General features: G+C 44.1%; 1 protein-coding gene across 4 annotated transcripts; it reads right to left on the bottom strand.

The window, feature by feature from the left end:
* Window positions 1-53,677: 53,677 nt before the first annotated feature.
* On the bottom strand, window positions 53,678-70,807 carry LOC542032 (m15 protein). 4 transcript variants are annotated; one of them, XM_008646043.3, is made up of 8 exons: window positions 70,198-70,806; window positions 60,337-60,415; window positions 55,357-55,421; window positions 55,175-55,274; window positions 54,956-55,052; window positions 54,778-54,885; window positions 54,565-54,705; window positions 53,678-54,028 (listed from the first exon to the last, which is right to left on the bottom strand). In XM_008646043.3, the coding sequence occupies exons 1-7, from the start codon at window positions 70,380-70,382 to the stop codon at window positions 54,596-54,598; spliced, it is 744 nt and encodes a 247-aa protein (XP_008644265.1). In that variant the 5' UTR covers window positions 70,383-70,806; the 3' UTR covers window positions 53,678-54,028; window positions 54,565-54,595. The 4 variants fall into 4 exon arrangements, with proteins under 4 accessions (XP_008644265.1, XP_008644263.1, XP_008644264.1 ...); XM_008646041.3 differs by having other exon boundaries at window positions 54,565-54,683; XM_008646042.3 differs by having other exon boundaries at window positions 54,778-54,819; window positions 55,011-55,052.
* Between the last annotated feature and the right edge of the window lie 1,282 nt (window positions 70,808-72,089).

Here is a 72,089-nt window from a genome sequence, read left to right as displayed (position 1 = left end):
ACCGCATCCCCGAGGTCACGGAGGCGGCCGTAATCGAGGACTTCTACAGAGGATCTAACGACTCGGTTTTCGTCCGAGCCATACTGCAAAAGGCGCCGACTACCTCCGAGGAGCTGTTCCGGGAAGCCGACCTCTACATCACCGCTGACGAGCGGGCCCAGGACCTCATCGGAGGAGCAAAGCCCACACCGGCGGCACCACGACGCGACGCGAACCAGCCGCCCGACAAGCGCTGGGAGAAGAGGCCTCGCGAAGAGGTACACGCCGCCGGACCACCCGCCTCTCGTGCCCGAGGAGGACCTCGTGGAGGCGAACGCACGCTGGACGACATCCTCGACGCCCAGTGCCCGTACCACAAGGATATGCGCCACACTCTCCGCAACTGCCGGGATTTCAAGCACTCCGTCGGGCATGGCCGACCCTTCCAACCTCTACCACCTCCTCCGCCGAGGGGAGGACCAGATGAACCACGACAGCCCCATCAGCCGGAGGAGGGGGGAGGAGGAGCATTCCCGCGCGTTGACAGGGAGGTCAACGTCATCTTCGGTGGACATGGGTCGCAGGAGAACAAGAGACAACAAAAGCTCAACGATCGCCAGATACTGGTGGCGACCACCGGCCCTCCCGCCCCGTACCGGTGGTCGGAGCACCCAATCACGTTCACTCGGGGGGATCAATGGCTCAACTTCGACCACCCGGGCAAATATCCGCTCCTTGTCGATCCGGTGATCCGAGAGAGCCGGGTGAAGAAGGTGTTAGTAGACGGGGGGAGCAGCATCAACGTCACCTTCCCCCGTACACTCCAAGGCTTGGGAGTTCACCTCAAAGAGCTCCACGAGTCAGACACTCCTTTCTTCGGCATCGTGCCGACGGAAGGGGAATACCCGCTGGGCCACATCTACATGTCGGTCACCTTCGGGACTCCGGATAACTACAGAACCGAGTTCCTGAGGTTCGAGGTGGCGAACTTCGACTGCGGGTACAACGCCATCATCGGGAGGCCAGGGCTGGCCAAGTTCATGGCCATCCCACACTATACGTACATGATACTGAAGATGCCAGGACCACAAGGAATCATAACTGTGCGCGCCGACTTCCAAGGCGCCGCAGAATGTTTCCGAGTGGCCATCCAAGCAGCCCTCACCACCAAACCGTCGACGGTTTCTTCTACACCGGCGAACTCTAAGCCTGAAGAAGACCTCGCCGTGCCGGCAAACGAAGCTCAGGCCGCGACCTCTATGCGACCGACTGAGGACACCAAGCGGATCAACCTGGGGTTCGCTGATGAGCGCAAGACGGCCATCATCAGCTCCAGTTTGAGCGACAAATAGGAAAGCGCGCTCGTCCAGTTCCTGCAAGATAACCGAGACGTATTCGCATGGCAACCTGCGGATATGCCGGGAGTCCCGAGGGAATTGGCCGAGCACAAATTGAAAGTCTATCCTCAGGCGAGGCCGATCCGGCAAAAGCTGCGTCGTTTTACGCCCGACAAGAGAGAGGCCATTCGTGCCGAGTTAGCTCGCTTGGTCACGACCGGATTTATTAGAGAAGTATTACACCCCGAGTGGTTAGCCAACCCTGTTCTTGTACTCAAAAAGAATAAAGTGGATTGGCGCATGTGCGTCGACTATACTGATCTCAACAAACACTGTCCGAAGGATCCCTTCGGGCTCCCAAGGATAGATCAGGTGGTGGATTCCACCGCTGGATGTTCGATGCTGTCTTTCTTAGATTGCTATTCCGGGTATCATCAGATTAGTTTGGCAAAAGAAGACGAGGAAAAAAACGGCGTTCATCACCCCGTTTGGTGCTTTCTGTTATACCTCCATGCCGTTCGGCCTCAAAAACGCTGGAGCGACTTATCAGAGAGCTATTCAAACATGCTTAGCCGATCACTGGGGCAAGCGTGTGGAGGCTTACGTAGACGACGTGGTGATTAAAACGGAGAGTCCAGAAAACTTCATTGAAGATTTACAGCTGGTTTTCAATAGCCTGAGAAGATATAGATGGAAGCTCAATCCTGAGAAATGCGTCTTCGGGGTACCAGCAGGAAAGTTACTCGGATTTATTGTCAGCCACCGGGGAATTGAAGCTAATCCAGATAAGATTGAAGCTATCATGAAGATGGAAGCTCCTCGATCACAAAAGAAGGTTCAGCGACTCACTGGATGTATGGTAGCCCTGAGCAGATTCATATCCAGGCTGGGAGAAAAAGGTCTGCCATTTTATAAACTGCTGAAGAAGGTGGATAAGTTTCAACGGACTTCAGAAGCACAAGAAGCTCTAGACGCACTGAAGAAATTCCTGACAACACCGCCAGTATTGAAACCGCCTCGGCGAGCTACGCCGACTCAGCCAGCTGAAGATTTGCTGCTATATATCTCTTGCACGACTCACGTGGTAAGCACTGCGTTGGTAGTCGAGCGAGTGGAAGAAGGGCATGCCTACCCGGTACAACATCCCGTCTACTTCATCAGTGAGGTTCTAGGCCCATCGAAGAAAAAGTATCCTCAAGTTCAGAAGCTATTATATGCAGTACTTCTAACTGCCCGCAAGCTGCGCCACTACTTTGACGACCACAAAGTCATAGTAGTTACTGGTTTTCCAATAGGGGACATTCTTCACAACAAGGAAGCCATTGGCCGAATAGCCAAGTGGGCTTGCGAGTTGGGGTCCCATGATATCGAGTTCCGACCTCGCACTGCCATCAAAACTCAAGCACTGGTCGACTTCGTATCAGAGTGGACAGAACAGCAAGTGTCGGATAGTCCAGAAACCGCAGAAGTATGGCGAATGTATTTTGATGGCTCGCTGAAGCTGCAGGGAGCAGGAGCAGGAATTCTCTTCACTGCACCTGGAGGCGAACACCTCAAGTACGCTCTCCAATTGCTATTCCCGGCCTCTAACAACGCAGCCGAGTATGAAGCTTTGATACACGGATTAAACATCGCCATATCGCTGGGTGTCAAGAGACTGATGGTGTACGGAGATTCTCTGGTAGTCATCAGTCAGATAAACAAGGAATGGGATTGTTCAAGTGATTCAATGGGAAGATACTGCGCCGCCGTCCGAAAACTAGAAGATAAATTCGAAGGTCTAGAGTTCCATCATATAGAAAGAGATCGGAACACGGCGGCTGATGTACTGTCCAAGCTCGGATCCGGTCGGACTCAAGTCCCGCCCGGGGTCTTCGTGCAAGAAATCCTTCAGCCGAGCATCTCGACGGATCAAGTAGAAGAGTGCAACATCATAGACCAACCCGAGTCAGACTCTGATGACTGGAGGCAACCGATTATTAAGTATATAAAGAATGAAGAAGAACCAGATGACAAGAACTCGGCAGAGCGCATTGCCAGACAATCAGCTCACTATACACTCATTGGGGAGATATTGTACAGGAGGGGCGCGTCAGGCGTCCTCATGAAGTGCGTTCTCCCATCCACCGGGAAGCAACTTCTGGAGGAAGTCCATGCTGGGCAGTGCGGAGTACATGCAGCATCCAGAACATTAGTCGGGAAGGTTTTCAGGTCAGGATTCTATTGGCCGACGGCGAAGAATGATGCAGCCGAGCTAGTTCAGAGATGCGAAGCTTGCCAATACCTGTCAAAACAACAGCACATGCCAGCACAGCAGCTACAAACCATACCAGTAACTTGGCCTTTCGCATGCTGGGGATTGGATATGATTGGACCTTTCAAGAAAGCTCAAGGAGGATACACCCATGTATTGGTGGCAATTGACAAGTTCACTAAATGGATAGAGTTTCAGCCCATTGCCTCCTTAACCTCTGCTAAAGCCGTGGAATTCATACAAAGCATAATATTCAGATTTGGGATACCAAACAGTATCATCACTAACTTGGGATCCAACTTCACCAGCTCAGAATTCTTTGACTTCTGCGAGCAAAAAAGCATTTAGATCAAGTATGCATCTGTAGCCCATCCGAGAGCCAACGGGCAGGTTGAGCGAGCCAACGGAATGATATTGGAGGCACTTAGAAAAAGGGTCTTTGATAAAAATGAAAAATTCGCAGGAAAATGGATAAGAGAATTGCCTTATGTTGTTTGGAGCTTGAGAACTCAACCTAGCCGGGCCCTGCATGGAAACACTCCTTTCTTTATGGTCTATGGGTCGGAGGCAGTGCTACCCGCTGATCTCAAGTTTGGGGCGCCAAGATTGATCTTCGAAAGCATAGCAGAAGCCGAAGCCACTAGGCTGGAGGATATTGATGTACTCGAGGAAGAACGACTAAATGCGGTGATTCAATCAGCACGATACCAGCAGACTCTAAGGCGCTACCACGACAAAGCTGTGCGGCAACGTTTCTTTTTGATGGGAGACCTCGTCCTCCGCCGAATTCTAACGGGGGAGGGACGGCACAAGTTATCACCCCTATGGGAAGGACCTTTCATAGTAGCAGAAGTCACTCGTCCCGGATCATATCGCCTCACCCAAATGGATGGCACGAAAGTTGGAAACTCCTGGAACATAGAGCACCTCCGAAAGTTCTACCCCTAGCTGTATTTCAAAACAGCCAAGGCGACCATGTATTCTGTATAATGGAAATACGTCATCAATAAAGAGAGACTTCAAAGATACTTGGCTCATTTATGATTAACTTACACGCTTACTTAACTCGGGGTGACCACTATACCCTACGAACGGAGCAATCGGCTTAAGTCGGCAACGACTTAAGGCGGTGCAACATGCTCACGCTTACTTAACTCGGGGTGACCACTATACCCTACGAACGGAGCAATCGGCTTAAGTCGGCAACGACTTAAGGCGGTGCAACATGCTCACGCTTACTTAACTCGGGGTGACCACTATACCCTACGAACGGAGCAATCGGCTTAAGTCGGCAACGACTTAAGGCGGTGCAACATGCTCACGCTTACTTAACTCGGGGTGACCACTATACCCTACGAACGGAGCAATCGGCTTAAGTCGGCAACGACTTAAGGCGGTGCAACATGCTCACGCTTACTTAACTCGGGGTGACCACTATACCCTACGAACGGAGCAATCGGCTTAAGTCGGCAACGATTTAAGGCGGTGCAACATGCTCACGCTTACTTAACCCGGGGGTGACCACTATGCCCTACTAACGGAAGTTACCGGCTAAAAGCAACTGACGGCTTAAACCAGTATAGCATACTCGTGCTTATGCAGTTCAAGGGATGATCTCCATATCCCACAAACAAACTTCATAATCATCATGCAGCGTTACCACAGACTTGCAAACTAATAAATTCTGATACAATAAGGGAGTAATCACGTCATTCGAATGATAAGCCGATAACCTCTAATGAATACTTGATCATGCTAACTGCGCGCTCAGAGCACGCGAACTGTTTCTTTATTTTTTAATGTCTTTCTCAGGAACGACTGACGAAGAAGGGCGATTCGAGGAATCAGGGGCAGCATTCACGTCGGCTCTTATATCTTCAGGGACAGCCACGCCGGGTCTTCTCATGAGGATTCGCCCCGCCCGAATGGCCTTGTCCAGGGCCTTATCGCGCTGAGCTTTGAAAGTGACAGCAGCTTCTTCAGCAACTTTAACAGCCTGCTGAGCAGTTTCTAACTCCTGAGCAATGGATTTCTTAGAAGCTCGGAGTCCCTTGATGGTGACGTCCTTTGCCGATAGCAACTGTGTAAGGCGGGCCACTTCATCCGAGGATTCTTGCAATTGACGGCGCTGGTTGTCAAGCTCCTCCATCGTAAAACGGTGGCTCCTCTCCAAGATGGTCAGCGAGTTGCTGGAATCTCGGTACAATCTGTCCAAGTTGTCGCGAGAAGCAGCAAGGATACGATTTTCTTCCTACAAGCAAAAATCAACTCATTCGGAATCCAAGAGCACGATAAGGCGAAGCACAGGTTCGTAAACTACCTTCTCAGAGTCAAGCTGAGCATGAAGAGAAGAACTCAGAGCGTTAGCATCATCCAAAGCCGCAGAGACCTGACTCAACTCGATCTGACTTTGAGAATACTTCTCCTCGAAGTCAGCGCATCGTCGAGCCATTTCAGCTTGATCTTGAGAGTGTTTTCCTTCAAGAACTGTGATCTGCCGAGTCATTCCTATCAAGAAATATTCAAACAAAATGAGGTCAGAAGGTAAAACAACCCACGGGCAAGAACAAAGAAGAAGAATAAAGGACACTAACCAGCATTGGTGGCCTCCAACTCAGATACACGACCCCGAAGCAACACTGGATTCCAACGCTCAAGAGATGAAGCCACCTCCGGGATTGAAGCACCCTGCGACTTCAGCTGGCCGACCATTCCATCCACCAAAGCCTGATAAGAAGAGCGGATGAGCATAATGGCAACAATTCATGCAACATAAATATCAAACTAAAGCACAGCACAGCACCTGGAGGTTGGAGAAAAGCGAAGGGATCCCCCAGTCAGGAGAAATCAGATGATGACCAGGTGCCAGACCACCACTCGAAGCAGCTTGCAGCAGACCGGCAGGAACGAGCTCAGTACATTCAGCAGAGCTTAACGCCAGACCAGTGGGGATGCTGCCCTCCAAAGCGACCCCCTGATCTGGAGTTTGAGCCACCATCATGCCGTCAGAGTGTGGAGGTGAACCCACATGAACATCCATGGAAGTGCAGGAGGGAGACCTCGCTCGGACACCCTCGGGGGCTGGGTCAAGGTTGGCACTGCCCACTTGAGCCGGGTCATCCCCGGCAACACCCTCGGGGGCTGGGTAGTGGCCTACGCTCCTCACCTGAGCTGAGTCCTCCCCGGCAACACCCTCGGGGGCTGGGCACATGTCAGCACCATTCAAAGGATCCAAGCTCTCTGCCGTGACCACCTCTAAGGTCGACGGGCCTTCAGCTACTTCCACAGGATCAGGACGATCCAAGTCATCATCCCGGCCCTCGAGATCGTACTCTAAGGTCGACGAGGCACGGGACGACCTCAACCCAGCATCTGGCACGGCTGCACAAGTTTCTGTTGCATCAGCGTCTGCAGGTTCCAACAGCAAGTTCTCAGGGACCATATCCTCTAGAGCTTGATCAAAATTGGCCATGGACAGTTCTTGCAGACCAATAAGAGCAGACAAGGCAGGAGAAGGAACCCCACTACTACCACCGCTAGCGACGAACTGCCGACTGTTTTTCCGAGTTAATGGAGTTTCGTTCTCTTCCTCCTCATCTTCCACAGCAACAGCACAAACAGCATCCTCATTGGGGTCAGCAGCAGGCGGAGCACACCCATTGGGATCAATGTCAGCAAGGCCAGTTGCAGTCATTTCTTCAGCAGCAGGAGCTAAGGTGCTGGCATCCTCATCAAAGCTAGACACTCGCCGGAGGCGTCTTCTTTTCTTCTTCTGCTCATCAGCAGAAGGCTCGGGCTGACTGGTTCGGCTGGGACGCCTCGGGCGAGTATTGACAGGCTTCGAGACATCCAAGGTCGCATCAACCTCTGGAAGCGGCACCACCGCCAATGTACCATCAGGAACAGTATCAGATGAATCCTCAGCTAGCAGATCGAGCATGTCATTTATGTCTGCGTCACTAGGGTGCAGGGGCACTTCAAAATAAATCTGCCGTTCATCATCAGGTATCTCCCCGAGCGAAGCAACTAAGGAACGGACCTCCTCAGCAGAAGGTCGCACTCTAAGACCCAAATTGCTATCTGTCACGGGCGGATTGGACACAAAAAGAGTGAAATCTTTGGGAGAAGGCAGGTTCCAAGCCGAGTATGCCACTGGAGCTCCAACGTTTGAAACTTTACCCCTGAGGATCATCTCGAGTCGGCTCACCAAATCAACAGAAGGAATTCTCCTATTGGTAACTCGGGTTGAGTCGGCCAGCCCTCGGTAAAGATATGCCGGATAGGCCCTGTCCTTCAGCGGCTGAATGTTCTTGAAAACAAAATCTGTGACCACGGCTTCGGCAGTCAGACCTCTCTCTTTCAGTAATCCAACTTCAGTAAGCAACACGCCCGCCTCGGCTACTTCTTGGTCCGTGGGAGATTCAGTCCAACTCGGAGTACGAACGTCTGCTTGTCTCCCTGAGCGGGAAGGTAGAGAATTTCCATAATTATCCATTATAAACCACTCCAGACGCCAACCTTTAATGCTGTCTTTGAGGGGTATCTCGAGATACTCGGTCTTCCGCCCCCGGCGCATCTCTAAACTGGCACCCCCGACCAATTGATGTTGCCCCCCGGCCATCCCAGGACGGCAGTGATACAGATACTTCCACAAGCCAAAATGCGGCAGCACGCCAAGATAAGCTTCGCAAAGGTGAACGAAAATAGAGATTTGGAGAATGGAGTTAGGGTTCAAGTGAGTCAGGTTGATGTGATAAAAATCAAGGATACCACGGAAAAAAGGAGATATGGGAAGGCCGAGGCCGCGAAGAAGGAAAGGAGTGTAAACCACTGACTCGTGGGTATCTTCGGTTGGGACAGTAGTCCCGTGGCAAGAACGCCAAGAACAGAGTTCCCGTGGAGGGAGAACCCCGATGGAAACAAGGCGGAGAAGCTCAACTTCAGAAATCACAGACATATGGTTACCTGCGAAGGGTAACTGGCTGTTGGGGTCGATGGCAGGGATCACTGCAGCAGACGAGTTCGCGGTCTTCCTCTTGGGCGCCATCTTGGTTCTCGCTGGCGAAACAGAGCAGGAGGCGAGTGGCAGAGAAGACTCAGATGCGGAAATGCAAGAACTAGGGCACGGAAAGCAAAGGCGGCTAAAAGTGCGACTCTTAAGGGATATTCTTGAGCCAGACACCTTTTCAAAAGTGCCCAGTCATCACCCGGCGCTCATCTCCGAAATTCCAGCATGCCACGTGGATATCCAACAGTTATTTCCAAGAAAGCCAATGTGCCACCTCATCACTCGGCCACTTTCCTCAAAGTAACCTGAGAAGCTGGCTATCACTCGGCGCTGCCTCTAAAACGCCGACCGCGAGTTCAATCGCTCGGCATTACTTCTAAAATGCCGACGCCGACCCTCAATCACTCGGTGCTGGCTCTAAAACACCGACCGCGTGTTCAATCGCTCGGCATTACTTCTAAAATGCCGACGCCGACCTTCAATCACTCGGCGCTGCCTCTAAAACGGCGACCACGAGTTCAAACGCTCGGCATTACTTCTAAAATGCCGATGCCGACCTTCAATCACTCGGCGCTGCCTCTAAAACGCCGACCGCGAGTTCAATCGCTCGGCATTACTTCTAAAACGCCGACGCCGACCTTCAATCACTCGGCGCTGCCTCTAAAACGCCGACCACGAGTTCAATCGCTCGGCATTACTTCTAAAATGCCGACGCCGACCTTCAATCACTCGGCGCTGCCTCTAAAACGCCGACCCCGTGTTCAATCGCTCGGCATTACTTCTAAAAAGCCGACGTCGACCTTCAATCACTCGGCGCTACATCTAAAACGCCGACCACGTGTTCAATCGCTCGGCATTACTTCTAAAATGTCGACGTCGACCTTCAATCACTCGGCGCTGCACCTAAAACGCCGACCACGTGTTCAATCGCTCGGCATTACTTCTAAAATGCCGACGCCGACCTTCAATCACTCGATGTTGCCTCTAAAACGCCGACCACGTGTTCAAACACTCAGCATTACTTCTAAAATGCTGATGCCGACATTTAATCACTCGGCGTTATTTCTAAAATATCAGCCCCGTATTTTGTCGCTTGGCATTACTTCTAAAATGCCAATGCCGACCTTCTATCATTCGGCATTGCCTCTAAAACGCTGGTCTTGTGTTCGATTGTTCAGTGTTACTTCTAAAACGCTGACGTCAATCTTCACATCGCTCGGCGCTGTTTCTACTATATCAAAAGAATCGGTTCAACGTTCAGCAAAAGCAGTGACAAGTCATCAAAAAGAGGGGATAAACGACAATCTTCATTAAAGGGAAGTTAACGAGTTACAAACCAACTCTTTATGAGTTGGTACTTCCCTAATTCTACTCTACATTACTACTACTACTAAATTACACTAATTACTACTACATTATTCTAGCTATACTAAACTATACTAATATCTAAGAAGACCAGTGGCGTCTAGCCACTGGCCCTGCCCCTGCCGCCGCCGCCGCCCTTGGTGCTGCCCCTGCTGCTGCCCTTGGTGCTGCCCCTGCTGCTGTCGCCCTTGATGCTGTCCCTGCTGCCGTCGCCGCCGCCCCTGCCGCTGCCGTTGCCGTCGTCGTCGTCGTCGTCGTCGTCGTCGTCGTCTTCACCCTCGTCGCCGTCGTCCGAGTCCTCCTCATCCGAGGAGTACTCCGACTCATCCGAGCCTTCGAGCCCGGCGCGCTCGACGGCCCGGATGTATGTCCAGACCTCCGCGGCTATCCCCTGGGAGTCGTCCGAATCATCGGACGACGCCGGGGGAGAGGCGGGAGCCGGAGACCCCTCGGGCTCGGAGGAGAACTCCTCCTCCGAGTATTCCGAGTCACCAAACTCCTCCGATGGAGGAGTCGGCTCACGCTTGCGCTTGTTGTTCTTGCCCATGGTTGAAGCTTTGGGAGAGAAGAAAGGGAAGAGGCAGTAAGGAGCAGTGAAGAGATGTGAAGAAACCAGAGAAGCAAAGGGGTTATTTATAGAAGGGAAAGGCAACCGCTCACTTCTAACCGCGGTCACTGAACAGTCACAAGGCATTCAATAAGCACTTCCACCCACCCGAAGACACGTCAGATGGCGGACGCCGTTTCATGCAACACTACACCCATTGGGACTCCAGTCAACAGCGCAAAGGATATGATTACACTAGCCGTCCCATCGCATTACTACTCAGAGGAAACCGGCTAAAACACTCAGCGTACCAAGCCGTCCCTTGCCCACACCCATTGGGGGGGGACGCCCAGGAATTATCAGTATATTTTTCAAACGGTCACATTCGTGCAGGGCATGCAGTGAATACCTCAAGACAAAAATGAGATATCAGTAAGGATCAGAGGAAAGCCAAATATAACCAGCAAAGTACAAGATATGGCCGACAGAAGCGACGTAAAGACTAGACAGAGAACGTCCGTCAAACGTCCAATCAATCGCAGAAGCAAATAAATTGCACTACTTAGCAAGATATGGATGGATTGCAAACTCGGCCGCTAAAGACAAAATATACGCTGACCTAGGCAGCAAAATATTGATGACATAATGCTGACCTCCAAAGCATAATGCAAAATAGCCTCATGCCAATTTCCACAAGTGAAAGGAAGACCTTCGAATGGATTGTCTTTAAAAAATCCATTTGAAGGTCGGGGGCTACACCCATTGGGTGCACCTCCGGTGCACCCCATGGAATATTATTCTAAACCGGTATAGCGCCGACTTCTAAGGCGTAGAGCAAGATTGAAAAGACTAATTCTCAACCGAGATGCAGGAGCGCGAATGGAGATAATCTTTGGAAGAAGACCTTCGAGTAAATTATCTTCTAAAATCTACTCAAAGGTCGGGGGCTACACCCATTGGGTGCACCTCCGGTGCACCCAATGAATTCCGGAGTCTTACAAATCCAAAATGCCGACCTCTAAAGCACAAGCATAAAAGCCAAACTTTGGTTGGGCGAGTGATCAAAACCAGAGAAGACAGCAGGGAATCATTTTTTGGACCTTGGATCTTTGAGTTGATTACCTCTAAATTAACCCAAAGATCGGGGGCTTGTGGGGGATAGATATCCCCTGGGTCCACTAAAGAAGTAAAAGGCCTCACGAACGGCCCGAGGGCCCAATAATTCGTAAGGTCATTCTTTCGTGGGCCTAGGGAAAGACAACCAACAAAGGAGACGTGAGACTGGTTAGTGCAAACACAGGCGGCACACAACGTCGAACGAATGGATCACAACAGAGACCCGACTTTCCCGCGCTGAAGCCCTCATGCAACAGAGCCATGCGAGGATAAGTCGGCGAAGATTACGTAGGGATAAACTCAAGAGGTTCACTATCTTTTAGCTACTTGTTGTTATCGTATCACATGTACTGCTCCACGGCCAGGTATATAAGGCCTAGGGGGCACCCCTTCAGATCGATCGACCCTACTCTACTTAGCCACCCACAAAAACTCTCTGCGCCATCTATCCAGAGAATCCTCTTGTAACCACGCTCATACACTCACCAGGACGTAGGGTGTTACGCACTTCTAAGCGGCCCGAACCTGCAAATCTTGTCCATTGTCCCTCGTGCGATCGGCACGAACCATTTTGCTACAGTCGTTGACACCGTCCTACTCCTAAAAACACCTTGAGGGGCAACCCCGGGTGTGCGGTCGGACCCAAAACACCGACACTATACTACTTCTAATCTATACTAACATCTAAAAACCAGTGGCATCTAGCCACTGGCCTTGTTGCTGCCTTTGCTGCTGCCGCCGCCGTTGCTGCCCCTGCCGCTGCCGCCGTTGCCGCCCTTGCTGCCGCCGTTGCCGCCCCTACTGCCGCTGTCACCGTCATCGTCGCCATCGTCATCATCGCCCCCGTCGTCACCGTCGTCTCCGCCATCGCCGCCGCCGCCCTCCTCGGACGAGTCCGAAGAGTCCTCCTCGTTCGAGGAGTACTCCGACTCATCCGAGCCCTCGAGCCCGGAGCGCTCGACGGCCCGGATGTAAGTCCAGACCTCCGCGGCAATCTCCTGGGAGTCGTCTGAATCGTTAGACGACGCCGGGGGAGAGACGGGAGCCGGAGACCCCTCAGACTCGGAGGAGAACTCCTCCTCCGAGTATTCCGAGTCGCCGAAGTCCTCCGATGGAGGAGTCGGCTCGCGCTTGCGTTTGTTACTCTTGCCCATGTTGGAAACGAAGGGAGAAGAAGAAAGCAAGCAGCAGAGAACAGCAAGAGATGTGAAGAAACCGGAGAGGCAAAGGCACTATTTATATAAGAAGAAGGCAACCGCTCACCTCCTACCACGGTCGCTGAACAGTCACAAAATATTCAATATACGCTTCAACCCATCTGAAGATACGTCAGGCGGCTGACGCCGTTTCACGCAACGCAACACCCATTGGGACTCCAGTCAACTGCACGGGCGATATGATTACACCCGCCGTCACATCACATTACTACTCAGAAGCAGCCGGCTAAAACACTCAGCGTACCAAGCCGTCCCTTGCCCACACCCATTGGGGGGGACACCCAGGAATTATCAGTATATTTTTGAAAACTGTCACATCCACGCAGGGCATACAATGAATACCTCAAGACAAAAATGAGATATCAGTAAGGATCAAAGGAAAGCCAAATATAGCCGGTGAAGTATAAAGTCTGACCGACAGAAGCGACATGAAGACTAGCCAGGGGACGTCCATCGAATGTCCAATCAGTTGCAGATCAAATAAATTGCACCACCTAGCAAGATAGGGGTAGATCATGAACTCGGCCTCAAAGACAAAATACATGCTGACCTCTAAAGCATAATATCGACGACATAATGCTGACCTCTAAGGCATTCGGAAAAAGAAAGGATGACTCTCAGCAAAAGGACACGAAATGAAGACCTTCGAGTGGATTATTTTCAAAAATCCACTCGAAGCTCGGGGGCTACACCCATTGGGTGCACCTCCCGTGCACCCCATGAATCGCCATTTCAAATCAAGATAATGCTAACTCCTAAAGCATATGGCAAGATCAAAAGCAAGGCTGACCTTCGACAAAGTGCAAGCGGAAAACAAAATAATTTTTGATGAGGACCTTCGAGTGGATTATTTTTGAAAATCCACTCGAAGCTCGGGGGCTACACCCATTGGGTGCACCTCCGGTGCACCCAATGAAGTTCAGGGTCCTACAGTACGAAATGCTGACCTCCAAAGCACGAGTTTGAGACAGAACACCAGTTTTTGAGCAGAAGGAGATAGTAAGAAATCGTTTTTACCAAACTACCCGGAAAGCATCCCTTGTCATAAACGAAGGCTGCAAGCTGGACCTAGGATCTTTGGGCCGATTATCTCAAAATCAACCCAAAGATCGGGGGCTTGTGGGGGACAGATATCCCCCGGGTCCACTGGAAGGATAAAAGACCTCACGAAAGGCCCAAGGGCCCAATAAATCGTAAGGTCATCCCTTCGTGGGCCTGGGGAAGAACGACCAGTGAAGCAGATCGACATAAGGCCGGATCGGCGCGAGCCTGGATGGCCCCAACAACGTTGAGCAAGCAACCACAACAGAGACCCGACTTTCCTGCGCTAGAGCCCCGTACAATGGAACCAGGCGAGGATAAGTCGGCAGAATTATAGTAAGATAGACTCGATCAGTTCACTATCTCTTAGGTGCGCATTGTTATCATATCTGCATGTATTGCCCCACGGTCGAATATATAAGGCCTAGGGGGCACCCCTTCAGAACGATCGATCTCATCGCTCAGCCATCCACTCCAACTCTCTACGCTCTAGCTTTAGAAAGCTTCCTTGTAATCTACCACATAAAGCATACTCACCAGGACGTAGGGTGTTACGCATCTCAAAGCGGCCCGAACCTGTAAACATTGTCCATTGTTCCTCGTGCATCTGGCACGAACCATTTAGCTACAGTTTATAATACTTAACAAAGAACTCAACCAGCAGCTATAACTTAAATAGGATCAAAGTTAACGCGAAGGAAATGATGAGAGTTTTCAGATTTTTCTTTTTGTGGATAATTTCAGATATATATAAGAGGCTCAAAGGGAACACAAAGGATAGAGTGACCAGCAACTAAACAAAGACTCTAAGGACTGAAACTTAACAAAACTCACTGGAACAACAGATTGAAACAAAGGGCTATGACAAAATATTTTATGGCTTTTTGGTGGATAGGACGAACACAAAATATATGTAGCTAAGGGTAAAGAATCCTACCGTGGCAACTGAGGCTTTGATACCAGATGATGCGTCACGATGCCCGATCTTCACGATGTAGGATCAATCTTCAGATAACTATCTTCAAAGAAGCCAAGATAACTTGCTGCAAGCAACGATAACTAGTGCAACCTGACAAATAAAACTCGAAGCCAACCACCGTCTTTAACCGGCAGCCTGAATCGAGGATTCGCCCAACCACACTCTCAAAGAACCAACCAACACAGCCTACAATCAATCGAGGAGACCTCGAAGGGAGTAGGAGCACCAATTGGGAGCGGATGAAGCCGCCGCTTCTGCAATCCCGCGAAGGAATTCACAAGAGCAAAGGGGTAGAGATCACTCTCAATATTTGTTAGCACACAGCTGAACAAAGGAGTTCTGTTTTAGATTATCATAAGCTGCCTTACATCATAGACATAGGGGGGTATTTATACTAATAACAACCAGCCTTACCGAGGTATAAACACAAAACAAAAGTATTTTCACGTGCTAATGTGAAGGAGCCTCTTCGGGAGATCTGCAGAGCTGATTTCCGTGTGGCTGTTTGACTTCTGCGCAGCCTTCAGTATTTTGATAATAACTTCTTCTAGGAATCTTCAAATGACGTGGGACTGGTTGCATTGGAAAGCTAACTTGATAAGCTTTCTCACCATATATAGCATGCTTAATGAAACTTCGTAGAATGATGCAGTTTAATACGAAAACATGGTCATCAAGCAGACTGTTGACCTTCTGACCAGTCAGCACTAAAGTAGGTCGGCTGCCTTTCTGGTAGATGTGGTTAAGTCGGCTGTAGAAGCATTGGAAACTAGACTTCAAGAGCTTTCCAAAAAGTACTTATGGGCCTTCATAGCTTTTGGGAATCAAAAGTTATGATTGTTTCTTCTGGACAGTTCTGTAGCGCTGGACTGACTCGGACGTAGCTCTTCTTGCTGATTCGCCTTTGATATGTTTTGTCCTTCCTCTTGGTGAACCTAAGTAATATCAACATACACGACTTAGGTAGCATAAAGTTCGCATTAGTGTTTAATTGAAATTCATAAAGTAGCGTGTGCACCTCTTGCTGTAGCTTCTTAGCTCGGCTACGTGTAATTGGTCCATCAAAGACTAGCGTGTGCACCTCTTGCTGTAGCTTCTTAGCTCGGCTACGTGTAATTGGTCCATCAAAGACTCGGGTTGGTGACGATGTTGGTTGTACTTGAGTTGATGTAGTATAACTTGGGGGTTGTAATGTGTTGCTTAATGGCGTGGTCGTATCATGTCCCTTTCTTCGGCAAGTGTAGCAAATCTAATTTTTAATTTTGCAAGACTCCTTCTTGCCTTGCTTCTTGTTTGCTACATGGTTAGTGAGCCTCTTTCTTTCTAAAGTTAAGCCACTATCTTTTATGTAGGGACATGACTTAATCTCATGTCCCTTCTCATGACATTGATAACACTTTCTAGTGCATCTTCTCTTATTTGGAAGAGTGGCTTGTTTGTTACCTTGTGTGGAGCATGTGGAGACGTGGTTGAGGCACTTGTCATGAGCTTTGGATTTCTTATCTTGATGTTTGCTCATGACTTTCTTGGAAAGCTTGGTATTCTTTTGAAGGGGTTTTGTGCATGCTACGGTTGTCCCCTTCTCAAGCTTTTTCGCCATATTATCACGGTTATCTTGAGACGGTTGAGCATGACACTTTCCCTTCAAAAGAGTTAAGCTCCTTCTTTGCCTTCCAACTTCTTCCTTGAGCTCTTTATTTTCTTGTGTGATAGAAATATCACTAGTTCCTGAAATTTCTAGCTCAATGGAATATTGGCTTTCTTGAGAGCAACATTTGTTAGCACATGATAATATAGTTTCTACTTGAGTACATGTGCATATGTGAGGTTGGTATAATTTCAAATTAGTTAACACAACCTCATGAGCCATTTCTAACATGATATGTGAATCCATAAATTTATTATGAGAGCACACAAGCATATCATGTTTTTCTTGCAAAGCTAGATTTTCAATATTTAGCATTTCTATCGTGTTCTTGAACATAGCATTTTTATTTTCTAATTGAGCAATATATGATAAATGATTAACAACTTTAATTTGCTCAATTGAAATGTCTTCATACCTTTGGACCAAATCATCATGAGAGCACTTTAGCTTCTCATGCTCTTTGGTCAACTTCTCTAAGTCTTCGATTTTTCTGATGAGGAAGTCTTCTTGCTTATGAAGCATTTCTTTTTGTTCTTCCGCTCTTTTCATGAGTTTGAGCAAGCTCATCCGATGTTTCTTGCTTAGCTGAGCAAAGAATTGTTGAAGATCATCCTCATCTTCACTATCACTTTCTTGCTCCTCCTCATCCTCACTTTCGCTTTCACTGTCACTCCCATTAGCAATGAAGCATATATGAGAAGTGGATTTGAAAGACGAACCTTGTGAAGAGGTGGATTCGTCATTTGGTCTCCATCGATCATTTTCTTCTTCAATTTTGTTCTTCGCCTCATCTTCCTTCATTTTGAGGAACATCCTTTCGGCGACTCTCATGGCAAGATCTATTGCCCTAGGATCAACATCTGCACCAAAAGATAAAGTCGAGGCAACCTCAACTTTTTCAAGCTTAGAAGCACTTTTGTTTCTTAGTTCCCCCGACATGATCTTTTCCTCACGCGGTTAAGCGTTAGAACGAGGATTAGGCTCTGATACCAATTGAAAATTGCCTAGAGGGGGGTGAATAGGCAAGTTAAAACTTTTTCAACAAAAACTAGAAACAAACTAGGTAAAACCGTCCAGTGTCAAAACCGATGCAACTAGTTTGAACGAGCTCAGCTAAAGAATGAGATATAAAACTGAATTGATCTCGAAATTCACCCAGTTAACTTTGGAAATGAGATGTTCTAAATGATCCACAGGGTTCAAAATAGTAGATCTAAGAAGGGCACTTCTCAAAATCCACACACAAAAAAGATATGAACAAATCTTCCACGCAATGGTGAGAGAACGAAGAACACAAACAAACACAATGAGCAAGAACACAAGAGACACAAGATTTATCCCGAGGTTCGGTCACACCACCAAGGTGCCCTACTTCCTCGTTGAGGCGCCCACAAAGAGCCGGGTCTCTTTCAACCCTAATCCTCCCTTTGCCGACCACAAAGGTCAAGCCCACACAATAATCTTTGCTCAAACGAGCGGGTAATACAAACTTTCTTATGGTCTTCCACAAGATTTGGAGACTCACAAGAGACACTTAGTCGTCTAGGAGCTAGAAGCTCCAAGAGTAATGAATCCACAAAGAACTCGATGTAGTACCAAAGCTCGAATGAAGAGGAGCAAGAGAGATTTGGAGATGAAGTACAAAAACCGCAGCTCTCAAACTCACTCAAAGATTTCTCTCCAAAGATTTGAAATGGGAGAGGCAAGAGATGTGTGAGAGAGAGTGGGAGGTGTTCTTCAAGTTAGAAATGGAGTTTGGGTCGTGCTCTCTTATGTGTGGGGAGAGAGGTAGGAGTGAGTATATATAGGTGGAGCTCAAAACTAGCCGTTGGGCAGATTTTTCTGTCTGAGACCGGTTGAACCGCCCCTGGCAGGTCAGGCAGACTGTCTGCCAGTCTGACTGTCAGACTGACTGGCAGACTGACCTACAGACTGGTCAAGTTGACCAAGACCGGTTGAACCGCCCCTAAGACCGGTTCAACCGCCTGGGGCAGGCTGATAGACAGTCTGCCAGTCAGACTGGCAGACTGCAAGTCAGACTGCAAAAACAGGTCCTGACACCGGTTGAACCGCCCTAGGGCCGGTTCAACCGCCTGGGGTTTAGACTGGCAGTCAGTCTGCCAGTCAGGAGGTCAGACAGGTCAGGTGACCCTGACACCGGTTGAACCTCCCCTAGGACCGGTTCAACCGGTTTTGACCAGTGAGGTTCGGGGAAAATACCCCGGCTAAACTTTCCCTGGACACCGGTTGAACCTCTCTGGACCCCGGTTGAACTTGCCCTAGACCCCGGTTGAAGTTGAAGTTCAGCTCAGCTGCAGCTGAAGAAGCTCAGCTCAGCTGAAGTTCAGCTCAGCTGAAAAGCTCAGCTACAGTTTAAGAAGTTCAGCTGCTTTTCAACAAGAACACTCTAGGTTTCTCAAACCTAACCACGGTCAACCATAGAATTTTAAAGAGATTTTTGGTTTTCAAAAAATAGCTTTTGAATATAGAGGCTTGAGCTTTGGCAAACACCTACCTTCTTTTTGGATCCCTCTTTATAGTACAACGATTCCTATACTCAAGTTAAATAAAATATAATTAAGTAAACTCCTTAAGTCATTGGTGTCTCATGTGTGATTTCTCCATGGCGTTGCTTCATAAGGATCACAAACATCTTTGTCTCACCTTTTGAAGCAAACATAAATCAAATCATGTGACTTGTACCATATCACCATATGTGAGTTCAAATCATGGCTTCAAGTCACTGTACTAATGCATCAACATGTTATAACTCTTCATAGCTGATTAGTTCATCGACTTAGTGCAAGTACTCCCTTCTTCACCTTAGCCATGGTACCTCGGTCCACAAGTCGTCGCTTGGCCTTCACCTTCACTTAGTTCCTTGAAGCCCTTTCCTTGCTATCTTCACCCTATCAAGCCATTCTTGAGTCACATCATATTGAGCATCCATTGAGAGAATCATTTCTTCAATATTATAAACCTTGCTTGAATGTCTTCTAGATATAACCGTTAAGATCAATCAAGCTCTAGTTTGATTCTCATAGAAGCATATATGGACTGATAGTAATATGGTCAAGCCAATTCACGATTCCTCATATCTTATTCACTTTGGCTTGACCTATCCTCTTTATCACTTCATCCTCTATTTTGATCATATGTATGTAGTGATTTCTTGGGTCTTGTCCATATATTCAAACCAATATAGAGATCATATAATATCCATTTGCATTGTCTCATTGGTTATTTAACCTCGTGTTGAACCTTCGTTCACTGATCATTATACAATATTCAAGTATGTTCATCATACTGAATTTCCTGTTCAACACTTAGCAAACTTGTTAGACCTTTAAATGTGTTGTTATCCAAATCACCAAAACTCACAAAAGGGATGAATGCACTTTCAGGGAGTAAGTACTGTCTAGTTATTGTGGATGACTATTCTCGCTTCACTTGGGTATTCTTTTTACAGGAAAAATCTCAAACCCAAGAGACTTTAAAGGGATTCTTGAGACGGGCTCAAAATGAGTTCGGCTTGAGGATCAAGAAAATTAGAAGCGACAATGGGACGGAGTTCAAGAATTCACAAATTGAAGGCTTCCTTGAGGAGGAGGGCATCAAGCATGAGTTCTCTTCTCCCTACATGCCACAACAAAATGGTGTAGTGGAGAGGAAGAATAGAACTCTACTAGACATGGCGAGGACCATGCTTGATGAGTACAAGACTTCGGATCAGTTTTGGGCCGAGGCAGTCAACACCGCCTGCTACGCCATCAACCGGTTGTATCTACACCGAATCCTCAAGAAGACATCATATGAACTCATCACCGGTAAAAAGCCAAATGTTTCATATTTTAGAGTCTTTGGTAGCAAATGTTTTGTTCTTGTTAAAAGAGGTAGAAAGTCCAAATTTGCTCCTAAGGCTGTAGAAGGCTTTTTACTAGGATATGATTCAAACACAAGGGCATATAGAGTCTTTAACAAGTCCACTAGACTAGTTGAAGTTTCTTGTGACATTGTGTTTGATGAGACTAACGGCTCTCAAGTAGAGCAAGTTGATCTTGATGAATTAGATGATGAAGAGGCTCCGTGCGTCGCGCTAAGGAACATGTCCATTAGGGATGTGTGTCCTAAGGAATCCGAAGAGCCCATTCAAGCACAAGATCAACCATCCTCCTCTATGCAAGCATCTGCACCAACTCAAGATGAGGATGAGGCTCAAGATGATGAAGAAGAAGATCAAGAAGATGAGCCACCTCAAGAGGAGGGCAATGATCAAGGGGGAGATGCAAATGATCTAGACAAGGAGGATGAGCAAGTTCCAAGGCCGCCACACCCAAGAGTCCACCAAGCAATCCAACGAGATCACCCCGTGAACACCATCCTCGGCGACATTCATAAGGGGTAACCACTAGATCTCGTGTTGCACATTTTTGTGAGCATTACTCTTTTGTTTCCTCTATTGAGCCACATAGCGTAGAGGAAGCACTCCAAGATTCGGATTGGGTGATGGCGATGCAAGAGGAGCTCAACAACTTCACGAGGAATGAGGTATGGCATTTAGTTCCACGTCCTAACCAAAATGTTGTAGGAACCAAGTGGGTCTTCCGCAACAAACAAGACGAGCATGGTGTGGTGACAAGGAACAAGGCACGACTTGTGGCCAAAGGGTATTCATAAGTCGAAGGTTTGGATTTCGGTGAAACCTATGCACCCGTAGCTAGGCTTGAGTCAATTCGCATTTTACTTGCCTATGCTACTTACCATGGCTTCAAGCTTTATCAAATGGACGTGAAAAGTGCCTTCCTGAAAGTCGCCTAGAGGGGGGGTGAATAGGGCGAAACTGAAATTTACAAAGTTAATCACAACTACAAGCCGGGTTAGCGTTATAAATATAATCGAGTCCGAGAGAGGGGGTGAAAAACAAATTGCAAGCAAATAGAGAATGAGACACAAGGATTTGTTTTACCGAGGTTCGGTTCTTGCAAACCTACTCCCCGTTGAGGTGGTCACAAAGACCGGGTCTCTTTCAACCCTTTCCCTCTCTCAAACGGTCACTTAGACCGAGTGAGCTTCTCTTCTCAATCACACGGGACACTAAGTCCCCACAAGGACCACCACACAATTGGTGTCTCTTGCCTTGGTTATAATTGAGTTTGGTCACAAGAAGAATGAGAAAGAAAAGAAGCAATCCAAGTGCAAGAGCTCAAATGAACACACCAAATCTCTCTCTCTAATCACTAAAGCTTTGTGTGGAGTTGGGAGAGGATTTGATCTCTTTGGTGTGTCTTGTATTGAATGCTATAGCTCTTGTAAGGTGTAGAAGTTTAGAAACTTGGATGCCTTTGAATGTGGGGTGGTTCGGGTATTTATAGCCCCAACCACCAAAATGTGGCCGTTGGAAGCTTGCTGTCGCATGGCGCACCGGACAGTCCGGTGCGCCACCAGACACTGTCCGGTGCGCCAGCCAGCCGTTGGGGTTCGACCGTTGGAGCTGTGACTTGTGGGGCCTATGGGTTGTCCGGTGGTGCACCGGACAGGTCCTGTAGACTGTCCGGTGCGCCAACTGCGCGTGCTCTGACCTCTGCGTGCGCAGGCGCGCATTAAATGCGTTGCAGTCGACCGTTGCGCTTGAAGTAGCCGTTTCTCCGCTGGCACACCGGACAGTCCGGTGTGCCACCGGACACTGTCCGGTGCCTCATCGGACGGTCTGGTGAATTATAGTGGAGCGCCCTCTGATTTTCCCGAAGGTGAGGAGTTCAGCGTCGAGTTCCCTGGTACACCGGACAGTCCGGTGCACCAGACCAGGGTGCCTTTGGGATTTCTTAAGCTCTCTTTGTTTGAACCCTTTCTTGGTCTTTTTATTGATCTATTGTGAACCTTTGGCACCTGTAAAACTTATAGACTAGAGCAAACTAGTTAGTCCTATTATTTGTCTTGGGCAATACAACCACCAAAATCTATTTAGGAAAAGGTGTAAGCCAATTTCCCTTTCAATCTCCCCCTTTTTGGTGATTGATGCCAACACAAACCAAAGCAATTATAGAAGTGCAGAATTGAACTAGTTTGCATGATGTAAGTGCAAAGGTTGCTTTGGAATGAAACCAATAAATATTACTTACTAGATGCGCATGGATGTCTTTTCTTTTTATTAACATTTTGGACCACGCTTGCATCACATGTTTTGTTTTGAAAAATGTTTTGGAAATTCTTTTCAAGTTCTTTTGCAAATAGTCAAAGGTAAATGAGTAAGATTTTTTAGAAGCATTTTCAAGTTTTGAAATTTTCTCCCCCTGTTTCAAATGCTTTTTCCTTTGACTAAACAAAACTCCCCCTTAATGAAATCCTCCTCTTAGTGTTCAAGAGGGGTTTAAGCATTAATTTTGAAGAGGATATACCAATTTAAATTGTATCAAAATAAGATATCAATTGAAAAACTTCACCAATTAATAGACTCCATACCAAATAAACTATATTTTTGAAATTGGTGGTGGTGTGGTCCTTTTGCTTTGGGCTAATACTCTCTCCCCCTTTGGCATGAATCGCCAAAAACGGATATTTGAGTGAAATATAAGCCCTCTTTAAACTACTTTCTCCCCCTTTGGATAGAAGTATAGAAGTGAAGATTATATCAAAGTTGGAGAGTTGGAGCGACAGCGAAGGATGAATGAGTCGATGAAGCGGAGTGGAAGCCTTGTCTTCGCCGAAGACTCCTCTTCCCTTTCAATCTATGACTTAGCATGAAATGGACTTGAAAGAACACATTAGTCATATCACATGAAAGAGATAATCAAAGGTATATATATGAGCTATGTATGCAAGACATCAATAAAAGTTCCTAGAATCAAGAATATTTAGCTCATGCCTAAGTTTGGTAAAAGTTTGTTCATCCAATGGCTTGATAAAGATATCGGCTAATTGTTCTTTAGTGCTAACATATGCAATCTCGATATCCCCCTTTTGTTGGTGATCCCTTAGAAAATGATATCGAATGGCTATGTGTTTAGTGTGGCTATGCTCAACGGGATTATCCGCCATGCGGATTGCACTCTCATTATCTGAAAGGGAAATGTGCCCTTGGGCCATTTCTAAGTATTTTGGTGATTGAGTGTCAACACAAGTGCTTAAATGTGATTCATGCCCATGGATGAACAAAGTGCAAATCTAGAGCAAAGGTATGTTTCTAAGCCTTAGTACATTGGTTTTGTGTACTAATATATTTATCTAAGTGTTAGAAACAGAGAGAAGAAGAAAAGGAGATTGTCGGCTGTGTACAGCCAACAGGCTGTTTTGGTCTGGGGCACCGGACTGTCCGGTGCGCCAGATCTGCAACGGTCGGCAACGGTCGGCTGCGCTGTTTAAGGAAATAAATCAGGCACCGGACAGTGTCCGGTGTGCACCGGACTGTCCGGTGCGCCCGACGACAGAAGGCAAGGATGGCCTTCCAGATTTGTTCCCAACGGCTCCTAGCTGCCTTGGGGCTATAAAAGGGACCCCTAAGCGCATGGAGGATATAACCAAGCAACCTTAGAGCATTCTTGATCATCCACACTCAGTCTTTGCGCATTCGTTTGTCATTCTCAGTGATTCGAGCTCGTTCTAGTGTGAACTTTGAGATAGTCTCTTGAGCTCGTTTCTTGGCCGTGTGTGTGCGCATTTTGCTGTGGATTTGTGTGTGTTGCTTCCCTCCCTTACTCCGTGCTTCTTTGTGAAATTCAATTGTAAGGGCGAGAGACTCCAAGTTGTGGAGATTCCTCGCAAACGGGAAAAGATCAAAGAAAAGAAGAACACCGTGGTATTCAAGTTGATCATTGGATCACTTGAGAGGAGTTGAGTGCAACTCTCGTCCATTGGGACGCCACAACGTGGAGTAGGCAAGTTTTGTACTTGGCCGAACCACGGGATAACCACCGTGTCATCTCTGTGATTGATTTCTTGTGATTATTGTGTCTTGGCTCCTCTCTAGCCACTTGGCAATTATTGTGCTAACGATTAACCAAGTTTTTGTGGCTATAAGTGTAAGTTTTACAGGATCACCTATTCACCCCCCCCCCTCTAGGTGCTCACAATTGGTATCAGAGCCGTTCTCTTCAAGAAAGGGACTAACCGCCCGAAGAGATGGATCCTAAGGGGAAGGGAATCGTGATCAACGACAAGAAAAAGGAGTCCTTCGTCAACGAGCCAAAAGATGATAAATCCAACGACTCTGGCTCGAGTCACAAACGTAAAGATGGGAAGAAGAAGACGACAAGGCGCATCAAGGAGATCGTCTACTACGACAGTGACGAATCCTCTTCTTCCCAAAAGGACGATGACAACGACTACAGGAAGACGGTCAATTCAAACTTTTCATTTGATTATTCTCGTATTCCACATAGTTCGAATTCACATTTGCTTTCCATTCCTCTCGGCAAACCTCCACACTTTGATGGGGAGGACTACGGATTTTGGAGTCACAAAATGCGTAGTCATTTATTCTCTCTCCATCCAAGCATATGGGAGATTGTAGAGAATGGAATGAAATTTGATAGCTCGGATAGCCCTATGTTTATTAATGAACAAATTCATAAAAATGCACAAGCCACTACTGTGTTGCTAGCCTCTTTGTGCAGGGACGAGTACAATAAGGTGAGCGGCTTGGACAATGCCAAGCAGATATGGGACACCCTCAAGATTTCTCACGAGGGGAACGACATCACCATGCTCACTAAAATGGAGTTGGTGGAGGGCGAGCTTGGAAGGTTTGCAATGATAAGGGGCGAGGAGCCAACCCAAACATACAACCGGCTCAAGACCCTTATCAACAAAATAAGGAGCTACGGAAGCACGCGATGGACGGACCATGACGTCGTCCGACTAATGCTAAGGTCATTTACCGTTCTTGATCCTCATCTCGTGAACAATATTCGTGAGAATCCCAGGTACACGAAGATGACGCCCGAGGAGGTACTCGGAAAATTTGTAAGCGGGCGGATGATGATCAAGGAGGCAAGATACGTGGACGACGCCTTGAATGGACCGATCAACGAGCCTCAACCTCTTGCTCTCAAGGCAACAAGAAGCAAGGAGGCGCTACCTAGCAGGGTGGCACAAATTGAGGCGGCCGGACTTAATGATGAAGAGATGGCTCTCATCATCAAACGCTTCAAGACGGTGCTAAAAGGTCACAAGGGGCAGCCAAGCAAGACCAAGACAAAGGGGAAACACTCATGCTTCAAGTGCGGTAAGATTGGTCATTTTATCGCTAACTGCCCCGATAACGATAGTGACCAGGAACAGGGGAACAAGAGGGAAAAGAAGAAGAATTACAAGAAGGCCAAGGGCGAGGCACATATCGGAAAGGAGTGGGATTCGGATTGCTCCTCCGACTCCGACAATGAAGGACTCGCCGCCACCGCCTTCAACAAGTCATCCCTCTTCCCCAACGAGCGTCACACATGCCTTATGGCAAGGGAGAAGAAGGTGAGTACTCGAAACTCCGCTTATGCTTCTTCTAGTGATAATGAGTCTAGTGATGATGATGACATAGACTATTCATGCTTATTCAAGGGCTTAGATAGATCTAAGATAGACAAAATCAATGAATTGATTGATGCCTTGAATGATAAGAATGTGCTTTTAGAAAAGCAAGAGGATTTGTTATATGAAGAACATGACAAGTTTGTAGAAGCACAAAAATCACTTGCATTAGAGATTAAGAGAAATGAAATGCTTTCTTGTGAGTTGTCTACATGTCATGATTCAATTGCTAGTTTGAAGAGCATAAATGATGATTTAAATGCTAAACTAGAAAAATCTAGTAAATCAACATCTTGTGTAGAACATGTTGAGATTTGCACTAGGTGTAAAGATTTCGATGTTGATGCCTGTAGTGATCACTTGGTTTCAATTTCTAAATTGAATGATGAAGTGGCTAGTCTTAATACTCAACTTAAGGCTAGCAAAAATGATTTCGATAAACTAAAATTTGCAAGGGATGCCTACACCATTGGTAGACACCCCTCAATCAAGGATGGACTTGGCTTCAAAAGGGAAGCCAAGAACTTAACAAGCCATAAGGCTCCCATTCCCGCTAAGGAGAAAGGGAAGGCCCCTATGGCTACTAGTACTAAAAAGAACCATGCCTTTTTGTATCATGATAGGAAAGATTCTAGAAATGCTTTTAGAAGTTATGATGCTTTTGATTCACATGCTTATGCCATGACTGCTTCTAGTTCTTCCTATATGCATGGTAGAAATATGACTAGGAGAAATGATATTCATCATGTGCCTAGAAAGAATACTATTCATGCTCCTAGGAAAGTAGTTAATGAACCTTCTACAATTTATTGTGCTTTAAATGCTTCCTTTGCTATTTGTAGAAAGGATAGGAAGATAGTTGCTAGGAAGTTAGGGGCAAAATGCAAGGGAGACAAAACTTGCATTTGGGTCCCTAAGGAAATTGTGACTAACCTTGTAGGACCCAACAAGAGTTGGGTACCTAAGTCCCAAGCCTAAATTTGCCTTGCAGGTTTATGCATCCGGGGGTTCATGCTGGATTATCGACAGCGGATGCACAAACCATATGACGGGGGAGAAGAAGATGTTCACTTCCTACGTCAAGAATAAGGATTCCCAAGATTCAATTATATTCGGTGATGGGAATCAAGGCAAGGTAAAAGGGTTAGGTAAAATTGCAATTTCTAATGAGCATTCTATCTCTAATGTATTTTTAGTGGAGAGTCTTGGATATAATTTGCTATCTGTTAGTCAATTATGTCATATGGGATATAACTGTCTATTTACAAATGTAGATGTGTCTGTCTTTAGAAGAAGTGATGGTTCACTAGCTTTTAAGGGTGTATTAGACGGCAAACTTTATTTAGTTGATTTTGCAAAAGAGGAGGCCGGTCTAGATGCATGCTTAATAGCTAAGACTAGCATGGGCTGGCTGTGGCATCGCCGCTTAGCACATGTGGGGATGAAGAACCTTCACAAGCTTCTAAAGGGAGAACACGTGATAGGTTTAACTAACGTGCATTTCGAAAAAGATAGACCTTGTGCAGCTTGTCAAGCAGGTAAACAAGTGGGAGGAGCACATCACAGCAAGAATGTGATGACCACTTCAAGACCCCTGGAGCTGCTGCATATGGACCTCTTCGGACCCGTCGCCTATCTGAGCATTGGAGGGAGTAAGTATGGTTTAGTTATTGTTGATGACTTTTCCCGCTTCACTTGGGTGCTCTTTTTGCAGGATAAGTCTGAAACCCAAGGGACCCTCAAGCGCTTCCTCAGGAGAGCTCAAAATGAGTTTGAGCTCAAGGTGAAGAAGATAAGGAGCGACAACGGGTCCGAGTTCAAGAACCTTCAAGTGGAGGAGTTCCTTGAGGAGGAAGGGATCAAGCACGAGTTCTCCGCTCCCTACACACCACAGCAAAATGGTGTGGTAGAGAGGAAGAACAGGACGCTAATCGACATGGCAAGGACTATGCTTGGAGAGTTCAAGACCCCCGAGCGTTTTTGGTCGGAAGCCGTGAACACGGCTTGCCACGCCATCAACAGGGTCTACCTTCATCGCCTCCTCAAGAAGACGTCATATGAGCTTCTAACCGGTAACAAACCCAATGTATCGTACTTTCGTGTATTTGGGAGCAAGTGCTACATTCTAGTGAAGAAGGGTAGAAATTCAAAATTTGCTCCCAAAGCTGTAGAAGGGTTTTTGTTAGGTTATGACTCAAATACAAAGGCGTATAGAGTTTTCAACAAATCATCGGGTTTGGTTGAAATCTCTAGCGATGTTGTATTTGATGAGACTAATGGCTCTCCAAGAGAGCAAGTTGTTGATTGTGATGATGTAGATGAAGAAGATGTTCCGACGGCCGCTATACGAACCATGGCGATTGGAGAAGTGCGGCCACAGGAACAAGATGAACGAGATCAACCACCTTCCTCAACTATGGTGCTACCCCCAACTCAAGACGATGAACAGGTTCATCAACAGGAGGCGTGTGATCAAGGGGGAGCACAAGATGATCATGTGATGGAGGAAGATGCGCAACCGGCACCTCCAACCCAAGTTCGAGCGATGATTCAAAGGGATCATCCCGTCGACCAAATTCTGGGTGACATTAGCAAGGGAGTAACTACTCGTTCTCGATTAGTTAATTTTTGTGAGCATTACTCCTTTGTCTCTTCTATTGAGCCTTTCAGGATAGAGGAGGCCTTGCTAGATCCGGACTGGGTGCTGGCCATGCAGGAGGAGCTCAACAACTTCAAGAGAAATGAAGTTTGGACGCTGGTGCCTCGTCCCAAGCAAAATGTTGTGGGAACCAAGTGGGTGTTCCGCAACAAACAGGACGAGCATGGGGCGGTGACGAGAAACAAGGCTTGACTTGTGGCAAAAGGTTATGCCCAAGTCGCAGGTTTGGATTTCGAGGAGACTTTTGCTCCTGTGGCTAGGCTAGAGTCAATTCGAATCTTGCTAGCATATGCCGCTCACCATTCTTTCAGGTTGTACCAGATGGATGTGAAGAGCGCTTTCCTCAACGGGCCAATCAAGGAGGAGGTGTATGTGGAGCAACCCCCTGGCTTCGAGGATGAACGGTACCCCGACCACGTGTGTAAGCTCTCTAAGGCGCTCTATGGACTTAAGCAAGCCCCAAGAGCATGGTATGAATGCCTTAGAGATTTCTTAATTGCTAATGCTTTCAAGGTTGGGAAAGCCGATCCAACTCTTTTTACTAAGACTTGTAATGGTGATTTGTTTGTGTGCCAAATTTATGTCGATGACATAATATTTGGTTCCACTAACCAAAAGTCTTGTGAAGAGTTTAGCAGGGTGATGACGCAGAAATTCGAGATGTCGATGATGGGCGAGTTGAACTACTTCCTTGGGTTCCAAGTGAAGCAACTCAAGGACGGCACTTTCATCTCCCAAACGAAGTACACGCAAGACCTGCTAAAGAGGTTTGGGATGAAGGACGCCAAGCCCGCAAAGACGCCGATGGGAACCGACGGACACACAGACCTCAACAAAGGAGGTAAGTCCGTTGATCAAAAAGCATACCGGTCAATGATAGGTCTTTACTTTATTTATGTGCTAGTAGACCGGATATTATGCTTAGCGTATGCATGTGTGCTAGATTTCAATCCGATCCAAAGGAATGTCACTTAGTGGCGGTGAAGCGAATTCTTAGATATTTAGTTGCTACGCCTTGCTTCGGGCTCTGGTATCCAAAGGGGTCTACCTTTGACTTGGTTGGATACTCAGACTCCGACTATGCTGGATGTAAGGTCGATAGGAAGAGTACATCGGGGACGTGCCAATTCTTAGGAAGGTCCCTGGTGTCATGGAATTCTAAGAAACAAACCTCCGTTGCCCTATCCACCGCTGAGGCCGAGTATGTTGCCGCAGGACAGTGTTGCGCGCAACTACTTTGGATGAGGCAAACCCTCCGGGACTTTGGCTACAATCTGAGCAAAGTCCCACTCCTATGTGATAATGAGAGTGCTATCCGCATGGCGGAAAATCCTGTTGAACACAGCCGCACAAAGCACATAGACATCCGGCATCACTTTTTGAGAGACCACCAGCAAAAGGGAGATATCGAAGTGTTTCATGTTAGCACCGAGAACCAGCTAGCCGATATCTTTACCAAGCCTCTAGATGAGAAGACCTTTTGCAGGCTGCGTAGTGAGCTAAATGTCTTAGATTCGCGGAACTTGGATTGAATTGTAGTATACATGTGTTTATGCCTTTGATCATGTTCATTCTGCATTTTGTTGCTTATTGTGGTGCTCAAGTTGTACAAACACTCCCTGGACCTCACAAGTCCGTTGCAAAGTGATGCACATGTTTAGGGGGAGATGTGTTACAACTTGACCCTTTGAGACTAACCATTTGCTTGAGTTTGCTTGATTTAGTCTCGAAGGTGGATTGAAAGGGAAAGGTGAACTTGGACCATGCAAGATTTCCACTGCACTCCGATGAGCGGGTAACTTATTCCAAGTTCATCTCTATGATTTTATTGCCTTTGTACTCTTAATTGAAGATTTTGGTGAGGCAATGGGGTTAAAAAGGGCCAAGATTGATCCCGTTTTTGGTGCTTGATGCCAAAGGGGGAGAAAATAAAGGCCAAAGCAATAAATGGATCAGCTACCACTTGAGAGATTTTGAAAATAGTAAAATAGAGCTTTTGGTTTGTTCAAAACTCTTGCATTGTCTCTTTCGTCAAAAGTTGGCTTCTAGTGGGGACAAGTATTGATTATGGGAAATAGGGGGAGTTTTTGAAATCTTTGATCAATCTCTTTTGGAATGACTCTCCCTATGCTTCAACATGTGTGTTTGACTTAGAGATAGAGATTTGAGTTTGATTTGCAAAAACAAACCAAGTAGTGGCAAAGGATGATCCATATATGCCAAAATTGAATCAAAAACAATTTGAGCTTTATTTGAAGTGATTTTGCACTTGTTCTAGTTGCTTTATGTTGTGTTGGCATAAATCACCAAAAAGGGGGAGATTGAAAGGGAAATGTGCCCTTGGGCCATTTCTAAGTATTTTGGTGATTGAGTGTCAACACAAGTGCTTAAATGTGATTCATGCCCATGGATGAACAAAGTGCAAATCTAGAGCAAAGGTATGTTTCTAAGCCTTAGTACATTGGTTTTGTGTACTAATATATTTATCTAAGTGTTAGAAACAGAGAGAAGAAGAAAAGGAGATTGTCGGCTGTGTACAGCCAACAGGCTGTTTTGGTCTGGGGCACCGGACTGTCCGGTGCGCCAGATCTGCAACGGTCGGCAACGGTCGGCTGCGCTGTTTAAGGAAATAAATCAGGCACCGGACAGTGTCCGGTGTGCACCGGACTGTCCGGTGCGCCCGACGACAGAAGGCAAGGATGGCCTTCCAGATTTGTTCCCAACGGCTCCTAACTGCCTTGGGGCTATAAAAGGGACCCCTAGGCGCATGGAGGATATAACCAAGCAACCTTAGAGCATTCTTGATCATCCACACTCAGTCTTTGCGCATTCGTTTGTCATTCTCAGTGATTCGAGCTCGTTCTAGTGTGAACTTTGAGATAGTCTCTTGAGCTCGTTTCTTGGCCGTGTGTGTGCGCATTTTGCTGTGGATTTGTGTGTGTTGCTTCCCTCCCTTACTCCGTGCTTCTTTGTGAAATTCAATTGTAAGGGCGAGAGACTCCAAGTTGTGGAGATTCCTCGCAAACGGGAAAAGATCAAAGAAAAGAAGAACACCGTGGTATTCAAGTTGATCATTGGATCACTTGAGAGGAGTTGAGTGCAACTCTCGTCCGTTGGGACGCCACAACGTGGAGTAGGCAAGTTTTGTACTTGGCCGAACCACGGGATAACCACCGTGTCATCTCTGTGATTGATTTCTTGTGATTATTGTGTCTTGGCTCCTCTCTAGCCACTTGGCAATTATTGTGCTAACGATTAACCAAGTTTTTGTGGCTATAAGTGTAAGTTTTACAGGATCACCTATTCACCCCCCCTCTAGGTGCTCACATTATCACATAGAAGAGGAACTTTGGTTAATTTGTAACCATAGTCCCTAAGGGTTTGCCTCATCCAAAGCAATTGCGCGCAACAGTGGCCTACGGCAATATACTCGGCTTCGGCGGTTGAAAGAGCCACAGAATTTTGCTTCTTTGAAGCCCAAGACACCAGAGATCTTCCCAAGAACTGGCAAGTCCCCGATGTGCTCTTTCTATTAATTTTGCACCCTGCCCAATCGGCATCGGAATAACCAGCTAAATCAAATGTGGATCCCCTGGGGTACCAAAGGCCAAACTTAGGAGTATAAACTAAATATCTCAAGATTCGTTTTACGGCCCTAAGGTGAGCTTCCTTAGGATCGGCTTGGAATCTTACACACATGCATACGGAAAGCATAATATCCGGTCGTGAAGCACATAAATAAAGTAAAGAACCTATCATCGACCGGTATACCTTTTGATCTACGGATTTACCTCCCGTGTCGAGGTCGAGATGCCCATTTGTTCCCATGGGTGTCTTGATGGGCTTGGCGTCCTTTATCCCAAACTTGTTTAGGATGTCTTGAATGTACTTGGTTTGGCTAATGAAGGTGCCCTCTTGGAGTTGCTTGACTTGGAATCCTAGAAAACACTTCAACTCCCCCATCATAGACATCTCAAATTTTTGTGTCATGATCCTACTAAATTCCTCACATGTAGATTTGTTAGTAGACCCAAATATAATATCATCAACATAAATTTGGCATACAAACAAATCATTTGCAAGAGTTTTAGTAAATAAAGTAGGATCGGCCTTTCCGACTTTGAAGCCATTAGCAATAAGAAAATCTCTTAGGCATTCATACCATGCTCTTGGGGCTTGCTTGAGCCCATAAAGCGCCTTAGAGAGCCTATAGACATGGTTAGGATACTCACTATTGTTGGGGACTTGTTCTCAAATGCTATGAATCAAGAACAAGGCAACATAGAAATTGTTAAATATTAGGGTCCTTCGTCCTTCGAAGCATTATTTCCCTCGGGATATAATGGATTTCGGACGAAGGTTATGAAAGGTTATACCTTCATAAACACAACAAATAATGAGGAAGGGTAAAAATATATAAAATAATTTGAATATATGATTATCATTACTAACTCATTTCTATTTCATTATTGTAGAAATGATAACGAATTACAAATGTACCTTCGGCTCGAAGAAAAGCAAAAATACCAGCGTGATGCAAAAACAAATGCCCAATGCGTGATTACAAGAGAGCACGTGAACAGTACAGGGGTACTATTCACCTATTTATAGGCACAGTTCACAGCCTGTATATAATTACATTTATACCCTTTACAATGAACTATAATAATGACACAGAATATCATGGGTCTTTAAGTCATTTCATCTTTAAGTCGGTTCACCCCTTCGTCTTGAGACATGTCACTGTACCGAAGCTTTATAGTTGATAGCTTCGGCGCTGCTTTGGAGAGGATCTGCCGAAGGTGTTTATTTCTTTAGGATCTTCGGCTACGAAGCATACCCCCAACAGTAGCCCCTTCGCGGCGCTAGATCGTTTTTCGTAACGAGCTTGATCCGTGAAAAATCTTCTAAGCTTCGGGATGCCGAAGATCCAAAAAACACCTTCCCTGAGCTCGTTGGCGAGAAACGATTAAAATAATCGTCGGACGCACGACCCATCTTGCACCGATTACAGTATTGCCAGCGATTCACCTTCTCGAGCTGTGTGGCCCACCATTCAGTGAGCGCAGGTGACTATTTGTTCGGTATTGGAGACCTTGCTGATTTACCTTCCCACCTAAAACAGCACTATATAAACAGACGGGTAGGTGTGAAGTTACCACAGCATTCATTGCTATTGTACTGTTTTGCTGCCAAATTTTTAGTCATAGCCGAAGCTTGATCATTGCGCTCACACAAAATCTGCTTCGGCGCAAGTGTAAGAGCTTCGGAAAAAACAAAAAAGCCAATTCAAAAAATTTCAAGTAAGTCATAGTCAAATGGCCAGAGTTCGCTCTACTGCAAGAGTCGATCGCGAGGGAGACAAAACTGAAGCTACGGAAACTGTTCCTATCTTGGAAGCAATGAAGCGACCTGGGTTGGTAACACCGGAAGACGTCCCTGCTGCTGAAGCAGAGCAAGCAGATATTGAAGAGACCAATTCTGAAGATGATTACAATATCGCAGTGCCGAGCAAGCCTAGCCACCTGGACTTCGAAAAGTCGACCATTTCCAAAGCTGATTTTCCTAAGATGGTGAAGTCGGGCTACTTTAGCGAAGATAAGAAAGGGCTGATTCGCTTCGGTGGAGAAGAAACTACTCCGAAGCCAGAGAAAGATGAAATAGTGATTTTCAAGAGTTTCCTCAAGGCTGGTTTGAGATTTCCTTTGAATAGGATGATTGCTGATGTGCTAAAAAAGTTTGGGATCCATTTTCATCAACCAACTCCTAACGCTATTGTTAGGTTTAGTGTTTATATTTGGGCTCTCCGAAGCCAGGGGGTCGAACCGTTTGCCGAAGGTTTCTGCCGGGTGCACGAGCTACATTACCAAACCAAGGCAAGAAAGGATGGGTTACATGAAAATTTTGGTTGTTACAATTTTGCCTATCGGAAAACTACAAAATTTCCTGTGATAAGCTATCGAAGCAAGTGGCCGGCAGGCTGGAAATCGGAATGGTTCTACGTCAAAGTTGATGATGACAAGGAGAAGCTAGTCCAGAGTCCGCTTGAACTGATCTTCGGAGAAACCAGACCCCACTGCAATATGACACCAGAAGGTCCAACTCAAACTGCGTTGGCTGAATTTAGGATTATTGCAGAGCACATTGGCACTAGAGATTTAGTGCAGGAATTTCTGGCTTACAAAATATTTCCAACTATGAAGGAATGGGCTATGCCGAAGCTTGAAAAAGAGAAGAAAGAGGGGGAGCTTGTCCGACTGCCCTACCACTATAAATTCAAGAAATATTTCAAAGCACCCTGCCAAGAATGGCTTGAGACAATCGAAGCAATGTGCACTGAAATTCTTGGGAACTATTCTAAAAAGGAGGATCAATTGATGGCAGCAGCCTTCGGCACCCCGCCGAAACGAAGGCTAAACAGAGTGCTTGATGCTATAGGTTTTAAATATCCCGATTATGAGCGACTCGACAAGGGTGCCGAAGGGCAGAAAAGGAAGAGAGTAGCTGGCGCTTTGATCAAAGACGATGAAGATCAATCAAAAAAGAAGAAAGAAAAATTTGAATCGAAAGTATTAACTTCGAAGAAAAGAAAGGAATCAATCCTGGAACAAAAATCAATTGATGAAGAAGAAAAGGCTTTTGCGACATCTTCTGATGCTGAAATAGAGGAAATTCTAAAGGTAATGACTGAAACTTTGCCTGTCAAACTAAGTCCATTGGGGCTTCATCTGACGAAGTTTTTTCATAATGAAAAGGAGCCCGCACAGGCAAAGGCATCTAGGCCAAAAAGACAAAGGATTGTTACCGTGACTGAAGTAATTGAATCGACACCACCAAGAGCTCCAACTCTGAAGATGCTGACAATTGAAATCATGACAGATACTGAAGCTATACCTTCGGGGGCTGCCGCAGAAGAGGCCGGAGCCGAAGATGCTAACTCCGAAGGTATTAATTTAGAGAGTGTGGCCGCTGATATAGATAAAATGCTGCTAAACATGGCTGCTGAAGAAACTGCTGCAGCCACCGAAGAGACCATGGGTGCCAAACCCGAGAAAGGAGGAATAACCGAAGATACCTCGGAAGACGAAACTTTTGACTTCTGAAACCTAATTGGCCAGGAGCTGACTGAAGCTGAAAGAGAGGAACTAAAAGAGTATGCTCTATCTTGCGGATATCGGCCGGGGGCGCTTCTCTTTGGTGGTATTGATGATGAAGGGTTAGGCTGTATACGAGACCAAACCGGTGCGAAGGTTGTCGGTACATTATCGAAGAGTATTGGCTTCCCGAAGCTTGAAGCGGATATTAGTCGCTACCGTCGACAACATATTACCGGCAGTTTATTCTATTCTAATTTCAAGGTAAACATTTTGTGTCTAATTCTTATTACTTGTGGTACAAAAATATTTTCTAACGAAGGCTATTTGTCCACAGAGCATGCTTTTGAGCAAGGCATTAAAAATGCAACAAGATTTAGAGGATAAAAGGCAAGAAGTTATAATTGAAAATTTAGAAAACAAAATAAAGGAGCAATCTGCTGCTATTGAGAAGAAAGACCTCGAGCTACAAACAGCCGAAGGCTTATTAGTGGATGCTGAAGCAAAAATAACAGAATTAAATTCGAGGCTTCTTTCCCAGTCAGAAAATTTTGAACAAGAGAAACTGAAGCTTGATGCAAGGCTTGAAGCCGAAACTCAAAGAAACTTGGAATTGAAAGAATCTTTGAAAAATCTTCAAAATAAATGCTTGGAGTTCTGCACTCGATGCATTCATCAACTAAAGCAAGTGTTCCATTTTGTTGGAGCCAGTAGTGAAGAGTTTACTCCTTTGGTCGAAGACCTGTCTGGTGCCTTCGAGCACATTGAAGGTGATATTAATGATCTTGACGAAGTTATAGCTGGGCATAGCGACTTTTGTGCCCTGGCAGCTTCTCGGGGTACAACTGTTGCTTTTTTGAAATCTAGCTGTGAACACGGCAAAATTGTTAATAGACCCAACTTCAGCTTGTCACCGGCAGACTTAGATGATGTTTCGAATCTGGCTCGAAGTATTGCAAACAGATTTATAAAGTTAGTATGGACAAAGGGTGGTCGGAGCAAAGCTGGTGACGAAGCTCGGAGTCACCTCAAGCTGGTAACAAAATCATACCTTATTCTTACCTTTTCCTTTGAATTTTTGAATTTGGCTTATAATACTTTTGTACAGATTGACCAGGCTGAAGCTGCAGCTGCAGAGTAGAAGAACGAAGCTCCGGAGATAGTGTCGAAGCTTGCATAGTCTTGTAAAAGTAGCTCAAAAAACTCCTGTAATAACTTGTATAAAATATGATGTAATCTGAGTTTTACTTTGTAATATAATCTTACTTTGTCGTCCATGTATAAAATGCTTTGGTGTGGACGAAAGTAATACTTTTGAGCCATAGGCGAAAAACACCTTCCCTTCTTTGCGTACACAGCGAAGCATAAAATTGTCTTCCTTTTGTATCTGAAGCATGTTTGTACGTTATGCTGATGATGATCCTATGTATGTCTAAGTGAATGTTTATGAATGCAAATGTCATGATGTAATGTATCGTGCAAATGAATGTTCAAATATATATTCGAAGCCATACTCCCTTGAGAATGACTCAAACCTTCTTTGCCGCTTATTTTTCGGTGTATCAGCGCTGACTTTTCGCTGTAAGCCTCCCTTAGGAGCTTCTTCGCCTTTTACTTTCAGCGGAATTAGCGTTTATTTTTCGCTGTAAGCCTCCCTTAGGAGCTTCTTCGCCTTTTACTTTCAGCGGAATCAACGTTTATTTTTCGCTGTAAGCCTCCCTTAGGAGCTTCTTCGCCTTTTACTTTCAGCGGAATCAGCGTTTATTTTTCGCTGTAAGCCTCCCTTAGGAGCTTCTTCGCCTTTTACTTTCAGCGGAATCAGCGTTTATTTTTCGCTGTAAGCTCTGCATTCCCTTGGGAATGACTTTTGAGCTTCTCCCTATTTTCTTTTCTTTTTCCACTGCACTCGATGGTGCGTTGTCAGCTTTTACATTTATATCTTTGGGGGATATCACTCTTATTAATTGAAATAAGGAAAAGAAAAATTACATGTTGTGGCCCCATTAAAAACCTTTCTCCCCCTTTGGAAAGGAAAAGGGTGCCACAAGAAAGAATAGAAAAAATTACATCAAGCTAAACATAATATCGCCGAAGTTCGTCCGCATTCCATGATCTAGGAATGTCGTTGCCGTCCATATCCTTCAACCTGTAAGAACCAGGTCTTGACGAAGATACTACCAGAAAAGGTCCTTCCCACTTCAACTGTAATTTGCCTACTGTCTCTGGGTTGGCCACTCTTCGAAGCACCAAATGTTCTGGTTCAATGTTCTTTAGCCTGACCATTCTATCACACCATTTTATTGTTTCAGCTTGATATTTATTGATGTTTTCCACAGCCTGAAGCCTGATCCCTTCTATAGCATCTTTTTCCACAGAATAATCAGCTTCAGCTTCGCCTTCTGCCGAAGCTACTATTCTTATTGATCCTGCTTTGGCTTCTTCCAGGGTTATTGCTTCGTCACCAAACAATAGTTTGAATGGCGTAAAGCCTGTTGATCTTGATATTGTTGTGTTGTGGCTCCACACCACTTTGATGAATTCGTCTGGCCACTTTCCCCTCGGCTGATTGAAGATTAACTTCATTATTCCTGTCATTATGATGCCATTAGCCCTTTCAACTAGTCCATTTGATTCCGGATGTCGGACTGATGCAAAATGGATCTTTGTGCCAATTTGTTCACAAAATTCTTTAAAGGCTTCGGAATCAAACTGCATTCCATTGTCCACAGTGATGGCCTTCGGCACTCCGAAGCGACAAACAATGTTTTGCCAGAAAAATTTTTGAACAGTAACCGAAGTTATTGTGGCTAAAGGCTTTGCCTCAATCCATTTAGAAAAATATTCCACTGCCACTACAACATATCTTAAGTTGCCTTGTACTGGTGGTAGCGGACCTAACAAATCAAGACCCCACCTTTGCAATGGCCAAGTGGGTTGTATTAACTGGGTTAGGGACGAAGGTTGTTTTTGATCTCTTGCACATTTCTGACAACCTTCGCACTTTTGGACTAATTCTGCTGCATCCGAAGCTGCTTTTGGCCAATAAAATCCTTGGCGAAAAACTTTTCCCAGCAAAGGCCTAGATCCAATGTGAGATCCACACAGGCCTGCATGTATTTCCTTCATCAATTCTATACCTTCGGCTCTGGATAAACATTTGAGTAACGGAGAGCAGACCCCATGCTTGTACAACTCCCCTTGTATTATTACATATGGACGAGCTCTTGCCTCTATTCTCTTGTTATAAGCTTCGTCATCTGAAAGGAAATTACCCTTAAGGTAGGAGATGATCTCAGTTCTCCAATCTTCACTATAAACAGGAGATATATTGAGGACTGCTCTTTCAAGGAGTTCAACCGAAGGTGCTTTTATTGTTTCAAAAAAATACTTCTGAAGGTAAGGGCAGTCCCTGTGCTGCTGACTTGGCTAGCAAATCAGCATGTTCATTTTCTCCTCGAGGAATATTTTTTACAGAAAACCCTTCAAAGGAAGCTTCAATCCTTCGGACCGTATCTAAATACTTCTCAAGCTTCGGGTCTCTTGCCTTACAACTCTTGTCAATATGACCAAAGATAACTTGGGAATCAGTTTTAAGAACCGCCCTTCTGATTCCCATTGCCTTTAACTTCCGAAGACCCAAAAGTAAAGCTTCGTACTCAGCAATGTTATTTGTGCAGCTAAAATCAAGTCTTGCTGCGTAGCAGGTTTTAACTTTGGAGGGTGCGACCAACACAGCGGCTGCTCCTGCTCCGAAGGTTCCCCAAGAACCATCGCAGAATACTGTCCATGCTTCAGCATCTTTACTTGCCTCTTCTACCTGAGCCCCTGGCGTCCAGTCTGCAATGAAGTCAGCTAACGCCTGGAACTGAATCGAAGATCTGTGTACATAATCAATGCAGAACTCATTAAGTTCCGCAGCCCACTTTCCAATTCTTCCAGTAGCTTCTCTATTTCTCATAATGTCCTTCAATGGTTGTGAAGAAGGGACAATTATATTGTATGCTTGGAAATAATGCCGAAGCTTTCTAGAAGCCATCAAAACAGCATATAGCACCTTCTCCAATTCTGTATAATTTTTCTTTGATAAACTAAGAACTTCATATACAAAATATATTGGAGCTTGCTTCTTGACTTGCCCTTCAAGCTCCTCTTGGACAAGTGCCGCACTTACCACTGAGTGCGAGGCTGCCACATATAACAAGAGAGGAGCCCCTAGCGTTGGTGGAGTTAGCGTTGTTAGGTCTATCAAATATTGCTTCAGCTCTTCGAAAGCTCTCTGTTGGACTGGTCCCCATTGAAAAACTTCGGCTGACTTCAGCACTTTGAAAAATGGTAAATTTCTCTCTACTGATCTAGATATGAATCTGTTGAGAGATTCTAGTCTTCCTGTCAATCTTTGAGCCCCCTTCTTTGTACTTGGTGGTTCCATTTGAAGGATAGCTTCGATTTTATTTGGATTAGCCTCAATCCCTTTTGTTGAAACTAAGCAGCCAAGAAATTTCCCTTTCTTCACCCCGAAGACACATTTTTCTGGATTCAAATTTAAACCGGCCTGTCTAAAATTAGCGAAGGTTTCCTGCAGATCAGTAATGTGATTCTCTTGCTTCGTGCTTTTTACAATGATATCATCAACATAAGTTAGCACATTTCTGCCTATCTGAGATTGAAGAACCTTCGCTGTCATTCTGCTGAAGCTTCCTCCAGCATTCTTGAGCCCCTCAGGCATCCGGAGGTAACAATATGTTCCACTAGGGGTTATGAAGCTGGTCTTCGGCTCATCCTCCTTCTTCATCCAAATTTGATGATAGCCTGAATAACAATCCAGCAGACTCATAAGCTCTGATGAAGCTGCTGCATCAACTAGGGAATCTATCCTTGGCAATGGAAACTCGTCCTTCGGACAGGCCTTGTTGAGATCAGTAAATTCGATACACATCCTCCATTTACCATTGGCCTTTTTTACCATAACAGTGTTAGCCAACCATTCTGGGTATTTTACCTCTCTGATAACTCCGGCACTGAGAAGTCTTTTCACTTCATTCCGAGCACCTTCGGCATTGTCATCAGACATCTTCCGAAGCCTCTGCTTTCTGGGTCTGAAGGATGGATCAACATTGAGCGAGTGTTCAATAACATCCCTATTAACTCCACAAAGATCATTAGCCGACCATGCAAAGACATCTTTGTTGTTGAACAAGAATCTTATCAAGGTTTTCTCTTGTTCCTCAGACAATTGAGATCCTAGCAGCACCTTCTGCTCTGCGATATCTTCGCATAAAAGCATGGGTTTCGGCTGATCGGCCGAAGCAGCCTTCTCCCTTCTATGCTTGTACTGCTCACAAGCTTCGGCTTCATCTATGTTGTGGATTGCCTTTGAATCAGTCCAATTCCCCTCGGCCTTTCTGGCGGCTTCCTAACTCCCATGAATAGCAATAGGTCCCTGATCCGAAGGTATCTTCATGCAAAGATATGCTGGATGAAGAATTGCTTCGAAAGCATTGAGTGTTCCGTGACCAATGATGGCATTGTAAGGATACTCCATGTCAACAATGTCAAACATAATTTGCTCAGTCCTTGTGTTGTTGACGAATCCGAAGGTCACTGGCATGGTAATCTTACCAAGCGCTACAATCTGTCGCCCTCCGAAGCCACAAAGAGGGTGCGTAGCATCATGAATCTTGTCTTCGGGCTCTTGCATTTGTCTGAAGGCCTTAGCAAATATGATATCTACTGCACTGCCTGTATCAACCAAAACATTATGGACCAGAAATCCTTTGATCACACAAGAGATAACCATAGCATCATTGTGTGGGTAATCCTTAAGCTGAAGATCCTCTTGAGAAAAGGTAATTGGGATGTGAGACCATCTTGATTTGATGAAGGGTCCTTGTACCCCTACATGTTGTACTCTTCTCTGTGCCTCCTTCTTCTGTTTCTTGTTGGCCGGCTCTGAGCATGAACTGCCTGTTATCGGGAGAACCAGCTTCGGGGCCGAAGCAACTCCAGCTTGATTCTTGATCGAAGCCATCAACTCAAAAAAGTGGAAGTGAGTTCACCGGAGGTGGGCGCCAATGTTGGGGACTTGTTCTCAAATGCTATGAATCAAGAACAAGGCAACATAGAAATTGTTAAATATTAGGGTCCTTCGTCCTTCGAAGCATTATTTCCCTCGGGATATAATGGATTTCGGACGAAGGTTATGAAAGGTTATACCTTCATAAACACAACAAATAATGAGGAAGGGTAAAAAATATATAAAATAATTTGAATATATGATTATCATTACTAACTCGTTTCTATTTCATTATTGTAGAAATGATAACGAATTACAAATGTACCTTCGGCTCGAAGAAAAGCAAAAATACCAGCGTGATGCAAAAACAAATGCCCAATGCGTGATTACAAGAGAGCACGTGAACAGTACGGGGGTACTGTTCACCTATTTATAGGCACAGTTCACAGCCTGTATATAATTACATTTATGCCCTTTATAATGAACTATAATAATGACAGAATATCATGGGTCTTTAAGTCATTTCATCTTTAAGTCGGTTCACCCCTTCGTCTTGAGACATGTCACTATACCGAAGCTTTATAGTTGATAGCTTCGGCGCTGCTTTGGAGAGGATCTGCCGAAGGTGTTTATTTCTTTAGGATCTTCGGCTACGAAGCATACCCCCAACAACTATCTTCAAAGCCGGGAGGTTGCTCAACATAAACCTCTTCCTTGATAGGTCCATTGAGGAAGGCACTCTTCACGTCCATTTGATAAAGCTTGAAGCCATGGTAAGTAGCATAGGCAAGTAAAATGCGAATTGACTCAAGCCTAGCTACGGGTGCATAGGTTTCACCGAAATCCAAACCTTCTACTTATGAATATCCCTTGGCCACAAGTCGGGCTTTGTTCCTAGTCACCACACCATGCTCATCTTGTTTGTTGCGGAAGACCCACTTGGTTCCTACAACATTTTGGTTAGGACGTGTAACTAAATGCCATACCTCATTCCTCGTGAAGTTGTTGAGCTCCTCTTGCATCACCATCACCCAATCCGAATCTTGGAGTGCTTCCTCTACCCTGTGTGGCTCAATAGAGGAAACAAAAGAGTAATGTTCACAAAAATATGCAACACGAGATCTAGTGGTTACCCCCTTATGAATGTCGCCGAGGATGGTGTTGACGGGGTGATCTCGTTGGATTGCTTGGTGGACTCTTGGGTGTGGCGGTCTTGGAACTTGCTCATCCTCCTTGTCTTGTTCATTTGCATCTCCCCCTTGATCATTGTCGTCGTCTTGAGGTGGCTCATCTTCTTGATCTTCCTCTTCATAATCTTGAGCCTCATCATCATCTTGGGTTGGTGGAGATACTTGCATGGAGGAGGATGGTTGATCTTGTGCTTGAATAGGCTCTTCGGATTCCTTAGGACACACATCCCCTATGGACATGTTCCTTAGCGCGACGCACGGAGCCTCTTCATCATCTAATTCATCAAGATCAACTTGCTCTACTTGAGAGTCGTTAGTCTCATCAAACACAATGTCACAAGAAACCTCAACCAGTCCAGTGGACTTGTTAAAGACTCTATATGCCCTTGTGTTTGAATCATATCCTAGTAAAAAGCCTTCTACAGCCTTAGGAGCAAATTTAGATTTTCTACCTCTTTTAACAAGTATAAAACATTTGCTACCAAAGACTCTAAAATATGAAACATTGGGCTTTTTACCGGTGAGGAGTTCGTAAGATGTCTTCTTGAGGATTCGGTGTAGATACAACCGGTTGATGGCGTAGCAAGCGGTGTTGCCACCTCGGCCCAAAACCGATCCGAAGTCTTGTACTCATCAAGCATGGTCCTTGCCATGTCCAGTAGAGTTCTATTCTTCCTCTCCACTACACCATTTTGTTGTGGCGTGTAGGGAGAAGAGAACTCATGCTTGATGCCCTCCTCCTCAAGGAAGCCTTCAATTTGTGAATTCTTGAACTCCGTCCCATTATCGCTTCTTATTTTCTTGATCCTCAAGCCGAACTCATTTTGAGCTCGTCTCAAGAATCCGTTTAAGGTCTCTTGGGTTTGAGATTTTTCCTGTAAAAAGAACACCCAAGTGAAGCGAGAATAGTCCTCCACAATAACTAGACAGTACTTACTCTCGCCGATGCTTATGTAAGCAATCGGGCCGAATAGGTCCATGTAGAGGAGCTCAAGTGGCCTGTCAGTCGTCAAGATGTTCTTATGTGGATGATGAGCGCCAACTTGCTTCCCGGCTTGACATGCGCTACAAATCCTGTCTTTCTCAAAATGAACATTGGTTAGTCCTAAAATGTGTTCTCCCTTTAGAAGCTTGTGAAGATTCTTCATCCCAACATGTGCTAGTTGGCGATGCCAGAGCCAGCCCATGTTAGTCTTAGCAATTAAGCAAGTGTCGAGTTTAGTTCTATTGAAATCAACTAAGTATAGCTGACCCTCTAACACTCCCTTAAATGCTACTGAATCATCACTTCTTCTAAAGACAGTGACACCTACATCAGTAAATAGACAGTTGTAGCCCATTTTGCATAATTGAGATACGGAAAGCAAATTGTAATCTAATGAATCAACAAGAAAAACATTGGAAATGGAATGGTCAGGAGATATAGATATTTTACCCAAACCTTTGACCAAACCTTGATTTCCATCCCCGAATGTGATAGCTTGTTGGAGATCTTGGTTTTTCTCGTAGGAGGAGAAGATCTTCTTCTCCCCTGTCATGTGGTTTGTGCACCCGCTATCGATGATCCAACTTGAGCCCCCGGATGCATAAACCTACAAAACAAGTTTAGTTCTTGATTTTAGGTACCCAAACAGTTTTGGGTCCTTTGGCATTAGAGACAAGAACTTTGGGTACCCAAACGAAAGTCTTTGCTCCCTTGTGTTTGCCCCCAGCATACTTGGCAACTACTTTGCCAGATTTGTTAGTCAAAACATAAGATACATCAAAAGTTTTAAATGAAACATTGTGATCATTTGATGCAATAGGAGCTTTCCTCTTAGGCAATTTAGCACGGGTTGATTGCCTAGAGCTAGATGTCTCACCCTTATACATAAAAGCATGATTAGGGCCAGAGTGAGACTTCCTAGAGTGAATCCTCCTAATTTTGTGCTCGGGATAACCGGCAGGGTACAAAATGTAACCCTCGTTATCCTGAGGCATGGGAGCCTTGCCCTTAACAAAGTTAGACAATTTCTTAGGAGGGGCATTAAGTTTGACATTGTCTCCCTTTTGGAAGCCAATGCCATCCTTGATGCCAGGGCGTCTCCCACTATAAAGCATACTACGAGCAAATTTAATTTTTTCATTTTCAAGTTCATGCTCGGCAATTTTAGCATCTAATTTTGCTATGTGATCATTTTGTTGTTTAATTAAAGCCATATGATCATGAATAGCATCAATGTCAACATCTCTACATCTAGTGCAAATAGAAACATGCCCAACGGTAGATGTAGAGGGTTTGCAAGTTTTTAGTTCAACAATCTTAGTATGTAATATGTCATTTTCATTTCTAAGATTGGATATTGTAACATTGCAAACATCTAATTCTTTAGTCTTAGCAATTAATTTTTCATTGTCATTTCTAAGGCTAGCAAGAGAAACATTCAATTCTTCAATCTTAGCAAGCAAGTTAATATTATAATCTCTAAGATTGGGAATTGAAACATCACAAACACTTGAATCAACCTTAGCAATTAATTTAGCATTTTCATTTCTAAGGTTGGCAATAATATCATTACAAGTGCTTAGCTCACTAGATAATTTTTCACATTTTTCTACTTCTAGAGCATAAGCATTCTTAACCTTAACATGCTTCTTATTTTCTTTGATTAGGAAGTCCTCTTGAGAGTCCAAAAGATCATCCTTCTCATGAATAGCACTAATTAATTCATTTAGTTTTTCCTTTTGTTGCATGTTTAGGTTGGCAAAAAGGGTATGCAAATTATCTTCCTCATCACTGGCATTATCTTCATCACTAGAGGATGCATATTTAGTGGAGAATTTTGATTTTACCTTCTTCTTTTTGCCGTCTTTTGCCATGAGGCATTTGTGGCCGACGTTGGGGAAGAGGAGGCCCTTGGTGATGGCGATGTTGGCGGCGTCCTCGTCGGAGGAGGAGTCGGAGGAGCTCTCGTCGGAGTCCCATTCGCGGCAGACATGGGCATCACCGCCCTTCTTCTTGTAGTACCTCTTCTTTTCTCTCCTCTTGCCCTTCTTGTCGTTATCCCTGTCACTGTCACTAGATAGTGGATATTTTGCAATAAAGTGACCGGGCTTATCACACTTGTAGCAAACTTTCTTGGAGCGGGGCTTGTAATCCTTCCCCCTCCTTTGCTTGAGGATTTGGCGGAAACTCTTAATGATGAGCGCCATTTCCTCGTTGTCGAGCTTGGAGGCGTCGATGGGTTGTCTACTTGATGTAGACTCCTCATTTTTCTCCTCCGTTGCCTTGAATGCGACCGGTTGTGCTTCGGGCGTGGAGGGGCCATCTAGCTCGATGATTTTCTTTGAGCCTTTGATCATCAACTCAAAGCTCACAAAATTTCCTATCACTTCCTCGGGAGTCATTAGTGTATATCTAGGATTTCCTCGAATTAATTGAACTTGCGTAGGATTAAGAAATACGAGGGATCTTAGAATAACCTTGACCATCTCATGGTCATCCCATTTTGTGATCCCGAGGTTGCGCACTTGGTTCACCAAGGTCTTCAAGCGGTTGTACATGGCTTGAGGGTCCTCGCCTTGGTTGAGTCGGAACCGACCGAGCTCCCCCTCGATCGTTTCTCGCTTGGTGATCTTGGTCACCTCATCTCCTTCGTGCGCGGTCTTGAGCACGTCCCAAATTTCCTTTGCGCTCTTCAACCCTTGCACCTTATTATACTCCTCTCGACTTAGAGAGGCGAGGAGTATAGTGGTGGCTTGAGAGTTAAAGTGCCAGATTTGGGCGACCTCATCCGAATCATAGTCTTCATCCCCTGGTGATGGTACCTGTACTCCAATCTCAACAACATCTCAAATGCTAGTGTGGAGTGAGGTTAGATGATGCCTCATTTTATCACTCCACATGTTATAATCTTCACCATCAAACATAGGTGCTTTGCCTAATGGGACGGAAAGTAATGGAGTACGTTTGGAAATGCGAGGATAGCGTAGGGGAATCTTACTAAACTTTTTGCGCTCAAGGCGCTTAGAAGTTACAGACGGCGTGTCGGAGCCGGAGGTGGATGGCGACGAAGAGTCGGTCTCGTAGTAGACCACCTTCCTCATCTTCTTTTTCTTATCGCCACTCCGATGCGACTTGTGTGAAGGGGATTACTTCTCCTTCCCCTTCCCTTTGTTGCGGGACTCTTCCGATGAAGCCTCCCTGTGGCTTGTAATGGGCTTCTCGCCGGTCCCCATCTCCTTCTTGGCGTGATCTCCCGACATCACTTCGAGCGGTTAGGCTCTAATGAAGCACCGGGCTCTGATACCAATTGAAAGTCACCTAGAGGGGGGTGAATAGGGCGAAACTTAAATTTACAAAGTTAATCACAACTACAAGCCGGGTTAGCGTTAGAAATATAATCAAGTCCGAGAGAGAGGGTGAAAAACAAATCGCAAGCAAATAGAGAGTGAGACACAAGGATTTGTTTTACCGAGGTTCGGTTCTTGCAAACCTACTCCCTGTTGAGGTGGTCACAAAGACCGGATCTCTTTCAACTCTTTCCCTCTCTCAAACGGTCACTTAGACCGAGTGAGCTTCTCTTCTCAATCACACGGGACACTAAGTCCCCGCAAGGACCACCACACAATTGGTGTCTCTTGCCTTGGTTACAATTGAGTTTGGTCACAAGAAGAATGAGAAAGAAAAGAAGCAATCCAAGCGCAAGAGCTCAAATGAACACACCAAATCTCTCTCTCTAATCACTAAAGCTTTGTGTGGAGTTGGGAGAGGATTTGATCTCTTTGGTGTGTCTTGTATTGAATGCTATAGCTCTTGTAAGGTGTAGAAGTGTAGAAACTTGGATGCCTTTGAATGTGGGGTGGTTAGGGTATTTATAGCCTCAACCACCAAAATGTGGCCGTTGGAAGCTTGCTGTCGCATGGCGCACCGGACAGTCCGGTGCGCCACCGGACACTGTCCGGTGCGCCTGCCACGTCAGCCAGCCGTTGGGGTTCGACCGTTGGAGCTCTGACTTGTGGGGCCTCTGGGCTGTTCGGTGGTGCACCGGACAGGTCCTGTAGACTGTCCGGTGCGCCAACTGCGCATGCTCTGACCTCTGCGCGCGCAGGCGCGCATTAAATGAGTTGCAGTCGACTGTTGCGCTTGAAGTAGCCATTTCTCCGCTGGCACACCGGACAGTCCGGTGTGCCACCGTACACTGTCCGGTGCCTCACCGGACGGTCCGATGAATTATAGCGGAGCGCCCTCTGATTTTCCCGAAGGTGAGGAGTTCAGCGTCGAGTTCCCTGGTACACCGGACACTGTCCGGTGCGCCAGACCAGGGTGCCTTTGGGATTTCTTAAGCTCTCTTTGTTTGAACCCTTTCTTGGTCTTTTTATTGGTCTATTGTGAACTTTTGGCACCTGTAAAACTTATAGACTAGAGCAAACTAGTTAGTCCAATTATTTGTGTTGGGCAATACAACCACCAAAATCAATTTAGGAAAAGGTGTAAGCCTATTTCCCTTTCACTTCCTCAATGGACCAATCAAGGAAGAGGTCTATGTTGAGCAACCTCCCGGCTTTGAAGACAGTGAGTATCCTAACCATGTTTATAGACTCTCTAAGGCGCTTTATGGGCTCAAGCAAGCCCCAAGAGCATGGTATGAATGCCTAAGAGATTTTCTTATTGCTAATGGATTCAAAGTCGGAAAAGCCGATCCTACACTCTTTACTAAAACACTTGCAAATGATTTGTTCGTATGCCAAATTTATGTTGATGATATCATATTTGGGTCTACTAACGAATCTACATGTGAAGAGTTTAGTAGGATCATGACTCAAAAATTCGAGATGTCTATGATGGGGGAGTTGAAGTATTTCTTAGAATTTCAAGTGAAGCAACTCCAAGAGGGCACCTTCATTAGCCAAACGAAGTACATTCAAGACATTCTAACCAAGTTTGGGATGAAGGACACCAAGCCCATCAAGACACCCATGGGAACCAATGGGAATCTCGACCTCGACACGGGAGGTAAATCTGTCGATCAAAAGGTATACCGGTCGATGATAGGTTCTTTACTCTATTTATGTGCTTCACGACCGGATATTATGCTTTCCGTATGCATGTGTGCAAGATTCCAAGCCGATCCTAAGGAAGCTCACCTTAGGGTCGTAAAACGAACCTTGAGATATTTAGTTTATACTCCTAAGTTTGGCTTTTGGTACCCCAGGGGATCCACATTTGATTTAATTGGTTATTCCGATGCCGATTGGGCAGGGTGCAAAATTAATAGAAAGAGCACATCTGGGACTTGTCAGTTCTTGGGAAGATCTCTGGTGTCTTGGGCTTCAAAGAAGCAAAACTCTGTGGCTCTTTCAACCGCCGAAGCCGAGTATATTGCCGCAGGCCATTGTTGCGCGCAATTGCTTTGGATGAGGCAGACCCTTAGGGACTATGGTTACAAATTAACCAAAGTTCCTCTTCTATGTGATAATGAGAGTGCAATCCGCATGGCGGATAATCCCGTTGAGCATAGCCGCACTAAACACATAGCCATTCGGTATCATTTTCTAAGGGATCACCAACAAAAGGGGGATATCGAGATTGCATATGTTAGCACCAAAGAACAATTAGCCGATATCTTAACCAAGCCATTGGATGAACAAACTTTTACCAAACTTAGGCATGAGCTAAATATTCTTGATTCTAGAAATTTTTATTGATGTTTTGCACACATAGCTCATATGTATACCTTTGATCATCTCTTTCATGTGCTATGACTAATGTGTTCTTTCAAGTCCACTTCATGCTAAGTCATAGATTGAAAGGGAAAAGGAGTCTTCGGCGAAGACAAGGCTTCCACTCCGCTCCATCGAATCATTCATCCTTCGCCGTCGCTCCACACTAACTCTCCAACTTTGGTATAATCTTCACTCCTTTACTTCCATCCAAAGGGGGAGAGAGTAGTTTAAAAGGGCTTATATTTCACTCGAGCATCCGTTTTTGGCGATTCATGCCAAAGGGGGAGAGAGTATTAGCCCAAAGCAAAAGGACCGCACCACCACCAATTTCAAAAAATATAGTCTTTTAATTGGTGTTAAAAGAAGTTTTTCAATTGGTATCTTATTTTGATATAATTTCAAATTGATATATCCTCTTCAATATTAATGTCTAAAACCCTCTTGAACACTAAGAGGAGGATTTCATTAAGGGGGAGTTTTGTTTAGTCAAAAGAAAAGCATTTGAACCAAGGGGAGAAAATTTCAAAACTTGAAAATGCTTCTCGAAAAATCTTATTCATTTACCTTTGACTATTTGCAAAAGAACTTTGAAAAGAATTTCCAAAACATTTTGCAAAACAAAACATGTGGTGCAAGCATGGTCCAAAATGTTAATAAGAAGAAAAGTCATCCATGCGCATCTAGTAAGTAATATTTACTGGTTTCATTCCAAGCAACCTTTACACTTACATTATGCAAACTAGTTCAATTCTGCACTTCCATATTTGCTTTGGTTTGTGTTGGCATCAATCACCAAAAAGGGGGAGATTGAAAGGGAAATAGGCTTACACCTTTTCTTAATTGATTTTGGTGGTTGAATTGCCCAACACAAATAATTGGACTAACTAGTTTGCTCTAGATTATAAGTTTTACAGGTGCCAAAGGTTCACAATAGATCAATAAAATGACCAAGAAAGGGTTCAAACGAAGAGAGCAAAAGACAACCGAAGCGTGCCCTGGTCTGGCACCGGACTGTCTGGTGTGCCACCGGACAGTGTCCGGTGTACCAGGGAACTCAGCTCCAAACTCGTCACCTTCGAGAAAATCAGAGGGCGCTCCGCTATAATTCACCGGACTGTCCGGTGTGCCAGCGGAGCAACGGTTACTTCAGCGCCAACGGTCGACTGCAGCCGCATTCAATGCGCTACAGTGCGCGTTAGAGTCAGAGCAGCGTCAGAAAGCGCACCGGACAGTCTACAGTGCTTGTCCGGTGCACCACCGGACAGCCAGAAGACCCCACCTGTCAGAGCTCCAACGGTCGAACCCTAACGGCTGGGTGACGTAGTTGGCACACCGGACAGTGTCTGGTGGCGCACCGGACTGTCTGGTGCGCCCGTCGACAGCAGCCTCCACCAAATGGCTAGTTTGGTGGTTGGGGCTATAAATACCCCAACCACCCCACCATTCATTGCATCCAAGTTTTCTACCTTTCAACACCTTACAAGAGCTATAACATTCAATTCTAGACACAACCAAAGAGATCAAATGCTCTCCTAAGTCCGGAATCACTCCAAATCAAATAGTGACTAGAGAGAGTGACATTTGTGTTCATTTGAGCTCTTGCGCTTGGATTGCTTCTTTTCTTTCTCATTCTTTCTTGTGAACACTCAATTGTAACCAAGGCAAGAGACACCAATTGTGTGGTGGTCCTTGCGGGGACTTAGTGTCCCGTGTGATTGAGAAGAGAAGCTCACTCAGTCTAAGTGACCATTTGAGAGAGGGAAAGGGTTGAAAGAGACCCGGTCTTTGTGACCACCTCAACGGGGAGTAGGTTTGCAAGAACCGAACCTCGGTAAAACAAATCCTTGTGTCTCACTCCTTATTTGGTTGCGATTTGTTTTTCACCCTCTCTCTCGGACTCGCTTATATTTCTAACGCTAACCCGGCTTATAGTTGTGGTTAAGTTTATAAATTTCAGATTCGCCCTATTCACCCCCCTCTAGGCGACTTTCAGGTCGGCCCGGCCCGGCCCGACCTGTTTAGGCCCGCTGCGGGTCGGGCTCGGACAGGAAATCAAGCCGCGGGCTTAGAAGGCCCGGCCCGGTTTTCTAACCGGGCCTAAAACGGGCCGGGCTTCACCGGGCCCGGGCCGGGCGGCCCGTTTGGCCATCTCTAACCCTACCCAAATGTATAGCTATAGTCATCGGTGCATAAACAATCAATGTAGTGCACCACTAATCCATCCGACATGGATGTTTACATATATATTCGATAGCGCACATGCAGTATAATCAGCTTCTGCTGCGGGGACACCTAGGTCTGGAGCCATGAAAGGTAACCACTTGTCTGGTAATGATGATAACAAGGCTATCTCCAGCAATAACGTACAAACAGACATGCAAAATACTTATAGTGTAGAGTTTAAAATAAGTAATATATGAAGGCCGCCAGAAATAGGACGGAGGGAGTAAAGCAGGTTCCACCATGTTCTTTTGGGCCACCAGCAGCGATGACGCCGGCTCTGGGTTCCCCCGGGAACAGATATCTGTTTGATTGCACGTCTGACAGATCTGAGAGCAATCTGACCGAAGGATGGGACTCTGACGCTGATGATGGCTCTGATTTGTGAGATTCTGGATGACAGCGCCAGTACAGTACAGCCCGTGAGATGTCGGAGATGGCTGCGCTGGTACAGCCGTGAGATGTCGGAGACGGCTACATGTTTCCATGAGTGTAAAGGAATGCTGAGCTACTGCAATCGCATCACGTGCTTGGTTGCAGATACAGCCGGCTAAAACCGTGTCGAGCAGTTACCTATATAGTCATCTAAAACATTGTTTTGCATTATAGACTGTATTGTTCATAAAGTGTGATTTAAATATTGTTATGTGGATGATTAAGCTGTTGGTGATAGCCTAAAAACTCGGAGCATCTCTTTGGTACAGAATGCCATCCGGATCAGAGTGTCTTGGTTTTACAGGGCTGCAAGCAAGCATGTATTTCAAAATAGTACTGGTAGTACAAAGGAAGGCCCTGGGCAAGCTCAAAAGTAGTGCTCTACGGGTGTCAATGGTCCTTCTGTGCCAAATGCCGAAGGTGTGCAAAATAAATACGGGCAGGTCAAAGGATGACCATGACCATGACCAGTCTTCAGTGCTAAATGTCAAGGAACGCTCAATGGTTGGTTCTGAAAAAGCTTCACAAAGGGTTCAATCGCCTTGCCCGGATGAGAACTCTGCCTATAGCTTTGCTTTTGCAAAAACATTTTTCCTGGGATCTTGTCAGCGGACAGGAATGATGGAAGTCCTCAGATTTCTGTCAGTACTCTTGAAATGATTGATGAGAAAAATACCTGAAGATGTATTTTCACAAAAAAAAAAAAGAGGATCAGGCTTCCTAGAACACAAACATTTATTCTGCTCAAGAGAATGTTCCTGTCAAAGGTAAGGATTGGCTTCAAGATCTTGAGGAATTAGGGCGGTTTGCTTCAGTGATTGGTCGACGTTAAAAACACAAAGAAACTGTTGGGTACAAGCGGCAATTACAAATACAGGTACAGTTTTTCGCTACCTGTACTGGAAATATGTGACGATATGCATGGATTTGAGAACATAACATCCAGCACTCTGTATTTAATGTGATTTCAGTTGTGGTGGGATCATGCTTGCCTGTATATATGTCTGTGGAAATTATTTCCTACTCCTAGGTGTAGCTACTCTCATGTGTATAAATTTATGGTGTATATGGCCTGACCAAATGTATAAGATATGATCATACTAGACCATCTACTGTAGTATGTATGTCAAATATCAAAAAATATACAAGCACTTATTTTTATATATACTAATACTATTATAGCATATTAAAAAATACAGGCTCTTTTAGAAAAAAAATACTACCTCCGTTCTTAAATATTTTTCACCTACTAGTTTATTTTTGAACTAAAACATGATAAATAAAAAATAACGAAAGGAGTACACAATAAGGTTTCAAGTAAATGAGTATGCAGACAGATCGCATACGCAATGCATGAAGGATCAAGAACGTCTTATGGTCATGAAAATGGAATATTTGATGCTGCACATATACTGATGCGTAAAGTACTCGTGCGGCCGCCCCAGCGGAAATGGTGATTAACACATTGCAGATTTGATACTTACATATATAGACATACATTGGTAAAAAAAGATACGGCAAACCCACTGCTGCTGCTCTCGCGATCACGATGATACTATACTGCACCAGGCGGATAAACGGGAAGAGTTGCTGAAACCTTCAGCTGCTCAGGTGGCTAAGCATCCATGGTGGTAGTCCAACGCGAGCCTGTGGCTGCGCTGCTGCACCTTCCACCAACCTCCCGCCTGCTGCCACAGGAAAAATGCTGCAAAGAAACGGACACAGACGGAGACTATCTTGTCAGTTGCTTCCTGAAATGTCAACAGTGTACTAGGAAATTGGGTGTAGCTTGGTTGAGCATAGGCGTACGGCTACTCTTTTGAAAAAAAACATACAAAAGAAAAACCACAAGCATAAAATTTATCGGAGAAACGCATACAGCTAGATGGATGATTAATTATACTGACACACGGAGTTTTGTAGAAAAAAAAAAGTTGACCTCGTACCTTCTGTGAAAGGAAAAACAGGAGTCTATCAGTACGTGAAGAATTTTTTTTCTTTTTCTTTGTGGCTCATAAATGGTCAAAAAAAATTCAACGAACATTGTGTGTCAACATAATTGTTCCATGCATGGTCTACAAGAATCTATATTTTCTACAAATTTTGGAAAAGCACAAGTTTATGTGTATTTTTGAATTGGGGTTTAGATAAAGCCCAAGCTCACTCAAATCTTTACCCGAAACCGAGGCCACCTCACAATTTGGGATTGTAGGCTTGTAGCGCGATGTGAATGTGCTCTACCTGATATTTGTTGTTGGGGCAGCTTCCCTTATCACGAAGCACGAGGAAGACGAACTGGTCTGCTGTTGGGTTTGGCCCCATTGCACTTGCTTCCGCTGGGCTTTCTGCTTCTCCGCGAGCTGCAGGCAGGAGCAACGCTTTCTGTAAATTTAATTTGCGTCATGAGAAAACAGAGGGCTAGCTGAGTGTTGAGGAGCGGCGGCGTCTGGCTACCTCCTTCTGCAGAACCTTGTTCTCCTCCTGCAGCGACTTCTCCTGCGGCAATGCATCGCATGCCAATACTCAGCACAGCACAAGAGCAGGAATATTTTGTGGATGTAACTAGGCAACCAGAGCAGTCAATACTTGCAACAAACCATGCCCACCTAATGCCCAGCTAAAGAAACCTTACATTTCTTAAAAAGGAAGTTCCAACGGCCAACTTTAAGCAAGCTCGACGAATTTACCTTCCGTTGGAGCTCCGAAATTGACTCGAGCATAAGTTGGTTCTGCGCATACGATGAATATTTACTTGTTAGCTTTCTCCAACGCGCAGAGCGCAAGGCTGTCAGTGGTGTAGTAAGCAACACATAAGGAATGCACTGCAGTCTAATATACATGATCACACTACCTTCCTGGTTCTGATATGTTTCAGTGAACTCTCCAGCTGCTGCTCTAGTTGCTGAAGCTCTTTGAGATTCAACGTTTCAAGATCCTCTCCCATGAGGTGCCTGCAGGACACAAAAGTATTGGTCATATTTATCTTCAACAGGGCATATTACATTTTTTCAGCAACTAATCACTACAAATTACTTTTGACATTTTTGTATTGTCTCGACCTTCGCCTTTAGTTTTCTATACTCGTGGCACCAATTGCCCTACATAAAGCAAAGCAGATTTACGTTATTTAGTATGTGGCAACATCATGAAAAGGAATGTTACTGATCTAGTATATATCAACATTAAAGGAGACACTCAACATAATAACCTGGGTTAAGTGAATCAATAACTGCCCTGTAATATAATATTCTTTGTACTACCGTAAGTCATTCTAACTTTTCTAAATAGATAGTTTTTTAATTTGTCTAGACATAACATGTATTCAGGTGTGTAGCAAAAGTTATGTATCTAAACAAAGGTTTAAACAACTTATAATTTAAAATGGGGGTAGTATTAGTTTAAACCAAATTTATCACATAACTATTGACTAGCACCATATTTAGTAAAAAAATGACAGCTCCATGGATTATTATAAGAAAATGGCGAGGAACTGTTGACAACGTATAATACATTTGGATTTATTGTTTCCTGTGCTTACAGAAACTTGCCTAAACTCCTATACATACTAGTATCACAAACTATTGGTATCCAGGGTCTATATATGCTATTCCCCAATTAAAGAACCGATGGGACTTTTTTTAAAAAACAAACGCAGGAGAGCTACGTGTCATTATATTAAGAAGAAAAAAACATAGGAGAGACAAGACTTGTCAACCCCTAATACAAAGGCGAGACCCCCCTGACATTAACACAACGCGCCACGCACACATAGCAACAACCCGACCAAAACGACCACCAGCAGGCAAACTGCTAGGGTCCCCTAGGGAGCTGGCGCAGGAGGAGGTCCTGCAGAGCTGATGCACCAGCCAAGCACCAAACGCTGCCCTCCGACTTGATGACCATACAGAGAGTTTTGGCCGTTTCGCAGAGAAGTGGGATCAGTTCGTTGTGATGTTCCACCGCTACAAGGAGAAGACAGAAGGAACTCCAAGCAGCGGTGCGCTTCAGACGGCAGCGCGAGGGTTCTTGGCACGCCGCCAGGTACAGTCCCTTCGTGGGGAGAAGCACCTTGCTATGGCCTCCAGGGCCACCCCATGGCCGTCATCACATGAGCAGGCCGTGGTGCGCCTGCAAGCCGCAGCGCGCGGCTTCCTTGTTAGGCGGGCGGTGCGGAAGCTACACTTGTTGATCAGCTCATCGCTGCACCAACACGCAGCCTGCGCGTCCAACCACCAGGTCTCATCTATACTTTTTGAACCCCCTGCAGAAGTCGAGATCTGGGTATGCAGCCCCCCTGCATGGCCAAAGAGGGTCGTCTCCTTCATTCGGGCACCTGCCTTGGTGCTGGACAGATCCAACATAAGAACGAGCTGGTTCCTCCTCCACCTTTCATCCAATATGAAGGCCGCAGTTCAGCTCTTTTCTTGGGATCCAGGAGGACAGGAGGACATAGGTGCAGTTCAAATTTATATTTTAGTTCCACAATTATTTTGTATTTTCGTCTCACATAATAAAGGTAAGCTGAGATGTAAAAGACTTAACCTTAAGTCGTGTCAGGTAAGTCTATGGCAGCTCGAGGACGAGCTGGTCCTCAAGGGAGGGAGAGATGTCATGGGCATCATAGGGAGCGGTCACCACCATGCAGTCCGCACCCGCAGGAAAGGAAAGCAACAATCGATGCCAAGGCTAGGAGGAAAGAGAGGATTAGTTGCTATCAAAGGATAGGAGGAAAGATAGGATTAGTTGCTATTGTTAGTCCTTAATTCTAGGAGCCGATTGGCTCTTGTCATGTCGGCCAATGGCTATATATAGCCCCTGTACTGTACTCGGCGGTTGGAGGAAAGAAATTATCAAAGCAATCTCTCTCTTAATGTCTCTCAAGCGCCTAGGGCTGCTACCCTAGAACCAAGCCTGCGGTAGAGGGTATAACCTCGCCGGAGAAGACAGCTATCCCCATGGACCGAAGGTCCATGACATATATACGCTATTCTCCAATTAAAGAACCGATGAGACTTTTTTTTAAACAAATGCAGGAGAGTTGCGTGTCATTATATTAAGAAGAAAAAAACATAGGAGAGACAAGACTTGTCAACCCCTAATACAAAGGCGAGACCCCCTGACATTAACACAACACGCCACGCACACATAGCAACAACCCGACCAAAACGACCACCAGCAGGCAAACTGCTAGGGTCCCCTAGGGAGCTGGCGCAGGAGGAGGTCCTGCAGAGCTGATGCACCAGCCAAGCACCAAACGCTGCCCTCCGACTTGATGACCATACAGATGCATATGAAACCTGTTAATATAAATAAATATAATACTTTTTATAATCTAGAATACTCAAAATATCAATATCTTGTCTTAATTTCCGTTTTACACCCATGCTTTCGTTTAACTATCAACGGTATACCCTAACATATCAATATCTTGTCTTAATTTCCGTTTTACACCCATGTTTTCTTTTAACTGTCAACGGTGTATCAGTGCTTATGTCTTGCGATTGCCATTTCCACCAAATCTATAAGAGAAAACAAGTTTTGATAAATACTTCATGTCATTCCCCCCTTCCATAATTTGGGGTGTGCCAATTTACACTGGCCAGTGGTGAATCACAATTATTTGACATGGTCATCAGTGCATGCTAATCATGTATCCATGATGCCCAAAGGTTCTCATGGAGGAAGCTCACCTCAGGTGCATGTCTGATGCTAGATGTCTCACTGGTATAGATCTTAGATAAGTTTTGCATTGAATGTTATCTTTCTCGTGTTTTTCCTTCTCGTCAATTATTGGTTATTTGTTCTACTTGCAACCTACTCTGGCCTCAACTTTTGAGGTATTGCGGATTCTGTAATCAGAAGGTTGTATTCTTTTTTCTCTTAATACAAAGCATATATTAAACTTACAATCCCTACTTTTACGAACCATTAAATTGCTTTCACCTCACAAACATTACAATATAAATAAAATAATACAGAGATATTCTTTGGACTGTCTGATACACTTTATGGATGACATTTTGGGGTGTCCAATATTCTCAATAAAAATGTTAAGTTATATGGTCTGATCTTACTAAATCCGAATTGGTGATGAGGGTACATCTTTACCATCTAATGTTATCAAATCGTCTAATTGATTCTAGTCACCATGGTATATTGGTATCAATCAGCCAGACTAATAGCCAATCGATCACCATGTCACCGATTAGCCCGACTGGTTGTAATTAGTTGGATGACTTGATAACATTGTTACCATCATATATTGAGTTTCCTAGAAATGGATATAAAGTCTATAGTAGAGTTTTAGACCCAAAACCTGTATTAATAGTTAATATCCTTTCCAAAGATAGCTCTAGTCATTTTCTGGCAACCAAGTTAATTAACAACGGTAGCATGAAGACCACTTAGTTGATAAGACATATAAGATTATTGGGATAGGAGGAGAGGAAGATAAGTGTTCCACAACCTTACCTTCTTGGACGCCCAAATAAAATATTCATGAGACCTGATAGGCTGCTAAATGTCAAAAACATATAAATTACTAAATTATTAGAAATGTGGCTAGTAGCGAAGTTTATTATACGAAACTCACGTATGTATGTGATTTGTGGTTTCAAAAGTCCAATATATACCATGTTTATAATGTAGGGACCCGATAAAATTGTCATTCCTTCCGGTTACTAATACATGATGATGTTAGAACAAAATTAGTACAAGTTTGACTAATTTGGTTGTCCTAACGTTGTACTAATTTTTGCCCAAATGTATTGTATTAGAGACCAGTGGGATTTGGATGTGCTACAACAATTACAACATATTTTGTGCAAAGATGTTTTTTTGTTAATGCTATTAAAAAAAGATGTTTTTTGTTGCATACTTCAACCATTTTATAAATATAAGTTAACTATTCTCATGTCCGGAGTTCGGCTATCCATGGGAGTGAATTTTAGGCTAGATTTAAAAAAAACATCTCGTCTTTTCTATGGGGTGGGGCAGAGGTTCGAGGGTTTTTTCGACGTGTGAGAATATCTCTTTTTTAATACACAATGACTGGGGTTGTCTTACCCTCGCAGGTTGAGTTTTTTAAGCTTGATTGATTAAACTTTCTATCTATGCAAATACAGTAACTCTTGTTGCGCCTTTATATATTTCCCTTCCCTACAAAACACCTTGCCACCATGTGCTCCGGTTACATATATGATGTCTAAATGCCAATACACATTAGTTGATTTAGAGGGTGTTTGGTTTCTAGGGACTAATTTTTAGTCTCTCAAATTTAGCCTTTAAATTGTCAAATACGGAAACTAAAATATTTAGGAAATAAAATAGAATAAAATGAATGGACTAAAATTTAGACCTAGAAACCAAACATTCCTTTAGCCTTCGTCTAGTTTCATAACATTCAGATTTATTGTGGATGGCGCATCTATGTAAAGGACAGACCCAATGCTAGTAGCTCTCACATGAGTAGATCTAGAAAAAAACTGTAAACCTTATCTCTGCATTTCCAGAAAGACTGATTCGAATCCAGGGCCTTCGGCTCAATGAAAACGCTTCTCACTACTGCGTCAGGCCTATCCTTTGATGGTGCATCTATGTAAGCAGGCTAAAAGTCAATTGTTTGGTAGAACAAGTAATGAAGCACTAGAGATTATTTTTTCCTTTCTCTAACGCGTGAGAGTTGTGTATCTTTCATATTAAAAAAAGAGGGTAAAAACTCATGCAATACACCCACACCAACACCCGTAGGTACTGTCGTTAGATTCACGCCTTTTGAACACAATAAAACACCATGACCACCAAAAACACTACCACTAAAACTCATCCTATCAAGACCACACATATACATTTGTTCAGTACAAAAAATTATACTTCTGATCTAACTTGACTGGAACTGAACAAATTTTCTGATGAACAAAAGCTAAAAAGCTATAGTAATGAATCAAATAAAGCCTATTATATTAAATGAAGTTACAAAACATATTATATGTTGCTAAATAAAATTAAATTTACCTGAGTTTCAGATTCTGCTGAAATAAGAACCTTTTCTGCATAGGAGTAGCGCTCGTACCGGTCAAGAATTTTGTCCATACTGTGAAAGATGGAAATAATAATTTAAAACTGGAAGTAAATTACTACAAGCACGAATAACTAAACAATTTGCAAAACTTGAAAACAATATATATGTATGATAAAGAATGGTAGGATTATATCCATTAATGTAACATTTACCATATCACTATCACCTTTATATCCTAAAGACCTAAACCATAATGTAATATGTGACTGCAGTGTGCAGTCCAAGTATAACTATGAGTCTTAGAGTTGTTGATGAGAAAAGAAGATGGAAAATAGCTGGTGCAAAGGGTCTCGCTCATTTGGCCGCACCCTTGGCAGAACTTTAGGGAGGATCGAGTAGTCTGTTTTGGTTTTCTGATGGATCTCTTTATGTATGTCTGTTTTTGGCCTCCGTAAGGAGGTTTTTGGTTTTTTTCTTTTGTTTTGTTTTTGGGTCTTCTATAGACCTTTTCTCTATTTGCTTAATTGTGATGGGCCTTAAGCCAATTAGCTAGGTCATTATGGTTACTGTAGCGCGTGAACAGTGCTGGCCAGATAGGGTTTGTTATGTTGCTTAGCTATTAAGTTAGGGTTACCTCTCTATATAAGGAGGGGCAGGGTGTTAGTAGAGGAGGGAAGAAGATATAGATCTATCCTACGGGAGGGTAAGTACCGGGACTATCTTGCGAGTGCGTCGCAGTTCACAACATTAATATATAATGTGGCGTAATTCTCCTGCACGCTCGAGAAAAAAAATATACATGATATATATCATACATGCCTACCCTAACTTGTTTGGGACTAAAAGGCTATGTTGTTGTTGTTATATATATATATCATACATATGCATATAGTAGCTAAAGATTCTTCCTTTTCCTGGGGTGTAAAAGCACTTGGTTCAACAAGTCAAGTAACAAAGGAGAATACAACATTAGTTTCGAATGCACTCACAACGATGTCAAGAACAACACTTATAGGATACAACAATATATATCAACAATCACAACAATACATATTAACAACATCAATAAAGAATTTTAGTTCCAAGCAAGTTGGGTTTTAGTTCCAAACAAGTTAGGGTAGGTTAGAGTTAGAACCCAACATAAACCACAAGTCAATGTATACGCACATGAATAATTATTCTTCATACCCCTCCTATTGAAGCCTAAATATTTGAGTATATTTCATCTTTTCAAGTATTCTTTTACTATCTATTCCTACGCTAATTTTGGCTTCCTTTGTTTCTCTTCACATTACTATCGCGTCTTAGGTTCCCAATATACAGTGATGCCTCTAGAAGTATCTGTTGAATGTGTCCAAACCATCTCAACCGATATTGAATAACCTTTTTAAAATTGGTGTTGCTCCTAACCTATCACGTATATCATCATTCCAAACTTGGTCCCTTCTTGTATGGTCATAAATCCAGCACAACATACACATTTCCAGAACACTTATCTGTTAAATATATCGTCTTTTTGTAGGCCAACATTCTGCACGATACTATTGGATAAAATAGAATCCCCAGGCACCAATTAGGGTAGGCTACGATATACATACCAATAGTGTATATGTTGGACCAAGGCCCATTACAATGGGAGCACACAGTCCAACAAATACAAAATAGCAGGTTTAATTGTCGTTTCATAAAACCTGTCTTTTAGCTTCTGTGGTACTCTCTTTTCATGTAGAACGTCAAATACTTGATGCCACTTTATTTATCCTGCTTTGATTCTATGGCTAATATCTTCATCAATATTGTTGTCTCTCTGTAGCATTGATCCTAATATCGAAAGGTATCCTTTTTGGACACTACGTGATCTTTTAAACTAGCATCTCCTTTCTCGTTTGTAGTAATGTCAAATTCACATATCAAATGCATAAAGTAAATTAATTAAGTCAAACCAAAATAAAGTTATGGATCTTTCTAACTGCATTATATTCTATCTAGCTCTTTCAATCAGTTCCAGTGTGTGAAAGTTCCCCACATAATACTAGTCTGTGTGGAGGGAGTAAGGGCGTGTTTGGTTGAGGTGTGGTTTTTAAAAAGGTTGTTGTGATCTATGGGCTATGGAAAAATAGTTGTGCGAATGTTAAAAATTGTTTAGTTCAACAACTGTAGTTTTGGAAAAAATTGTTGTCAACTTCTCTCAGTGACAAGCAGACCCCACCTGCTAGCCTCATCTTCTTCCTCTTGATGGATCCCTGGCCAAGGTCGTGCTTGCCTGCGACGGCATAGCCACGCTCTCCGATATGGTTCAAAGGCAATCTTAAAACTGAAACTTAATTAGGCAATCTTGATCTAAAACAACACAGATTACTATGGTGAACATCATGTATGATTTATTTTTATGTTTTTTGAGTGAATAATTTGTTTAATGTTCCAAAACTACCATTTGCTGTTTGTAGTAACTTAATTTCCATGGAACGGTTTACGAACTAAAATTAAATTATATGATCATTAGCAAATTTCAGCAGCTTATTAACATTTAAGACATCATCATATACAAACTTAAGTTACTTTTATCTCCCTCGTAGTTAACATATTTGTATAACAACTGAATATACTATATCTTCTTAAATATTTGAAGAGTATTACTATATTATCTTTGTATGAACTTATGATTTCAACAACATTTTATTGGCAGGGAACACATCCATAAAAAGACCATGTGGGGATGCTCCATTATTTGCTTTTGTTAAATCAAAACCATAAAGCAATACGTGCTGCATTATACTGTTCTTGCAATTCATGTTTCTTGAGTTTTTTTTTTTCCTTTGAACACGTATGAGAGCAACATGTCCATTCAGTAGGGGTACCCAAATATACACCATCAGTCCTCACCACTACTGTCTACACACATTAATACCAAGTAATCAACATACACCAGATAACCAGACACACGAACCAGCCAGTGCCACTAGAGCGGGAAGATAAGGTCATTTTCCTTAAGTTATTACAGTAAAAACATGGTTCCCAATTCCCATTCTATTGTCAAATAGTGAAGCATACATGCACAAGCCATTAAATTTTATAAAAAATACCGTGATTTATTGCTAAACTTCAGGCCTTGAAAAGACCGCTTTACATAAAATGCTAAAATTAAACAAAAGGCATTTGGGATTGTATAATAAGAAAGTTGGCTGCAAGAGAAGTTTCGGGGAACTCGTACAAGTATAGAACAATGTCAACAATAAGGAAAACTGCAACTGAAAATTCAGATCAACGTAATCCACAATGACGGGGTGCACTGCCATACACGAACATTTATATGGTGGAATGTTATACCTTCAGTAAAACATGTATAGGTACATGTGATATTGAGATGCATACACATCCATTCAGAATTTATCTGTCATATTTTTCATTGAAACTGCAAAGATCTGATTTTTTTTAAAATATGTGAAAATGGGATCAAAATAGATAGGAAAACAAAACTGAGCATATCAAATTATCAATATAGGCATATGAGAAATATTTACAAACTGAAATTGATGGATGCTATTAGAGAAAGTGTTACAATTCTGTTGTCGAGCTAGAGGTGCTAGGATGAATGCATATCGAATAAGCAAGTTTCTCTGATACAGGTTCGCCTAATTGAAAGGTGATCATCTCGTTTTTGCTTTTACAGAATGTCTGCATGCCTACTCCTGTAGATCAGATTCAGGAGTCTGAGAGAGCTGAATTAGACGACTTATCGACTACTCCCTCCATTCAAAAATATATGACACCGTTGATTTAAAAAAAACTTTGACCACTCTTTTTTTTATTCAAAAAATAATGAGTTATCATTTATTTTTTGTGATTTATTTTATCACTTAACGTAGTTTTTGTTTGACTTAAAATTTTATATTTTTGAATAAGACGAGTAATCAAAGTTTTCGAAAAAAAGTCAACGATGTCATATATTTGTGAACGGAGATATTACTATACTTGCATGAATTAAATGCATTTACTTTCCTATTCAGCATTCTAGTCATGTAGTACATATATACATGTACATGTGGGCCGGCCTGGCCCGGTACGGTACAGGCCCACAAAAGCATGGTCCACAAAGGCACGGCCCACAAAAGCACATATCTAATTATGGGCCATGTCGTACCAGCACGTGTGCCTAGTCATCGGCCCACGGCACGGCCCGCAATTAGTTATATGTGTCAGGCCGGCCCAAATAGCCTAAAATGTCTTAATGTGTCAGACCGGCCCATATACATACAACAGGTAATACACAAATAAAAGTATAAAATATATATGACCAAAATAAAACTAAGATGTTTTGTGGATGCACATTAAAAACCTTTGGTCAGAAAGAAAAATATTACAACTAGCTCAGAAATAATATTCAGTTCTCTGTTCGGTGTTTAATTGAATACTATACAACCATACAAAACACATATACAATGATCATCATCACTATTCACTATCCACATCTAGGTATTGGTTCTCGAATGCCTATTAAAGCTTTAGAATCTCCAAGTTGTGCTTATTATGTGGGCTTTGACGGGTCTTAGTTAAATGCCGAGTCTATATTTAGTAGGTCTCGATGGGCCTTAGTTAAATGGGCCGTGCCAGGCCGGCCTGTGGGCTTGACATGAGGCCCAGGCACGGCCCACATATTGGGTCGTGCCGGCCCAGACCCACAATTAGGTTGGGCCGTGCCAGATCTGGGTCGTGCCAAAAATTGTGTGCTTTGGACCGACCTATTAGGCACAACATAAATGTACATCTATAAGTACATATCATATCGTCCTATAGGTTCCATGCAAGCACCACCATGTTTCTCATGTAAGAACTCATAATGCTTCAACAAAACATTTGCTTTTCACTCTGAGCAGTGGCGTAACCAGGAACTTTGATTAAGGGGGACCTGCCAAATATAATGACACCTTATACTGCCACTTTTGGTGGTTTGTCTTCACTTATCGGCACCTAATTGACAAGTGGAAGAGGTCTTAGATTATCTCCAGCAGCTTATCCATCCATATATCCATATTTTTTTCTCGAATACGCAGGAGAACTACGTATCATTATATTAAGTAGAATAAGATGGGGTGAGGTGTTAAAGAACCTCATACAACTCTACACACCACCCAACAAAACGAAAAAAAAAATGAACAGGAGCACCAGTACACTAAGCATACTAGAGACCAACTCCTCAAAGAGTATTTAAGTAAACTATGAATAAACTGTTGAACACAGTCTTACAAGTTACAACGTGAAGTTAGAGACTTGGAGTTGCTGTGTTAGGGATGTGATTCGATAGCCATGACAACCGTTGGGACTGGGGCATGGGATCGAGATAGAAAGTCGAAGCTGCTCTTCTCGGCGTGCTTATGCTCGGCAAAGATGATCTGAAGTGATCTCGTGCTTCTAGTCGTTTGCCCAGCCAATATTATTATAAGTCGAAGCTATTTATAATTTATCCAAAAGCGATGTTCTGCACTGTAGATTGTACTGTTTGTGAAGTGAAGTTTAAATATAGATATAGGTATGCTGCTGGAGACAGTAGGATAGGTCGTTATGTGGTCTATCACGGGAAGTCAGAGCTACTTTCTATAATACAACCATGGTCAGCAACGATGACTAATGATAGTTTTGTACTCCACCATGTCGTGTGGGTGGGGTTAGCTTTTCGGGTGTCCTATGATTGGCATCACATTTGCCTACTTTTTTGACGTCAAAATTATTTTTGTCTTAATTAAAAGACAGCTCCTACCATTGTTAAAAAAATCCCATTTATGCCAAAATTCACTCATTTTCAATCATATCACACGACACGTGCTTGCATGCCCCCTACATCGAGCATTATTAATTCTAACTCAATTAGACCACAGTCGTCAGAGCAGAAAACACGTAAAAAACATCTGAGTTGACACCATGTGCCATTGGAATTAATTTTTTTAAATTATGTAATGACATCCTTATTTATTACATATATGGAAGATCTACATATTGCTAATCGTCCAAGTTTGATTGATCACTGGTACAAAGTGGTCCAGAAAGATAAGAGAAGCTAGGAGACCGGGGAGGATACAATTATTTTTATGTACGATAGGGCAGGTGTTTACTGTCATGCATAAATCTTGATATCGGTCAGTATATTATTCAAGAAATAAACATATCAGTCCAATTAGACGCATGTTTACTAAGACCGAATATTTTTTTTTACTACTTCCTCGGTTCCAAAATAGATGTCTTTATAGGTTCAGATATAGGAGCGGATCGGAGGGGTGCAAAAGAAGTGGCAGGAACATAATTAAAGATAGGAATATGAAAAAGAGAAAGATGCATTGAAAAATAAAAAAATTACGTATTTTGGAACAAAATTTAATTATATGAGGTTATCTATTTTAGAATGGAGGGAGTACTACACAGACAGCTGGGAAGGCTACGTTCATCGAGTCTATGGGCCATAGAGATGATATGATATAGTGGTGGAACAAGGAAAGATGATATAAAAGAAGGAAACTAGAAGTCCACTACAGCTTATGCAAGTATAATGAGTGGTTTTGTTCAGTGGCGGACGCAGGACCAAAATTCAGGGGGGGCCAAAAAGATCATATGAGAGTCATAATTTTCTAGTTCGCCAAGTCCGCCGACTGCAGGGGACAAGTCATATCGTTGCGACGAGCGAGATCTAGCTTGTCGAGCGGATGGACGTCACGATAAAAACAGGACAAAGGACGGAGGCGTCAGAAAGGGGCGAAGTCGGGTGGCGTCACATCGGGAATGGGTCGGCGGCGGAAACGAGGCAGTGAGCAAACTGGTTTAGGTGCTGTCGGGAAGATTAGAGTCACACTGGTAGATGCAAGGACTTGATCGAGAGGATCCGGCGAGCAGGCTTATAACATGGTTGTTTTAGGCCATGCTCTAAACCTTTAGAGCTAATTGTTAACTGATTTTAGCTGGGTTGGGGCATCTAACAACTAATACTTATTTGAGGGGTATAACTAACAATTAGTTGATCCATTCTAAACCTCTTGGGTAATTTTAGCAACTAGCTATTAGTTTTAGAGATTTAGAACAAGACTTTATACTATCTAAAACTTCGATTTTTTTCTACACTTAATACTAAATAATCATTAGGCATAAAGGCATGTATAAAATTGAGGGGGGGCCATGGCCTACTTTGCCCCCCCCCCCCCCCTTTGGATCCGCCACTGGTTTTGTTGATGTATTCAGAAAGAAAATACTATTAGAGCTCTCCACGTACGTGGTGTCTAGTGATTCACGTGGTGATTAATATAGTTGTTTTGTGAAGTACTTATGCTAGCTAGTTAAACCATGCTTGCTCTAGTTTTAGCTTTAACGTTAGTGAGGTTTGCATACCTCGTGCTATTAGATACTTCAGCGTATCATGATTGTACACCAAAGGATTTGTAGTCTTGTAATACCACAACAACTGTGTGTTTGTTTATGGTGTGACAACTACCATGTACTCCCTCCGTCCTCGTGACTTAGGCGTTTTAGCCCATTTTATTTGTCCATGCACTTTGACGCCACTCAGCCCATCTCTCCTGTCCGCACCGTACAACATTCCATCCTTACCCTTTCCTTCACTTCACACCGCCGCCTCATCTTCCCCACTGCTGCCTCCCCTTCCCTGCTGTTTGTTCCCGTTTACACTGTACGCACTATCGTGGCCGGCGTGAATCGAGGAGCCAAGCCGTTGCAAAGCGGGCCATCTTCGTGGTGCTGCTTGGGTCAAGGCGCCGAGTAATAATGAGCTTTTATTGTAATTTATGCTTAATCAAGATGAAGCAGGGTTACATGTGTCATTTTACTTCTGCCTTAACCCGTCTTAAAAAAATCAGAACGCCCTAGTCATGCGGACGGAGGGAGTACCCGAGTAAATGAGGCACATGACGATTTAGCTAAAAGCTCGATAATAAAGACGACAATGAGCGAGAGGTCATCTTGTAGACCCACTTGCACGTGAGGAAGACTCGGAGGATACACAAGGAGTTCTCCAGCGAGGATACACATGGAGTGCTCCAGCCAGAAGTTTGGAGAGCATTCTTACGAGAGGCTCCAAGGAGTATTAGGCTAATCACAATGAGGATTTCATATCCCTATTTCCAAAAATGCCACGTCAATTTTATAGATGAACGAAACACCTTCTCTCAATAGAGAGTTTCATCTCACTATTTTATATGTCAACATACTTCTTAAATGCTGCATATAAATAACCAATAAAATTTACTCAATTATATGAAGATGAAACAAAACACTCTCAGTGGAGGTTTCACACAGTTTCCAAGACCTTGGAAACGAGTTAACATGGTTTCATCCCATGAAACTCCATGAAACTCTTCCTTCTTAAATGATGTTCCTTCTTAAATGATGTGACATGTCATCCAAATAGCTGATGTGGCAGGCTAATTAATACATGAAACCTTCATTGTGATTAGCCTTAGGGGGACATATGAGCTTTTCGGTACCTCATTAAAAATATCAGCATCTTCAAACAAGAGTTTATATCTATATTGTTTTTTAACTTCCACGTTGAGTACCTTGCTTTATATTTCTAGCTTAGTTTGATAGGCTAGTGATAGGATTGAATACAGATTGCACGTATAACTCTTTCGTGATAAAGATAGCAATAGCAATACACTTAGCAAGTTGTATATTTAGATGGATTATTTATTGTATAAGTTTTGACTAAGTAAAAATTAGAGGATATAATTAATAGTTTTTATGTTGCCTAATTCAAACTTCATTTTAGACGTCGCGGTGTCTTTAGTAAAAACAAAAGAAGAAGAAAGGATGGATCGGCATACCGTGTGTCTATATGTTATTCATTCAACAAAATCATAGCAACCAAAGCAGTGATATGTACGGCGAAGTCTACGCACAAACTTATGTGCAGCATGGGGCTTGCGATATAAGCATGCCCTACCGGAGTTCAGGTTCAGCATCGTCAATCGTCGGTCAAGAGTAAAGACAAGCTAGCATAGTTGCTTGTGGCAGTGGACAAAGACTCCATATATGATATATCTATACCATGTGGTGCGGCCACAGGTACTCGGAAAGGGGGCATAAGAAAAAAAATGGAAGGACGAAGAAATACTCACGCAAATTACTCCCTCCGTCTCAGGATATAAGGCGTAACCACTTTTTATTCTTGTCCCACAATATAATGCGTGCTCTCTCTATGCATACGTATATCGATGCAGTGGTATAGAGACAATTAAATGTATTTCTTGGTCTTTGAACCAGAGGTGGTTACGCCTTATATACTAGGACGGAGGGAGTACTGCGGAAGTGGGAATAAATAATTAATGATGCTGCCAGTCTTGAATGAGAAAAATCCAAAAGATAATACTCTCCATGTAATCCCCAGTCGTTCCCGCACGACAAAGATATAATACTAACTATGTTCTCAAATATTTGTTCGTCTGTTTAAATTAAACGACGACAAATAAAAAACGGATGAGGTATTATATATAAAATAAGTACGCATACTGATTAATTGTGCTTGAGTGCGAGATTGGTATCACCGTTCCGTGGTAGGAGTCAACCCAGTCAAGCAATTAGGACATGCAGCTAGCATGGCAGTAAAGATTTTCCCCAAACATAGCAGTACCAACGCCATCCCAGCGAAAGCGAAACATAAAATCACCTATCTAGCTAGACTGTATAGCCGTTCGTCGTTTGTCTATCCAATAACCCAAAGCCCAAAAACTATCAACAAATTCGAACAGACAATTACGGAGCACCGTAATCCATAGCTTCAAACAGCTTCGAAATTAAATGGTGCAGCATGCAGCGGAACCGTGCCGAAACGTAAGCAGCGGAGCCGAGAGGGTACGTACCATGAATCGGTGGAATACTCGTAGAGCTTCCCTTTGGTGGAGAAGATGATGAGCGCGACCTCGGCGTCGCAGAGCACGGAGATCTCGTGCGCCTTCTTGAGCAGCCCCGAGCGGCGCTTGGAGAAGGTCACCTGGCGGTTGATCTTGTTCTCGATCCGCTTCAGCTGCACCTTCCCGCGCCCCATCGCCGCCGCCGCCGCCTGCTCCCCCTCTTGATCTCAACCGAAATCCTGGCTAGCTCCCTCTCCGCTAGGACAACCTTATCCTCTAAGAACAGGCGCCGCCGCCGCCGATGACGACGACGACAGCAGCTATAGAACTAGCTAGCTACCTTCCTTGTTCCTTACGAGAGGCTTGATTGACGGGATAGGTAAGCCTAAGGCTGGATAGTTGTAGACGGTAGGCGCTGGCGCTATGGCGCCGGCGAGAGCATAACGTCACAGCTAGCTGCGGCGGCGGAGAGAGAGGACTCAAAGGAGAAGGTGAGGTGATAAGGGGACCGGCCGGGAGGTGCGGATTTAAAGCGAGTGATGCGCGTTGCCCCGACTTGATCGGAGGGGAGGGGAGGAGGGAGCACTGGAGCAGTGAGGGGGTATCGCGAAACCGGGATGGGTTCCGAGGCTGCCGTTGTCGAACTCCCATTAGCCGATGCCCCGCGGCCGGACCCGTCGGGCCCCACCGCATCTCCCATCACAAGGCCCCACTGCCTGGGCCAGCGTCCTTCCTCGTACGGTCGAAACCGGATCCATTCCAATCTCGCAGCTAGTCGCAGCTAGCCTCTGGCACGAAGTGAAGTTTAAGAGTATATTTGATTTCTAGGTATTAATTTTTAATCTCTCTATTTTATTATAGTATAAAATTGTCAAATATAAAATCTAAAACTTAATTTCAGTTTTTGTATTTGTCAATTTAGGGACTGAATAAGAATAAAATTGAGGGACTAAGTCTTTAGAAACCAAATACTCTCTAATTAATACTTCTTCTGTCCCAAAATATAGTTCTATTGCTCTTTTTCTATCTACATTCGAATAGAAGATAATGAATGTAGATATACATACAAAATACATTCATAAGTTAATTAATAAATATGTAATTAGCGTTAAAATGAATTATATTTTAGTATAGATAGAGTAATATGTAGTCTATAGTTGGTTTGTGATGTTGTCATGTCACGTATAGACAATCATTTGTATAATAACTCTTCGAGGATACCGGTTGTATATTTAATATTTGGTCAACCCCTCTCTCTCTCTAACAGGGAGTCTTTGGAGTCCGTGTCCAACCCACTCTCAGTTGGCTACTAGCGAGCAACCCAATTTTTTTCTCCACTTCTCTTTGTTCCACATTTTTAAATCTGACGTGGCGTCTCATGTAGTCCATCTACATCACCTTATTACACTTGCTATCATAACCAAAAGATGTTGGCAAGGGCAGCCACTATTTTTCCCTTCACTATCTATCTATGTTGTCCTAGTCATTCCTGGAGTAGAGTAGTGTATTTTAAAAAAAATCTCACTGAAATCGTTGTTGTCACTTGCTTTATCGAATTCGTTTGTGGAACCGATTTTTGGCGGCGTTTGGTTCCCAAGAGATCTTGAGAATCTGGATATTGCATAAAATCCAATGGAAAATTCATTATCAGGTTATATTTTTTTGATACTGGAAACAATAGTTCCGGTTTTAGCAAGATAATGTGTACAACTGTTATATGTCAATTATTGCATCAATGGACTGTTGCTTGAATAATGAAACTAACTCAAACAAACAAAATAATGTGGCCATGGATAACACTAGCCATCCTCATTTTTTGCATTTGTGCGCCATCCATGATTCTCAAGGACTTCCATCGCCACCACTTCCAAAGCTCAACACACATTGGGGATTTATTGATG

The sequence above is a fragment of the Zea mays genome, chromosome 5 (genome assembly GCF_902167145.1).
Source record: "Zea mays cultivar B73 chromosome 5, Zm-B73-REFERENCE-NAM-5.0, whole genome shotgun sequence".
Lineage (NCBI taxonomy): Eukaryota > Viridiplantae > Streptophyta > Magnoliopsida > Poales > Poaceae > Zea > Zea mays.
Note: the sequence above shows the minus strand (reverse complement) of the source record. Positions and strands in the feature narration are given on the sequence as shown.

What these genes read in the sequence shown, in the direction of transcription:
- LOC542032 (XM_008646041.3), bottom strand. Translation starts at nt 70,382, where the DNA reads ATGGGGCGCGGGAAGGTGCAGCTGAAGCGGATCGAGAACAAGATCAAC. An exon ending in GAGTATTCCACCGATTCATG is followed by an intron (nt 60,416 to 70,197) that starts GTACGTACCCTC and finishes CATCTTTCACAG; the next exon opens with TATGGACAAAATTCTTGACC. An exon ending in CAGCAGAATCTGAAACTCAG is followed by an intron (nt 55,422 to 60,336) that starts GTAAATTTAATT and finishes TGCTTTATGTAG; the next exon opens with GGCAATTGGTGCCACGAGTA.